This window comes from Protobothrops mucrosquamatus, unplaced genomic scaffold, assembly GCF_001527695.2.
Source record: "Protobothrops mucrosquamatus isolate PMUCROS unplaced genomic scaffold, P.Mucros_1.0 scaffold665, whole genome shotgun sequence".
NCBI classification, from domain to species: Eukaryota; Metazoa; Chordata; class Lepidosauria; order Squamata; family Viperidae; genus Protobothrops; species Protobothrops mucrosquamatus.
Window position 1 is genome coordinate 511,568 of NW_015386953.1, and position 72,089 is coordinate 583,656.

Genomic DNA, 72,089 nt, shown 5'->3' on the forward strand with positions numbered 1-72,089 from the left:
AGCATTGACTCTTTAAGTAGCTTTTGTCATGTGATATTTACAATTTATATAAACAATTTGCACTGTTGTACAACATTTATGTATCACTGCATTGTTACAGAAAAATGATATTAGTGAAGGGTCAACAGTGTGAGGTCTACCGGAACCCAATTGCCTGTTTCTTGAATCATCAATATCTTGTGATATTATCAACTAACAAGACTTGTTAGGGGACTTTGGTCATTAAAAAATTATATATATCTTTTTGTCTATGGAGATTCTCAGTCATCCAGGATATTTTTTAAAAAGCACCTTTGGGACATTTTTTTTTGGGGGGGGGGTGCTCATCCAACAGCCTGTAGGGTGAATCCTACATGTCAATTATTATAATTTGTTTGAAATGGTTACCTGTACCATATATTTTACAGTAGAAAGATGGGCAAGAAGAGATTAAATACATATTAAGGTCTATTTACGTCTAAGTTTAATAGTGAAATTGTGTAAACATTCATTTAGAAATCCTGCTGAGTTAAACATGCTATACATCTAGAAAACTGGAGAACCTTCCAGAACACATTTAGTTATGTATATAGGAAAAAAGAGGTTTCATTGTTCAAATAGATACAATGACCACACTAGTCTGCTACCTCCTTTATGTGAACTCAGTTCCAAAGAAACAGTGTCAATTTTTATCAAAATGAAAGCAATTGGGGAAAAGAAATTCAATCAAATTGGTTGATTTCAAAATACTTTAACATTTGTATCTATTGCAGGTATTCCATTTTCTGATGAAAAATGCCAAAAAATATTGCAGATTACAGTCATGTGAGGGTGGGAACATTGCAGCTGGTCATAAATGCAAGTTGGTTGCCAGTGCCTAAAATGTGATCACATGACTGTGATGCATATATGTATGTGTGGCAGTTGTAACTTTGAGGATGGATTGCAAATAACTTTGTAAAAATGTAACTTCAAATGGTTAAGTGAAGATTATATGTAATATTGTAATATTCTTTATGCATATGCGTGAAAACACATCAAGAAATGTTTCTTTGCTCTACATTTTAAAGGTTAAGATTTTTTTTTCTCCTGCATTTCCCACAAGAGCCAAGACCTGATCAGACAAAATATCTTTATATTATTGACCTATTTATATTATTGACCTATTGATAAATAATCTTTATCAATAGGTCAAACTCTCTGTTGTATTTAACTGTGCTTGTCTTTATACAGTATATAAATACCCATGCATGCTTTAAAATCAATGCACCATGTAAATTCCTTGTAGCTTTCTAGGGAATTGTTTAATTTATATTTAGTTACCTAGTCCTGTCCTAAGCAGATTTAGAAAAAACATCCATCTAAATTATCTAAAAATTCTGTATAGGTGTTCAAGATTTAAATTGAAAAGATAAAGTTTTTTCCTTTTAGCTCAAAAAAACCCCTTTGATACAAAATGTGCATAGGTACCAGAATAGGTGGTGCAGTGATTAGAATGCAGTACTGCAGGCTGCTTTTGCTGACTGCCAGTTGCCAGCAGTTTGGCAGTTCGAATCTCACTGGCTCCAGGTTGTCTCAGTCTTCCATCCTTCCTAGGTCAATAAAATGAGGACCCAGATTGTTGGGGCCAATATACTGACACTCTAAACTGCTTAGAGAGGGTTGTAAAGCACTGTGAAGTGGTATATGAGTCTAAGTGCTAAATACCGTATTTTTCCATGTATAAGACGCTATTTTTTCCTGCAAACACCCTGTTCAAAAATTAGGTGCATATTATACAAGTGCAGTGTCTTATACACGAAAAAATAATGGTAACCTCTGCAGCCCAGGGCATGTCTGTGTGGGTTCTTTACATGCCGCTGCCATACCGCTTGGTGCAGGAGGATATCGCTGGCCCGAGATGCCGCCTGGATGGAGAGAAAGCCAGCCGCCTTCTATGACCCGTTTTTCACCGGCTCAGGAAGCTGCCTCAGTACAGTGATTGACGGCCGAGGGGGTGGGCAGGACTAAGCCCGCAGAGCGCCATCTGATTGGAGGAAGTCACTTCCCTTGTGTGATGGTACTGAGAAGTACCAGTACCATTATTGGGGGGCGTCTTATACAAGGGTGCGTCTTATAGATGGAAAAATACGGTATATACATTTAAGTGCTTATTGCTATTAATACTCTCACTCCCCCAAGATTCAAACAGGTCTAGAAAGGGAGCATAGCAGTGTAGAAAGAAGTATTAAACACCCTTCCAATAAGACTGAACAACAACATTGTGACATTCTTTCTAGGCTCTTCAGTACTTAGCAACGATTTAATTCAATATAAAGTCACTTGATTAATTCCTCAATTGCATCATGATTCAACTATTACATTAACTTGTCCTTTCAATTCAGAGCCAAGTACCTTCAAGACAATTTTGCAGAACTGGGCTGCAAAAATCTGGGCTTTCNCTTCTTGAGGAGGGGCCTCACCACGGCCTCTTTTAGGGCCGTCGGGAAGATACCCTCCTGCAAGGAAGCGTTAACAATTCCCTGGAACCAGGCTCGTGTCCCCTCCCGGGCTGCCAGTACCAGCCAGGAGGGACACGGATCTAGTAAACATGTGGTTGCATTCAGCCTCCCCAAGACCCTGTCCACATCTTCAGGAGCATTCTTCATCAGCTTTCTGTAAAATCAGAGGTTATGTGAGACTTAACCAGATTTTCTATAAAGACAAGTATGTTATAATCTAAGTAATTGCAGAATAATTGGATGGTAGAGTGGGTTTCTATGGGATCACTGCAATAGAATAGGCTATTTTAGCAACTGTAATGTTCAGACAATAGTGTAAATAGCATTCAGTAGACTGTACAAAATCTGTTAAAGAACAATTGGAACAGAATTTGGGTTAATTTCTATAGATTATGGTACTTGGCAAAATTACTTATTAAAGGCAATTAATTTGTAATGTGCCTCAACCAGGCAGTTTAGAATTTATCTTTTTAAAGGTCACATTCTACAATTATGGAGAGATTTTAGCTATAGAGAGCTTTTAACATTAGTATAAATAAATTGATAACTGTGATAAAGCCCTGTAAATTCCTTACAGTAAGTGTCTAGTTTTTATGAAATAAAAAGTATGGATCTGAAAATTAATGTATCAAACACTAAGATAGTTGTGATTGACAGGAATGAACATTTGCAAATTATACATACATAATTAAAATTATAGCAAGGTAGATGAATTTATATATTGGTAGAATATTGTTGAAGATAGGGAGAAACTTTTAAGATGCACAAATGCTTTCACAGAGATGGGAAGAATGAATGTTTCTTGAAAAAGTAGCAAAAGTTACTTTAGCAGTACATAGCACCAGAAGGCAGGATGAGAAGCAATGAGTGGAAACTAATCAAGGAGAGAACCAACCTAGAACTAAGGAGAAATTTCTTGACAATAAGACCAATTACCCACTGGAACAGCTTACCTTCAGAAATTGTGGGTGCATCCGCACGGGAGGTTTTTAAAATGAGATTGGACAGCCATTTGTCCAGAATGGTATACTGTCTCCTGCTTGTGCAGGGGGTTGGACTAGAAGAGCTTCCAACTCTGTTATTCTGAACATCGCCTGCCCTTAGGGAAGTGAAGGTTGGGTACATCAGGAGAAAGGTAAAAGTGCTAATACTGGTTTCCTCCTGCAATTTCAAGAAAGTGTAAGATATATTCTGCAGTGTTTGACAAGCACCCCAACAGGTAAAGACAATCCCTGTCATCCAGTTTTCTTAGAAATACTGTTGGTTGATGATAAAGTTCTGAAGTAGAACGTTTGAAAAATAGATTTTTAGTACAAGCGCTTACCACTTTTATGGACGGTGAGGGCCAAATTTGGTCTTGAACAGCATGCTGAGAGCCACATTCCCAAAAATGGACAGAACACGAATAAAATAAAATTTACTTTAATTGAAAGCTGATAATAAAAACACATTTCTGAGTTTAATCAATTTCATCTTGGTTCACATTAAAAATTATAAAGCTTTCCAGCCTGTATGTGGTTACAGTTGGACATTCCTGGTCTGAATTACAGAGGTCCTATACAGTTCATGTACTTGACACTCCTCTTTACTCATGTCATTGGAGTATAAAAGTACTAGAAGTAAACAAATTGCAGCCTCATTAGAGAGAGGAAAAGAAGTAGAGAAGAAAGTTAGATTGCACATCTCTGGTTCATTATGAGCTACCACATTGCACGAGATATAATGACATATTTGGACACTAGGAGCTCTTTAGGTTGAAATTATGCCTGTGCAGGACATATTTCTAGGGAATTAGTCTGACTTAAACATTTGGATATAGCTATAGTAATAATAAACAGCCCTAAGAGTCCAATTTTTAAAAATCTCTCTCTCTTTTCTTCCCCGTTTCCCTTCTTCACTTTTTAAAGGTAAAAATACAAAGAATTTTTCAAGCCCTGGAGGAAGATTTGAACATTTATACTCATCTGCCTGATTCTTCTGAGTTACACTGCCTTGAAACATGGGAATAGTGCTTTAATATAAATTATACATTGGCCTATCTATAGCCTTCTAAAGTATTGTATTCAAAGAAGAGTAAAGATTTCATAATAAGCATAGGAAGAAATTTACTATGCTGAAAGCAATTTACAATAAACCTTAATTAATCTGCTAATACAAATTAGACTTCTAAATTCATCTAGGCACAAGTATTTTTGTAGTCTGTATTTTAATGAGGTTCTCAATTCTTATGAACACCAATCCTTTTTGATACATAATTGTACTTAAATTGTACTTAAATAGCTCACAATAAGATACTTACAAACCTACTTCCCCTGAAAAGAGAATTAGTACAGCAACTTGGAGACTTAGAGTTTTCTGTGTCTCTTTGCTGCCATCTATTGCTCCTCCATATTTTTGCAATTCTGGAATTGTAACTCATGCAACTTATCTCCAAAGAACATAAAAGTTTATTTGCTATCTAATGGTCTGTCCAGACTTTTGAAGTCTAGCAATGTCAGCCCTACCAGAACAACCATTTCAGATGTTAGATTGTGAGATCAGGTAATAAATGTATAATTCAGATCATCTTTATCTGGCAGCATTCATTCATTGTTCCTTATTATTTCATTGTTATAATTATTTGGCTGATAAGCTTTATTTTAAATAGCATTGACTCTTTAAGTAGCTTTCGTCATGTGATATTTACAATTTATATAAACAATTTGCACTGTTGTACAACATTTATGTATCACTGCATTGTTACAGAAAAATGATATCAGTGAAGGGTCAACAGTGTGAGGTCTACCGGAACCCAATTGCCTGTTTCTTGAATCATCAATATCTTGTGATATTATCAACTAACAAGACTTGTTAGGGGACTTTGGTCATTAAAAAATTATATATATCTTTTTGTCTATGGAGATTCTCAGTCATCCAGGATATTTTTTAAAAAGCACCTTTGGGACATTTTTTTGGGGGGGGGGTGCTCATCCAACAGCCTGTAGGGTGAATCCTACATGTCAATTATTATAATTTGTTTGAAACGGTTACCTGTACCATATATTTTACAGTAGAAAGATGGGCACGAAGAGATTAAATACATATTAAGGTCTATTTACATCTAAGTTTAATAGTGAAATTGTGTAAACATTCATTTAGAAATCCTGCTGAGTTAAACATGCTGTACATCTAGAAAACTGGAGAACCTTCCAGAACACATTTAGTTATGTATATAGGAAAAAGAGGTTTCATTGTTCAAATAGATACAATGACCACACTAATCTGCTACCTCCCTTATGTGAACTCAGTTCCAAAGAAACAGTGTCAATTTTTATCAAAATGAAAGCAATTGGGGAAAAGAAATTCAATCAAATTGGTTGATTTCAAAATACTTTAACATTTGTATCTATTGCAGGTATTCCATTTTCTGATGAAAAATGCCAAAAAATATTGCAGATTACAGTCATGTGAGGGTGGGAACATTGCAGCTGGTCATAAATGCAAGTTGGTTGCCAGTGCCTAAAATGTGATCACATGACTGTGATGCATATATGTATGTGTGGCAGTTGTAACTTTGAGGATGGATTGCAAATAACTTTGTAAAAATGTATTGTAACTTCAAATGGTTGTTAAGTGAAGATTATATGTAATATTGTAATGTTCTTTATGCATATGCGTGAAAACACATCAAGAAATACATTTTAAAGGTTAACATTTTTTTTTCTCTCCTGCATTTCCCACAAGAGCCAAGACCCGATCAGACAAAATATCTTTATATTATTGACCTATTTATATTATTGACCTATTGATAAATAATCTTTATCAATAGGTCAAACTCTCTGTTGTATTTAACTGTGCTTGTCTTTATATATAAATACCCATGCATGCTTTAAAATGAATGCACCATGTAAATTCCTTGTAGCTTTCTAGGGAATTGTTTAATTTATATTTAGTTACCTAGTCCTGTCCTAAGCAGATTTAGAAAAAACATCCATCTAAATTATCTGAAAATTCTGTATAGGTGTTCAAGATTTAAATTGAAAAGATAAAGTTTTTTCCTTTTAGCTCAAAAAAACCCCTTTGATACAAAATGTGCATAGGTACCAGAATAGGTGGTGCAGTGATTAGAATGCAGTACTGCAGGCTGCTTTTGCTGACTGCCAGTTGCCAGCAGTTTGGCAGTTCGAATCTCACTGGCTCCAGGTTGTCTCAGTCTTCCATCCTTCCTAGGTCAATAAAATGAGGACCCAGATTGTTGGGGCCAATATACTGACACTCTAAACTGCTTAGAGAGGGTTGTAAAGCACTGTGAAGTGGTATATGAGTCTAAGTGCTAAATACCGTATTTTTCCATGTATAAGACGCTATTTTTTCCTGCAAACACCCTGTTCAAAAAATTAGGTGCATATTATACAAGTGCAGTGTCTTATACACGAAAAAATAATGGTAACCTCTGCAGCCCAGGGCATGTCTGTGTGGGTTCTTTACATGCCGCTGCCATACCGCTTGGTGCAGGAGGATATCGCTGGCCCGAGATGCCGCCTGGATGGAGAGAAAGCCAGCCGCCTTCTATGACCCGTTTTTCACCGGCTCAGGAAGCTGCCTCAGTACAGTGATTGACGGCCGAGGGGGTGGGCAGGACTAAGCCCGCAGAGCGCCATCTGATTGGAGGAAGTCACCTCCCTTGTGTGATGGTACTGAGAAGTACCAGTACCATTATTGGGGGGCGTCTTATACAAGGGTGCGTCTTATAGATGGAAAAATACGGTATATACATTTAAGTGCTTATTGCTATTAATACTCTCACTCCCCCAAGATTCAAACAGGTCTAGAAAGGGAGCATAGCAGTGTAGAAAGAAGTATTAAACACCCTTCAAATAAGACTGAACAACAACATTGTGACATTCTTTCTAGGCTCTTCAGTACTTAGCAACGATTTAATTCAATATAAAGTCACTTGATTAATTCCTCAATTGCATCATGATTCAACTATTACATTAACTTGTCCTTTCAATTCAGAGCCAAGTACCTTCAAGACAATTTTGCAGAACTGGGCTGCAAAAATCTGGGCTTTCTAGTAGAGAGCAACGGATCTGCTGTGTATAATTTTTATTAAGGATTTTGATTACAATAAAGTAAAACTTAATACAAACTAAACTTAAAGAAACTAAACAGAAAGAAAAAAATACTAAGAATAAAAAGCGCAAGAACAAAGATGAGCATGTGATAAGGAAACAGAAATATATAGACAGCTGACTTCCAACCTTCATTACAGCAAGTCTAGACAAATTTAATAACTGTTTTAAAGTTGTTATAAGGTTACAAACAAGTATCTCTTCATCCCATGTCACATTCTTTATACATTAAGCATCAACTTTTCATTCTTGGTGTCAGGCAGAATTTCCTGAAAGCTTTTTGTAGCCAAATATCCTACATGGGAAAAATCTGGATTTAATGTAACCAAATTCTGTAGTAGGCTTTGTTTCCAAAATACAAATTACTTTACAAAAATTCTTTTCCAAAGTGCTCAACTTGCTTCCAGCTTATTAGAAATGATATTTGATATTGCATGGGAGGAAGATGGCTTGCACACTAGTTCTTTCCCTTTTTGTTCTCCTTATTAGTGTTTCATTAATGCAAACTGTCACTGAAACAATTGTATTTGGGCTTTATTAAGGAGTGTTTCCCAGCCCGTGCAGGAAAAGCAAAAGAAGAGCAAGCTAATCTTAGCTATTTTTAAAAGGACTATATTTAAAACCTCAGGGTGCTGGGATATAATTGGCCATATAAATCAGCGCAACTGTTAAAGTAAATGAAACCAACCTGATTAAAACCAAGGCAAGTTCTGCTTCCAAGTTGTAGGCAATTCATGCCCTTTTGCAACAGCTTGTTTTCTTACTTTCTAACTGCTCAAACAGCTACTTTTCATTAATGAGAATGTTCCTCTTGGAGAAAATTCTGATACAGGTAATCCTCAAGTTACGAGCGTTCACTTAGCGCTGTTCTCGGCACAAAAAGTGTTTGCGGTGCCTGTCTCCTGCTCTCGCCCCCCCAACTTCTTTCTGTCACCACCGGAACACTTTTTGCCCAGATGGAGACCTGACGGAGACTGGAAACTTGGTCTGTGTGCAAATTGGGTGCTTGGAAATGGAGCAAATCGTCCTGTTTCCAAGCGCCCCATAGGCACTCAAACACTTTTTGCCCTGACGGAGACCTGACAAAGATCTGAGGGAGACCGGAAGTTTTGTCTGCAAAAGACAAAAGAACTCATGTGATATTACGGCATCCAGAAGCTTCCATCGACTCTGCAGTCAAAGGCAACGAAACAGCGGCAGAGAGGAGACAGATCTTTGCAAGGTGAGTCTGGTGCGACACGAAGAGATGGGGAAGCATGAGGTATTTTAGTGGATTGGGGAGGTCTTGGGGGCCTGTTCCATCACTAGGCCCCCCCATGGCCTTGTCCACCCTGAGATACCTCATGTGCAAAAGCGGGGAGTGATCTCGTTCAAGGTATGAGATTCACTCCTATGAATCCTCGAGTTACGAATGGAATGGGCAGGCTCTATTACATTCGTAATTTGAGGACTACCTGTATATATTTATATACTGCATGTGTGTGTGTGTGTGTGTGTGTGTACATACACACACACACACTCCTTTCCCATTTACATTGACTTTCCATTTTACAGTATTTTAAAGCTTCTGCTTAGTTTGTGACGTTAGATTTTCTTCATCCATATTTTTCTTCTTAACATGTCTGCAAATTCCTAATCAAGGCTAATAGTTAATAAGAATAAATAGAGAGATTGCATGTAGTATTTACATCAACTGAATATGAGTTAAAACAGGAACAAAGTATAATGGCTTTCATTGGATTACATCTAATATGTACATCATATAAGACTGCAACAATAAAAATCAATAACTGTTCAGTCTTAGCACGCCTAGAGATATCCCTTCACTTGTATTTGCACTGTATCCAAGGAAGTTTAGATGCAGATAGTTACCCTCCATAGAGATATTGTAAACACAGACTGAACAAGCTAGCCCAAGGTCATGTATTAATAGCCTTATCATGGATGCAGCAGCATCTGCAGCAGGATCAATGCATATACTACAGAGACAGGCTTTCAACTGCACTGCTGCCAGTGGAATTGTGACACCTTCCCACCTCCCCCCAATCCTCTGCAGGTGCTGTTATAGGGATTGGATAGTGTGAGCAATTTAGAGAAAACATGCTCTTTTTGACTCCATTAAATTTACTGAGAAAAGGTAAAATGTTTCATTAAAATCAAAGGATACACTCATATTTCTATAGACATAAAATAAGAGATGCTCTGTTACGAACCTGGGAGGATATAAGGAAGAAACACTATAGGAAAATTCCCTGCTGGCTATCTACCATGGAGGCAATGATCCACCCTAACACATTGGATATAAGCAAAATGCCCAGATATTCGGAAATTTTAGACAAACAGGAAGCTCAAAAATAGTCAGTTACTAAAAGAACAGGGAATAACTATTGATTGGTGGCCATACTTACATACTAGATATAAGAAGGATGTGGAAGATTATGGAATTTACATGGAATTAAAACAATTAGACAAATTATTGATAGGCCCTGAAGGAAAATTAATATCCAAAATATATAACTATTTATTAGAATTCGATAGAGTAGAGGAGATAGTGAAAGAACCAATGATTGCATGGGCAAAAAACATAGGACACAATATAGACTTAGAAGATTGGGAAAGAATTTGGAATAAAAATCACAAAATAACAAAATCCGCTGCGTATCAGGAAAATCAATATAAAATGCTATATCGTTGGCACCTAGCTCCTGCAAGGTTAGCCAAAATGTAGCCAAACCAAAGCCCAAATTGTTGGAAATGTAATTATCGTCAAGGTACCTTCTTTCATGCTGCATTAACTGCGGCAAGAATTGGATTCGCGCAATATTGGAAGGAACGCAATTTACCACTAGAGGGGTTGATTATTCAGAAAATTTATGAATGTGCCGAGATGGACAAACTCACCTTAGAATTAAAAGAAAAAGATGATTCGGAATTTTATGCGGTTTGGGAAAATTGGTATATTTGGATAGACAATAGAAACAAAAATTGGAAATATACATAAGGTTATTGTGCAAATTAGGTTATTGTGGGTTAGATTGAATGTACATAGTGTATATATTGTATAGAATGTAGATCCATAGTATATAAAAATGACATAGTCTGCTGAATATGTACTGTATAAAGGAAAAAGTTAATAAAAAAATTGGAAAAAAAACCAAGGGAAAAGTATCATGGCTTAATGCTAGAAAATATTATTTATTTATAGCAATATTTACTCACTTGTATACCTGTTCAGTCTAAAAAGATATTAAGCATCATACACAAACACCAGAAACAATGCCAGTGCAGCATAGACATTTTACAGTTACAAACATTTAACATAGGTTAAGAAAACCTTAAGTTTGGTACCATAACATAATCAGGCTTGTCTCCCTGTTATAAAATGAACATTTACAGATGTCTCAGGTCTTGCCAAATGTAATCTTATTCCACTTTTCATATTCTTTAAATAGCCCCCAATCAAGAGGCATTTTTATGCTTGTGGAGCACCACCCCTGCCATAGATTTCCCCAAGTGATTTTGAAAGTGTGTTAAAGTGAATAATTTCTTTTTGAGAACTTTTGAGATTGTAGAGTATGTATTATTCCGCATTCCAGGTTATTAATTTGTCCCAGCATTCAAATATACATACATTCATGGGTATATACTTGCCTTAGGGTAAATTGTCTTACAAAAAATTCGATATGCATGACAGAAGTTTCAGAAAGTGTAGAGAAGATGGTTAAGATGATAGAATTGGTCAACAGTTAAAACATTTGTAACATCTTGCATAAACATTATAAGAACAGGACAGCAAACAATTCTGAGGTTCCTACAAACATCTATCTCCTTGTGATTTATAAAATCTGCCAGAAGATGTCACTCTTGTGACATTTCTCTTACAGTATTTTACTTTGTGCAAAAATCTATGCATCCCTGAAAGTAAAATATTAAGCAATGTGTAAAACTAACATATTAATTAAGCAACTTAAGAGTGAATTGACTGAAGCAATATAAAAGTACTCATAAAAACTGACTAATCTGCACTAATTTAACTAATCTGCATACTTAAAATACCTGTCAGCATAATTACTGACAGAAAATTTGTTAAATTTATATTCTGCTTTTTTGTTGATCCAGGTAGAAACTCCAGTGGAGTTTTAGCTATTGAAGACAATTGTATTGCGAGGTAAAGCAAACTATATATCTGACTTCTCAGCATCTTGTTACTGAGAAGCCAGAAGTAAGCTTCAAAAGCTACACTTGGATTTCAAAAAGAAATTTCCCTAGCGATTCCTAGCATTTTGCTCACTGAAGCAATTTACTATATTTTCTAATGACTTCTGCTAGCAAATGTACTAGTTCAATAATATCTGCATAGATAGGACTACTAGATCCAGGGAGCAAACTCCAGATATCATCAGATGGCAGCCAGGAGTCAGGTGTATCTGTTTTCTATCATTTAATGGTCATCTGGGTTTCTGCATCCCAGATCTAGAATCACTGTAAATTAATCCAAATAACCAAGCTTTACATTTAGAGCACTTAAAGATAAGATTTTATTTGATTGTTGGGTCTGTAATATGGCAACCCCATGTGGCAATATGCTGAACTGCATATAGTATATCACAGCTTGGTTATTACCATGCTTCTAACTGGCTCATCTGGGATGGGATGATTCAAAACAGGTGTTTGCATCTTTCTTTCCTTCATAAGGGTAAGGATGTGTCTTTATTTTTCTTAATGCCTACATCCGAATACTGCTTTGACTGATGATGAAATTATGTGCTATCATACTGCTGTTGATGCGTACCTCCATTGGGATTTAGGTTGATCTCTCTCAACTTGGTCCTTTACACAGGTCCACTTTAGATGATATTATAATAAAAAGATATGTAAACTCCTGTTTCAAATATTATTCACTACATAGGCTTGGAAGTTGAGAACTGCTTGGTTTTAAAGGTTGTTTGCCTGGTGGGGATAGTGGGGTGGCATTTATTAGGGCTCTATAAGCAGCAAGCGACTTATCCCCCTAGTTATTGATAACCTTCTGTTAACACTTTTATTTTCTTGAAGAATAAAAACAGAAAAACTAATCCTGCAAATATCATTCAAATAAAATGAACTAAATTAAATAGTAAAACAATACAAAGAGCTAAAATAAACAAATGGAATAAGGGAGGAAAAACTACAATAATTTGGAACTGACATGTCTTTCTATAGTACAAGAATGTGAGTTACAGGTTAAACCAGTTTTTAAGTGAATCCGTTTAAACAGGTTTGATAATTTATTAGGTTTTTATCCCACTTTGTATTTTTTGTCAGCTCAAGGTGATATAACGTTCCTGCCTCCTGCTTTCCCAACAACCCTGTGAGATAGAGTGATCTGCAGGAGATCTACCCAAACAGCTTTCATGTTTAAAGGAGGATGAGAAGTCAATCTCTGAATTTCTAGCCCAGGACCATAACCACTACACTGTGCTTCCAAATTTTCCTTTCTATTGATTTAGAACCAATTCAAAAACTGATGATTGCAGTTTGCATTTATAATCTTGAAGAAAACTTGCATGCCCTATCTTAAAATATTCCAATATAAAATTTATCTTGAAACAGTGTTGGTCCAGATGTGCTGCCCAATACAACTTTCTTGGTGCTTGCCTTTTTCTTCTCTTTCAAAATGTCCAAATAAAGACTCGGGGAAGGGGCTAACAGGATTTGGGCAGTGGCTATTCGTTTTTAATTTGTATTTATTATTTTATATGTCTGCCATCATCTCGCTGTCAAGCAACGCTATTTTTGTTTAAAAAGTGCTTGGAAACAAGACATAGTATATTTAGGATTTACTTTTTCCAGAAAGGGCCTTTTTCTCTGAAAATATTAAGAAAAATGGCATTGATTACATACAGATATAATGCTAAATTACAGTTCATGGTTCACATAGCCAGCTTTTTATTTCTGGATTGTCTAATATCCATAGTTGTATGAACTGTATCCATATATTAGCAATTTCTTCAGAATGTGAGGTTCCTTTACATTGCCATTCATGATTTTCACACAAATAAATATAATTTAGGAATTTAGTAAAATGAAATTGAATGTTTTGGTAAGTGGAGCAACTTAGCTATTCATTTTCTTCAAGCTCCTTTAGGCACACATAGCAAACCACAACTTACTGTTATATGCAAAACCTCATAGCTTGTAAAACCTTTTGTGGCTACAAATATGTCCTTATAGATGCATATCCCAGAATGTTGGGATAGCAATATCAATAGCACTTAGACTTATATACCAGCTCCACAGTGCTTTCTAGCATTCTCTGGGCGGTTTACAGAGTCAGTGTATTGCCCCCAACAGTCTGGCTCATTTTACTGGCCTCAGAAGGATGGAAGGCTGAGTCAACCTTGAGCTGGTCAGGATCGAACTCCTGGCAGTGGACAGAATAAGCCTGTTACTCTAACCACTATGCCACCCCAGCCCCTAGGATCAGACATGGCTTCCTTTTGTTACCCATGCAATCGTAAATAGGATTCTCCCTTTGCATCAGATATGGACTTAAAGAAGCTTATGAAGACAATTCTTAGCATTTCATTCTGAATCATTCTTTGCTGCTGGGATTTCAAGTCTAAAACCAACCCAGCCCTGATTCATTGTACATGGCAGGCTTTGTCCAAATCATTTTCTTCTGTACTTGGAAAGTATCTTATATCAAGATGGTTGGCAGGTCGTTCAGCAACCTTTTGAGATGACAGGCTAGAGATGGAAAGGGGGGATCTGGGAATAAAATCCTGACCCGAACTATCAACTTGATCATGGTTCATCTGAAACATACATAAGAAACAAGGTATTTCAGTTATGCAAGGAAAATGTAAATAAAATTTTGCGGTGAACATCAGTTCTGTATTTTAAATGAAAGTAGCAGAAAAAATAATCCTATTTGCTTGTTGATTTTTCTGTTTATGTGAATCCTGTTGCCTCTTAGATATCTCTTAGAGAGATAAGCTTCTTCAGTTCTTAAGCAGAAGTTTGGCAGATGCATACTTCCAGAGGTGAACCAATGAAGTTATTTTTTGATGTTAATATAATAGGCTATACTTGGTATCCATAAATTTGGAAAATTTGAGAAGGCAAAATTAATTGGAAAATGCCACATGTTGGAGGAGTCTTGATTTAGAGCAGGGGTAGTCAACCTTGGCTCTTTTATGACTCGTGGACTTCAATTCCCAGAATTCCTGAGCCAGCTTAGCTGGCTCAGGAATTCTGGGAGTTGAAGTCCACGAGTCATAAAAGAGCCAAGGTTGATTACCCCTGATTTAGAGCATGAATTTGCCTCCTCAGACACTGCTGATGCCATTAGCATTATTCTCAAAGTACGTACACAAATCTGTCCAACAGCTGGGTTCCATACTTGAGTCCAGAAAGATGTTTAGGATTCCATCCTTGAGAGAAATCAGAGGATATGGAACTAAAAAAAATCCATCTCTCTAACAATCTTAATGCTAGGGAATACTTTGCTTTCATTGATTTGTTTGGCAACTTTCCTATTTTTTTTTCCTAAAGATTATCAAGAAGTTTCTAATTGAGTGGGCTTTGGAGAAATGAATTGTTTAGTCTGAGTGTTGATTTCTGAGTTTGAATTTTGGTTTTATAATGAAGCTGGACCGTTGTTTTTATCTTTTTGTATATGAATTGTTGAGCATCATGTTTTCATACGCTGTCGTATTTGTTTACCCCAGTGGGATTTTACTGAATTTATTTTTAGACATTGTAAGCATCCTGAATTCATGGAAAATGGACAATACAGAAATATATGTGGGTATGAAACCAGCAAGTTAATCAATCCCACTCAGGAACCATGCATTCATAAACCTTCTGCACAGGGAGTTTCAAAATTAGCAAGCAACATGTATTGGAAAACTGCCTTCATACATATGCTGCCTAACATTACTAGCTTTTTTACTTTTTTTTAAGAACAGTTCCATTTTTCCAATTTCATATAGGATTTATAGTTTTCCTACTTAGATTTAGAATTTTTCTAATCCAGCAAGTTTAGAATTTATTCAAAATATAGTTTATTCCAGACTCGCCTCCCCTAGCTTTTAAAGTCCTATATATCTGATAGGCATCATATTGGAAGTTCATGTTTATCAAGTAGGCAGCAATTTTCTAAGCAGTTGTGAAACAGACATCTGCTTCAGGCACTCCATTTATTATTGTTTATCCTTAAAATTGATAAATGAATTATAATTTTCTGAGCATTGTGCCTTCAAGAAGGAAAAGAAGCAATACAAGAACATCCCATACATACATCACAGACCTACATGGGAAGAATATTTTTTTAAGATTCCATAATGGAGTGAGATCAGGAAAACACTATGGGAGATCTCTGCTGCCTTTATTCACTTTTTGTCTTCATCCTAAATGTTTACAGCTCGTTGATAAGTCACTCTTAGGAGCACTTGGAAATATTAACTAATATTAATATTGAATTTCTCTTATTTGACACATTCAAGCTGATGTTTAATAATGCTGGTTACCTTTTGTAGTCTGCTGCCCTCTGCTGTTGTTTTAAGATTCTCTGTCTTAACCTTCTCTGTTATTTGTGAGTTATCAATAAATGTTGGCGATTTCAAGCTAGGACTGAAAAGGCAGGAGTCCATTCTTGGCTCTAAGGATGCTTGATGAGAAATGCAAGGACGGCTGTATTCTGGAAGGATATTAAAAACACTTGAGAAAATTCCTTATACATTTAGTAGGCTTTGTAAAAAAGGAAAACAGAAGATCAGTGTCAGCAGACCATCATGCCAGTTCTGGGAGACCACAACATCCAGTGACCATGCATAATTATACGAAAGGATTTCTATCTCTAGAATTTGATTGGGGCTTGAATTTAATTTAATTTAATTTAATTCTAACTTAACTTCTGTGGACCTCCTAGAAGTTTTTAAGTGTGTGCTGGCGTGCCTATTGTCCCTGTCACATTTTGATTTTTTTGGTTTGCATTTGCAATTTTTGTTTGATGAATATAAATAAATACGTACATACATACATATATACACATACACATACATACATTTTCCACATGAGTACAAGATAACTTGAAAAAATTATCTCCTTTGGTTATCACCAAGCTGGAAACTTCCAGACCTGCCTGTGTACTGCTAGAATACAGAAGACTGCCCTAGGTATACTAAGGCTGCAGTTCTCTCCATATTTACCTGAGTAAATTCCAATGAGTTAGTGGGGCCTAACATTTCTACTATTTTACTTTTTGAATTGTAATTAACCTACATTTCCCTTCCTTACTGAGGAAAAGGGGAAACTGTATGATGTAACTACACTATGAAGTTGTGTTAAGTGATGTAAGATTCACCTACATTTCTCAATTCTCCTTTTGTCTCTGGCTGCGGCTAAATACACTAATAAATAAATAATCCACACTCAGTTTGCTAATTTACTTCTCCCTTAGGCATACCAATCCAGCCACTGTATGATCATTATCATCATAAAGCAGATGGCAAAATGGTCTGGCCCAGGGCTCAGGGAAAGAGCCAGGTTTTCAGGGGTTTGTGGAAGGTCAGAATGGTCAGGGCTATCTAAAACTATGTTCCACAGAGCTTATGCTGCAACAGAAAAGATGGCTTCCATTTTTATGGAAGAAATCCAAAGCATTCTCACTCTCCTAGATCTCACAGACTGAACAAAAACAATTGGTGTTATAAGAAACTTGGCTCTTTGTAGAGAGCAAGGAAGATGATCTTGATGGAGATATGTAAGATTCATCACTAAAGTGACCAGGAGTGAACCGTATTTTAATTCCACAACAGAGAGAAATTATGCAGAAGCTCAGACAGACAGTTCCCTAATTTACATGGGTACATGAAGGGAGAGGAGGTAACAGCATTACAGTCACTTTCAATAAAAAGAATTGTAGCCTTCCTGGGGACCTGGGTTTCCTGGTTTGGTCTATCTCAGTGATGGCGAACCTTTTAGAGACCGAGTGCCCCAAAACCGGCCCCTCCCCGCCCGCCCCTGCTCCGCCCCCCATCCCTGCCCACTCCGCCACCACCTGCATGGCCATCCACCGCCTCTATGGCCTGCCGCAGATCACCCCGGCAGCCCAGCAGTGCTATGGTAGCCACGCCTTCCACCTGCGCCCTGCAGCATCAATTGCACGTGACACGGTGCAAGGGCGGAGTCATGTCCCTGCTGCCTCGCTTCCATGTCCTTGGCTGCACTGCTCCGTGCGAGCCATGTTCGAGGGTGACTCCTGGGGGGCTGCTGGTGAGGAGGGGGCCATGGGGGGAGGCGGGGCTGGTGCGATAGCGCGCGTGCCCACAGAGAGGGCTCTGAGTGCCGCCTCTGGCACCCGTGCCATAGGTTCGCCACCACTGGTCTATCTGATGGGCCTGACAGCATGTATCATGAAGGGCTCTTCAATGATAAGCAGCACTTTCCAATTGCTTGATGAAGTACTAATCGCTCAGAGTGCTGTAAAGCACTATGAAGTGGTATATAAGTCTAAGTGCTACTCCCCTTCATCTGTGCTGCATCTTCCCACTATTTACATTAATTAAAAAAGGGAGAAAAAAGTAGTAACATTCTAAACTATTCATAATTACAGAAGATAACTATTAAGAATACTTAAGTTTTTCAAAGTGAATTCTCACCATTGATTCTGTTTTCTTCACATCTTTCTCCCTTCTTCATGCTCTTAGGCATATCTGCTCTTTCCGTAAGAAGCCCGTTGATTTCCACTGGGTTTTGAAAACTTCTGAGAGAGGAACTGGTGTCATTTGATAACCGCTTGAGACAAGTGTTTAAAAGTGAGACCTGTGTCCTTAGCATCTCGTTTTCTTCTTCTAATTTATCATGCTTAATTAACAGTGCACAATATTTTTCCAAGTTGTGATTTGCCTCTTTGGTTTTCTCCTCAACTGATTCTTTCAGTTCTTCTAGCTCCAACCCGATTTCTTCTGCACCAACATCCACCGGAAAACCTATGCAAAACAAGAGGGGTCATTACTAGGAATTACTAAATTTACTAAAATAAATCTCGCACTCTTATATATGGGTTTTTAGAACGGTTGTTCAAATAGGACATGGAGGACAGCAAAAATGTATCCATGCATTTACATATGTCCTTTCCCTGTTCATTCCCAAAGAGGTGTGAGAAGGCCTTCCCTTTGGTTACCACCATGTAGATGAGAAAACAAGTACTTTAGCAGAGACAGGAATAAAAGATACTTTGAAGAGATATTTATAGATAAAAGCTGCGCTGGCTCTATATAATCCATTTAAATCCCTCCACAACAAACATTTTTTCTTTGCATTCTATTGACACCTGTAGCTACTGATGGAAAAAGTCTGGTTTTTTTTTCAAAACATGCTACGTACGTGGAGCAATCATCTTCATCTGAGTTTCAAGTTCACAAATTTGCTTCTCCATTGCTGCTTTTTCCTGCTTTAGCATTTTATAGGCGTTCAAACACAATTGAATTGAATGACAGAAAGAATCATATTCTTCTTTGAGTTGAAGAATTTGATTTAGGCTGTTTGCCTGCATAATTAAAACAACATATATGTATTTATTGCAATAGAAACTTATAATAATTATATAATTAAAACAAAGTGCATTGGATATTTATTCAGTTCTGAATCCAGTTGTTTCTAATATGTCTTCTTCTGATTAAAGCTTAGTGGTCTTTGAACTTAAATTATCTCAAGCATTACCTGTTTCTATCCCGGCCAGCTGATTTTCCATTTGATTTTAACTGCCAGCCCCTTCATTACATTTGCAATTTCATCTCAGATGCAGGGCTTTCTCTGGTGACAGCAAGAGGTTTTTTGAAACACCCTCCAAAAAGCAAGCCAAATGCTTACTTTGTTTTCTTTTTTACACTGAGCGAAAATGTTTTTATTTTTCTCAAGGTTTTACTTTGTATATTCATCTTGTAATTATAATCTATTACCTTTAATCACATAAGGTAAATATCATTATCATTATCTAGGTTTATAAGGCTGCCATTTCAAAACAACTTAAGGTGGTGTACAAAACTAAAAAATCATAAGAACCAAAACACAAACACGTAAGATAAGCACAAGATAATTATATCTTCTAGAAATAATTTGGATTCTATTTTCAGAATTTCAAGCCACCATTGCTCATCCAATTCATGCTGAGAGCATCAGAATGAGAAACATTGCTGTATAACAAGTGGGCCTTACATCGACAGGTGCTGCAATTTTTGGCATAGTTACCTAGAATCAAGCCCCAATGAACACAGCAAGAACTGTGTTTCTAAACTGTGTTTAGTAACTGTTACAGAATTTCCCTCAGTACAGAGATCCTATTTTATACAGATGCTTTTACTCTCCAGGATATTCTACCCATGTTGTATACAAATTGTACAATACCTTTTCAAAGATGGCTTTTTCACATGGTGTGACTTCTAGATTTTCTTTGATAGGTTTGAAAGACACCTGTAGGTCATTTTGGATAGCTTGCAAAGGTTCATTTTTGAGCAACGGCTCGGAAACATTTTCATTCAGTGTTTGCTTGAAGCTTTGTAATTCCTGGATGAAAGCTCTCATCAACTGCTCTACAGTAGAGCTACTGGATTGTGCTTCTTCCAGATAACCTACCAACTGCATATTGTCATGTTTGAGAGAAGTAATTTCACAAATGAGATCCTGTTCTTTTGACTTGAAAGTTTCTTTCTCACTATAAAGGAGTTTAATTTCTTCACAGAGCTTTTTTAGCTGAGATTCCATCAATCTTAATGAATTTTCACATTCACCTCTAATTTGCACCTTCTCTTTTTCATTATCTTTCAGTTGATTTATTAATGTAGAATTAGTAACTTCTAAACTAGTTACTTTGTCTTGTTTTTCTTTCAAGTCTTTCTCTAGAGTCTCTTTCTCTGACTTAAAGACTTCGGCTTCCCCTTCTAAATGTTGTTGGCTCACACACATCCTTTCTATGTCGGTCTTTATTATTTCAGTCTCTGCTTTAGCTGTCTCCATTCTAAGAATTGCATCTTCCAAATTCTCCTCTGACATATATAATTCTCTTTCCAGATACTCAATTTTGTCTGTGAAAGCATCAGCTTTTCTATTACTTTCTTTCAACTTTTCAGCCAGATAATGCCTGCTCCTTTCATCAGATTCTATTTTTATTTTCAGCTTTTCAATGCCCTGTCGCAACTGATCTGCTTCTACCTGTGCAGAATTTAGCCGTGCTGCAAGTTCACCTTTTTCTGCTAGTGATCCTTCCAAGGACTTGGAAATCTTGGCATTTTTGGCTTCGGATATGCTTAGCTTGCTGTGTAAAATTTCATATTCTCTAAGGCTCACTTCTCTTGCGTCAGTCAGATATTTGATTTGAATTTCTGCTGCCTCTTTTTCCAACATGAGATCCCTCATAACTCTGTCCAGATTCTGGAACTGTACCACATAGCACACATTTTCAACTGATAATTGATCCTTTGCGGCCTTAACAGCTGGAAGGAATTTTGCTTGGGTTTTCCCTTCTGCTTCCAATACTTTGATAAATTCAATAGAATCCAATTGATCTGAGTCAAGCTCTTTTATATTCTTCTCCATTTTGTTGCACAGCTGATCCAATACTTCTTTATCCCTTAGCAAAGTAGTCTGATTGGATTGGTTTCTCTCTGCAGTGATAATCTTTAGCTGCTCATGAAGGCCAAAAATATTTTTTATCTTGATTTGTTTTTCTTGCTCCAACCGCTTGCTTTTTGATAGAAGCTTTTCAGTATCTGTCTCCATGGCCAAGGTATAAGTTTCACAATTTGTTTTCTCAGATTTTATCCTGCTCAGTTCAGTTTCAGCTTCAAAAAGCTTCTGGGTATTGTCTGCTTTGATCATTTGTAATTCTTCTAAAGTATATGTTGCATCAGGCAATCTGCTTTTGTACATTCCCCATTCCGATTTTACCTTATTAAGTTCTAGCTCACGAGTCATAAAGTTAAAAGATAATTGCTGTGTACCAAAAGGTACTGTTTGGAGCACCTCATTCAAGTCTTCCTTTTCTTGTTCAAGAACCACAGCTCTTTTGTTACATTCCGCAAACGCAACCTCCTCTTCAGTCAACTCTGTATTCTTTGAATTCAAATCTGAATGCAGATACTGAACTTCCATGTTAATTATTTTGTTGCTTTCTTCTACATCATGGGAAAGCTTAGAATTGTTATTACCAGCTTTCTTTATTGATAGCCAAAGGATTTCAGTGGCCTTCTGGTTTTCCATAGAGTTTCCCAACATGTGTGTGCTGATATTTGAAGGAAAAAAGGATGACTCTAGAGGACATCTTGAAGAATATATGGATCGGTCATTTGCTTTATTGAGATGTGGAAAGTATTTTTCTGTAGATGTTATATTTGCTACGTATGCAGAACTTTTTTGTCTTCTGTTTGCTTCATAGATTTTTACTGCTTGATCATTTATAGCTTTAAGTCCAAGGCTTTCCCGAAGAAAGCTACCCATTTTCAAATAGCATAAGGGGTTAGGCGGTTGATTAGCAGATATTGGCTAAAGTGGAATAAAAAAAAGTTATTTTCATTAAATGAAAGTTAGTTGATAATTAACAAACTATTACATTTATGCCAACCTTGGGAATGTCTTCCCCATATCTTCATCATCATCTACCCATCAGTCACTCATACCCTAGTCAACTTGTGATCTGACTACTTCAACATGCTTTATATTGAGACTGTCCTTGAAGATCAGAAGCTTCAACAGTTCACCCTGCAGCAGATCAATCAGTGATGGGCATGCTTTGGTATTTTCATGAGGCTCCCCAGCTTTGTGAGATGCACTGGTTACCAGTTTGCTTCCAGGCATGATTCAAGGTGCTGGTTATGGCTTATAAAGCCCAACATGGTATAGGGCCTAGTTACTTGAGGGATTGTCTATCTTCCATAACATCTGCCTGGGAATATCCTAGAAAACCAGGAGCATGACTTTTCCATATTAATACCTGCCCTCTAGAATGAGCTTTCCTCTGAGTTTTAAATAGCCCCCCCCCAGTGATATTTCAAAGGACCCTGAAGTAGTAGTTCAGTCATTGTACAGGCCTTTGGTGATGGAAAGTGAGACCCCTTACTTCATTCCATCCAATCTGTTATTCTTGTCACTTTTTTACACCTTTCATTGTAATTTCTTTGATTGTTGGGCGTCACTCAAAGTTGTTGGGAGTTGGGAGGCATACAAATTTAATAAACTGCTATTAATATGGTCAGTTATACATACAACCAAATGTTTACACTGGATTTGGCACTTTTATCCACCTATCAGGTCTTTCCCAAGGACCTGAGATAGGCAAATGACAACATCTGCCTATCCAAGGTCCTTGGGAAGGACTTGATGGGTTGATAAAAATGTCAAATCCAGTCTGAACATCTGGTTGGCTATGCAATGAACCATATTAAAGCAGAAATGAGAAACATTTTCCTACCCTGAGAAATAATTTCTCAGGCCCAGTGTTGGTGGCATCACCTTTTTATTTCTGACCCTCTTTCTAGCAGGATTATTACTTTGTCTGCAATTTAAATAGAACTTTGGGGTGGGGAGGAAAGAGGGGAAATATTGAAATTAGTTTGTTATACATGGGCATTTTCCATGTACTTCCCATGTTCTTCAGTGCTATTAATCTCTCTCAAGGTTTGGTTTAATGGTTTTAGTGCTATCTCTACAAACATGTCATTATTTTATTTTGTTCAAATGCTTTGTTTTTAATTATTGTATGTTTATATTACATTTTATTGAATTCAATTCATGAAGATACAGAGTACAACACTGTAGAAATAAATATAGTTAAATATTTAAATTGGTAGAAAAACATAACGAAGCAAAATAATTGGGTTTTTCCCTTAACAGAATTGTTATCACAATGGCATGTACCAAGACATGAAGAAAATATTTGCTGTTCTAATACTGTTGTTCCTATTAACTGCTTAGGCATCTTGATTTTCCTTCTGAATAAGCACTGTGGTGCTTCCAAAGTGTATATTCTATTCTCTGTAACTCACATTAACTACTAAAGTAGGCTCACTTTGTGAGCACATGTAAATATGTGTAATTTTATAAAGACAGAATGGGATTAAAATTATGCATTATGGCAGCTTTCTTCAATCTACTGTTCTACAAGTGTTGCTAGGACTATATGAACCTACACCACAAGAACTAATATTTATTAACTAGGAAGAGTAACAAAAATGGCTTATTTTTTTTAAATGGTTGGAATCTCAGAAACATTTAATTTAATTGGTGCAAACTCAAATTAGTAAGTTAGCTATTCTTTTAGAATTGAGATATAAAAACAAATATTCAACTACTTCTGATCACAAGGCATCAGTTTTCAATGCTGTTGAAAACTCTGTCTTCAAAGCAAAGCAAAGTGTAATTAATTCCATGTTTGTGTTTTGGGAAAGGCCTACGTTAAGGCTTTCTAAGTTCTTGACCAGCATCCTCTCAGTCATCAAGCAAACTAACCCCTATTGTCCCACAAAAGAAGGAAAGTCAGGACAGGGACATTTCCTTGAATATGCCTAAAGAAATTCAGTCAAATTAGGCAAACTTACTTGGCCAGCATCAGCACAAATTATTGGATGAGAACTTAAATCAAGGTCTTGTAGTTCTCCTTGTTTATGAGAGAACAGCTTAGGAAGTTTCTTCTCAGCTGGAAGTTCAGAAACCACTTGCAGGATCACTTTATGAACTTTTTGTTGCCAGTGGTCATTGCCAGATATACTGCTCTTTCGTAGACCATCTACTTCCTTCTTTGCAGAAAGGAGCAGCTCTTGAATCTTCTCTATTTCCTTACTTTCCAGAATCTTATGAGATCTAAATGATTCTTTAAGCATCTTAAAGGAGTATTCACAATATTCACATTGAAAATGTTTGGACATAGCCATTGGTTTAGTGAGAAAGGCCCAGGCATCATCGTTATATACCTCATCAGCAATATTAAATTGTTCAAAAGTATCTTCCAGATCAATTTGTCGTCCCACTTCATTTGATGACACACCATTTTCCAAATCAGACTCCATAAACATTCGTTTTGTATGGGGGAAGACTTCACGATCATACAGAGTTTCCATACACAATTTTCCATTTGCTTTAAATTCTTTATTGACTGAGCTTTGCGTCATCTGTACTGGAAAAGAAACTAGCTCGGCTTTGCTGAGTATTGGCAATGCAATAGTTTTATCTTTAAGCATGTCATTGCAGGATTCCAACTCTGACAATTCAAAGGCCACATTCAGGTTTTGAATATATAAAATTTCATATTCGTTTTTCAAAGAAAAGATCTTTTCCTTGATTTCATTCAGCTGTGTTTTGATTTCTTTGTTAATTAATTTCAAATATTCGTAATCAAATTGCATATAACCCTCTGGAGTTATTAAGGGGACTTCCTTCATATCAGATTGTGCTTCCATTTTACTCTTATCTCTTAATTTATCAGAAACAGAAATGGTCTCTACTTTCAGCCTATCCATTTTTTCTATTAATTCTTTTCTCATAATATCTGTGTTTATGATGCATTCCAACTGTGAGTCTTTCAGCTGTGATGCTAATGTTGAGTCTTCTTTCTGCAGGTGTTCACACATTTTCTCCAACTCATTTAGCTTGCTCATTGTCATGTGTAGGGAGGATACTAATTGGAGATAATCATTTTGGCTGGGCATCAGATCATGAGGAACTGATGAACACTTGGCATCTTTCTGTAGGTTAAAATTGTCCTTGATAACAGCACTGAAACACATTGGTGATTGGTCGTCTTCACTGATCTCTGTTATCTTTGAGGCTGAATTTTGCAAATCTTTAAGTGCTTGTAATTTATGCAGCAACTTCTCTTTTTCCATTTCACTTTCTTCCATTTTTATCTCCCTAGTTCTCAATATCATCTCCAAGTCCTTTATCTGATCAGCATAATTTTCTAAAGAAATTTCTCTGTCCTCAAGGTCCATTTGAAGCAGTTCAAGCTTCACTTGATACTTCTTAACTTCATTCTCTCTTTCTTCTACAAATACCCTCAGCTGTTCTAATGCTGGTTCGTTTAAAACAAAGTCAAGTGCTGCATGTTCACTTACTTTCATTTCTGAGATCAGTGTTTGCAGCAAAATATTTACAGAAGAGCGCCTATTATTTTCTCCTGTTCTCTCCTCTCTTAAACTATTAGTTTCTTCAGATACTGAGTGGTTTTTTTCAAGTTGCCATAGCAAAGTATTCTTTTTCTCCTCCAAGGACATTGGCCTAGTCTGCAACTGCTCATATTTGTTCGTAAGTGATTTCTCTTGGGTATCAGATATGGCTTTTTGTACCTTCAAATGGCAAGTCTGATTCCTTATACTTCCTAAATAATCTTCCTTTGTACTTTTCCTTTCTACTTCTTCATCAGCTTCTGGCAGTAACAAGCTCTCTTCTTGCTTTCCTCGTGACAGCTCCAAAAGGCTTTCCCTCCGTTCTCTGAAACTTTTGGAAATTTCTTGCTCCATGTTTAAGACTTTTTCTTCCAAAATATTGACAGTATTTTCAAACATGGAATTTTCATTCAGAAGTCCTTCAGTTTCACCTTGTTCTGAGGATATTTCGGTAGATACATTTGTTTCCTTTAAGCCCATGACTTTTAGGTGCTGGATCAAATCCTTAAGCAGTACATTGCTCTCTTTCAAATCCCGAATCTCTGTTTGTTGCCTATTTGATTCCTCGATCAACTTTTGTAGATTCTCGTTTTTTCCTTCAAGAGCTGCTAATGCTTTGGAAAGTAGGCCTTCCTTTTGGAAAACTGTTTCTTGTAATTCACTGATCTGCTGCTCCATCTCCTGAATGAAGATCTGTTGCTTTGGGTCTTCTTTTTCAGCTAATCTTTCCATTTCATCTCTTGTTTGGACCAGTTCTTCAACCTGTTTCTGAAGGAATGCATTTAACTGCACATAAGAAGCTAAGGATGTTTCAAGTGAGACAATACATTTCTCCTTTTTTAACCCTTCATTTGCTTCAGAGTCGAGCCTTTTCTGCAAGATGTCCATTTCTCTAGTGAACTCAGATAATTTCAGTGAATTGTTTTCTCTCTCTTTCTGCAGTTTTTCCTCAGACATTGCTGTTCTTTGCTGGAGGTCACTATAGGCTTTTCTTTGTGCCTCTAGTTCAGTTGTTTTATCTTTTACCACCTGCTCAAAAATGTTCAGCTGTTCACTAAATTGTTCATGTTCATCTTTGAGAGCAATTTCCTTCTCCTGACGTTTAAGTTGCTCAGCTTTTAAAGCACTTTCCAAACTGTGTATTTTGCTCATTACTTCTTCTTTTTCTAAATCTAGTTCATTCAAGAGTTGTTTGCTTTTCTTGTTCCACTGAGAAAGAATCATAATCTCTTTTTTAAGGTCTTTACATTCTAAAGTAGTTTTCTGCAGAGTTTCCGTGTTTTCCAGTTTCTTATTGAGCTCTTCAATTACATTTTCTTTGTCCTTGAGAATTTGCTGGAGAGAATTGTGTTCATGTTCAACATCAGAAACAGCAAGGCTCATTTTTTCTAAACTGACAGAATTATCTTGCTTGTTCAGTTTTTCTTCAAGCAATTTGAATTCTTTTTTAAGTGAGCAATTTTTATCTGCAATGAGAGTCATTAAAAAAATGTAAAATATGAAATGCTTAGTATACAAAGATTAAAATATAAACTGACAAAATACAGGTTCCAGTTCTGTCTATGAAGCCTTAACACTCCACAAATAAAATCTGTACTCTTGTGATAACTACTCCTATCTTTATGCTCCCAGGAAATATTAGACTACAGATTGCCATTGCATCTAAAAACAGGCAACTTGCATTAGAAAAATAAAGGTTTATAGACTTCATCTGAATATAGCATTGAACTGTTGATTGATAGTTATTAAATCTTACCCAGGAGAATAGGGACTAAGTGCTTATGTCTTGAGATTTTCTACATTTATGTTTGAAATATCAAAAGTATAACATCTAAGCAATTTGTTGAATATTCCAGTTATCTTTACAATGAAGCCATGATAATGAACTAGATTCTGAGGTCAAAACAATTTATGTCAAGATATACAAGATGCTTTCTCTTTATAAGGGTACTCTTCTATTATCCACTTTGACCTTCCATCAACATTTTTTAACATTCCCCTCTATAGGGGAAATGAAGGGGGAGGGGTAACATCTCCAAGTAGTTTTTTCTATTGCAGTCCCCATGATATGAGATTGGTACCTTGTTGGCCTATTGGAGATTATTAAAGATGAACATTGTTCTAGGTCTTTGGGGAATAATGGTAACATTACATTTACTACCTTATGTTTGTGTTTTTATCAGCTTTTATTGTTCTATTGTTTTTAAGTTGTAACCTGCTGGGAGCCATTTTGTAGAATCTGGCAGTTCATAACACAATTTAAAAAGTATCATGTTATGCCTAGCAGTTATATAGAAATATGCAAATTATATAAGCAATCACACATTTATGAAATGTGGATAGAACTAATTTCTTTTGTCTAGAAGAAAGAGTTCAAATAATTTTCTTTAGATAAGTTTTGGAACTGCAAGGCAAAATGACATGATTGATACATAATTAAAGAAGGGAGAATAATTATTTCATAAATCTGATATCAATTGTGAACTCTTGGCTTTTTGACTAGCAGGTAAGGTTTCCATTGCAGGACATAATGCAAATTCAATTTCTGCTTTAAAAAAAACACAAAAACACAGTGGCACACCATAGCATTCAAATGAGATTTTACCAAGTGTACATCACACACCAGGATGTTGCATTGAAATAAGGTCTATTATTAAGCACAATAGAAACCCCCTGGCTTACTTTTCAGGTCTTCAGCAAAATGCTGACTCTGCTGTAGGGATAGTTTAGTGCTACAGAGTCCTTCTTTTAGTTGAGAAATTTCTTGCAGTTGTTCAGCAGACTGGCAGCTGAGAAAATTATTTTGCTTCTTAATTTCCTATGAAATTGGAAAAGGTAGTAACTGATGAATAAAAAAAGAGAAAGATTTTCTTGCAAAGGAAACGACCTGCAATCCCAACCCAAATTTTATCTTTTATCAGATGTCAAATTCCAGTAGCCAAGTGTCCTATACTTTCAGTCTATTGTGTCCGCTCCGAGCAACTGCCAAGTGCAGCTGTTAACGAAGGAAACCTCTAGCCCAGGGGTAGTCAACCTTGGCCCTTTTATGACTCGTGGACTTCAACTCCCAGAATTCCTGAGCCAGCACAGCTGGCTCAGGAATTCTGGGAGTTGAAGTCCACGAGTCATAAAAGAGCCAAGGTTGACTACCCCTGCTCTAGCCTATTATAAATTGTGCCATGGTGAGGTTTCCACAGGGTTAAAAAAAAAATACCGGAGAGTCACAATCCAACTGCATCTCTTTTAGAGCTTAAAAAGAAAAGATAAATTAGACTACAGCCAAAGGTCTTGGAGTAGAACCAGCATCTAAGACAAGGTTCAATATCAGGGATAGCTTAGAGGCCAGCCTTTTGATACTCAGTTACCTTGAGAATTCCTAAATCAAATGCCAGGCATCTTTTCCATTACAGAGGCTGGAAAGCATGACTTTTTGGCTGGTTTGTTTTTGCATCCTTTTTTTTATTGCTAACAGAGAATGTGAAAGATTTGGGGGTCACTTTGCTGTCAACTTCAAAACATTTTTTTTTAAAAGCCGATTGGTCTATTCTTTATAACCCTATCCTCTTGGGAATAAAATAAAGAATCTTTCCAAAAGAAAATGGCACATACATTCGTGCACCACCCACTCCTGAGCTGCTAAGATAACAGATGGCATTGGCAGAGCTTTGTTGGTCTCGAGCCCTCAATTATCCATTGAGTTGCTACCAGCAGATGGGCACCAAGGCACCCAAGCCAAGTGTAGGGGAAGGGGCCACCAGGATGGGCAGCATAAGCTGGAAATTTGCTGGCAAAGCAGGTTTGTATTTCCAGCTATTGAAGCAAATCAGACTCAGAGTAAGGCTGGACTTCTTGGTGATTCTGTTGATCAATCTTTGCCTGGGTTTTCTCTAACAAACAAAATAGTTAGAAAATCAGGGGATTGTGCCAATGTTCTCTCCAGAGGCCCACCTTTCAAAATATTTGAAAAATTTTTGACATACAAATCCATTATGCTACTTCCACTTAGGGTAAGCAATATTATACGGACAGTAGAAAAGTAACAAAGAAGCCAAAGATAATCAAGAAGTGAGATAAGGGGGAGGGAGGGGGAGGCAGATAAATGGCTAAAATTAGCTTATATCATCCACCTTCCCTTTTCATAGTTTTCTATCTTTACAAAATATACTTTATTATTATTATTATTATTATTATTATTATTATTATTATTATTATTATTATTTATTGAATTTATATACCGCCCTATCTCCCTTACGGGACTCAGGGCGGTGAACAGGCGATAATAAAAACCACGATAAATATACACAAATTTCTGTTCTAAAATCAAATTAAATAACAGGCCTGCTCTAAAAATACCCCATGCAAAACCCCCACTAAAAATACCCCATGCAAAACCCCCACTAAAACATAATCAAACTACGCCAGGCCGGCCGCACGGAATAGATATTACATATAGATATACTTGTGGATATTACATATACACTTCACTTCATACATTGCCTCTTGATCTTTAACAGTTTTGAGAGTAAGCAAGTTCTTGACATGATAGTTATTTTTTAAAAAAACTCCCTTAAAATACAGTGGTACCTCGGTACCCAACTGCTTCAAAACTCATAGTATTTGGTACTTGATGCATTTTGACAAGAAAATGTTGTCCCAGTACTAGTTGTTTGTTTGGTACTCGATGCATTATGATAGGAAAAGGGGGAGGGCCAGCCAAGAATGGACAGGAAGTTGGCCATGCAGGAAAAGTTGCTGCAAAAGAAAGAAGAGGACAGCCATAGAGGATAGAGAGGAAGTTGGTCATGCTGGGAAGGTCACTAACATAGGAAAAGGGTCAGAAAGGAAGTTCCTTCCGGCTGAAACAAAGGGTCACGTGGCAAGTCACATGCCTTGTTTGGCACTCGTCATTTTTAGTACTCCTTGAGCCTCCCAGATCAAATCATGACGAGTACTGAAGTACCACTGTATGATCAAAGTCAAGGAGTTTAGGTAGATGGAACGTGTAATGGGATTTGCAACTTGTAATAGTTACCATTAAATACTTCCAGAATATAAATATGGCCAGGGCTTTTTTTCTCATAGAATGCCCAGAACGGAGTTCCGGCACCTTTTTTGGATGGAACCTTGTAGGGTAGGCAAGTTGGGTTGTATGACATGTGTGAGTTCCAGCACCTTTTTTTTTATATATAGAAAAAAAGCACTGAATATGGCTAATTAAGTTTGCAGGATTTTAAAAAAATCGATACAAGTCCTTTAGCACTGGACTATATGCAAAGAAGCAACAAGGCACTATACTCTCCTCAAACTTTCCCATTTATCTTGCATGTGTCATCAGCAAGCATATGATTGCTGTGGACCCACCTTTTCCAATCTGCTGTGATTCAGATGTACTAGACTACAACACCTATTTCTCCAGGCAGCAAGGATTTGTAATCTAACATATGTGGAGGGCATAGAGTCATAGACAGCTCTTTGAAACTCTTGCCATTGGATGTATCTACAAATGTACTCTACTACAATGAGATTGCATCATTTTCCATCAGCTTAAACTAGAATTCCCTAACTGTCTTGGTTCACGTTATTCTTAGTGTCTCAATAATACTTCCATGGTGCCCTAGGCCAAAGACTGCCCAAAACACAATTTCCTAAATGGATGTCACAACAATCTAAGCTATCTTGCAGTGCCCCTGTGAATTTGCTGTAGTGCTCTACGGGTGTCATAGGGCACATTTTGGAAACTGTGGGCTTGAACAATTGAGATCTAGGAAATGTCAATCTATCTGAAAGACGATGTTGAACGTCCCAAAAGGTTCTACTGCATTTTGGTACGGCTTGAACAGTCACTGTAATTTTCAGACCAAAAACAAACAAAGATATTGGCATGTTGATCAACACTGAAAAAAGGAATAAGATACAGAGAGATCCCAGTATCAAAAATTTTGCTAATATATTTATTGCTTAGTTCTCAAATACATATCATTCTTTGACAGTTCATTATCCATCCCTTCCAGATTGATAGCTTTATTAATATCAACTTTTCTACAATATATTAGTGTCAACACCTTTAGGGATCTGTCATCTTTAACTGTTTTTTAAAGCCATACCAGGATGCCCTGTGCTATCCTTGTAGGAAACTTTGTTTAAACGGAGCCTTTATCTCAAATTTCTTTATTTAACTGATTTCTACTACATTTTTTGTCAAAATGCTCAAGAATTGTTTTAAAAACATCAGGAGGACATGAAACTTGCTATCTAAGAATACACTGATGCTTGTATGTTACATCTTGTTTCATCTCTGCCCTGGTGTATAATTACTATTACAATTTTAATTTACCTCATAGTTTTCTTTTAATTCTTTTTCCTTCAACTGCATTGTTTGCAGAGCCTGTTCAAGTTGACTCAATTTCTGTGCATAGTCCTTGGCATTTTTTTCAAACTGCTGTTTTGTTGTGAGAATCTAAAAATAAAAGATGGAAAGCTTTAATTTATCGAACAGTAAATAGTAGAGAATTATTCTTGCTAAAAACAGAAACCCATAGAAAAAGTCCATTTTTAAAAAAAATATTAGAAAAATCCAGCTTTCTAGAAACATGAATCTTTCACCATCAAGTGTCTGTGTTGTCCAAGATATTATACAGGTACTCCTTGACTTAGAAGCACAATTGGAACCAGAAACTTCATCACTGAGCGAAGCAGCCATTAAACAAGACATGTCACTGCCCACAAGATAGCTTCACTCAGCAAGTGCAATCCTCACACTCCAGATTATGACTGTTAAGCAATCATACACATGTTTTAACTGGACAGAGTCCAGGATGCCTCAAGGGGATGATGAAGATTCTGGAAGGCTCCATCAGGAGCTGAAAATCTTCCTTGCTAAAATCCAGACAGAAGTTTTAGTCCCTGAGGAGAAAGATACTAGTGCGTGGCCTTTGCTGGACCTTGCAGAGCCTGCCCCCACCCCCACTCTTGAGGCACCCTACTCCTGAAACAGCTGCCTGCCAAAGGAATTCAGTTCCCCTCTGAGGATAGAAGGGTGCAGGAATGGAGCCAAAAGCTTTGGGCTTCAGGATTTCAGCTCTGTTTCTGCAACTTGCTGAAGGAATTCAACTACTCTCAGGAGGCAGCTCTTTTAGCCAACCCTTAGGCAGGTAGCAGCAGCTTGCAACCTTCATTGTCAGCTTCCCATTGAGTGTCTTGGGAAGTCGGCAAAGAAGATTGCAAATGATCTTGGGGCACTTGGCAAATGGTTGTAAGTGCAAAATAGTGTTATGACCCAGGCGGTCAATGCAAGGTAGGCCTCTAAAGAGTTCTTTATTTCTCTTAAATAAAGTTCTAGCCAATGGTCCTTCAACAACCCAAAAGGCTCCACCTCGCAGCCACCCTCAGCCCCTATAGTACCAAGGAAGTCCATAAAGTAGGAGCACACTCATAGGGCAAGATCCAGGGTTCCAAATCCAGTCCACCGGGCAGGATCCAGGCACAAGACCAGGCAGTCCTCAGGATAAGAAACAAATCCCAGAAAAGAAGCAGTTCCAAAGCCCCTGTGAAGCAAAGGCCAAATGTAGCCACCAGAGAAGGGCGAGGTCCAAAACAAAATGCGAAGAGCAATCTTCAAAGCAAGACAAGGCAAACAGCAACAGGCACGAGTAAAAGCCAGGGGAGTGTAAACCAAAGCAAACAATTGTTCCTGGCAGAGACTAACTCCCCATGGCTTCTCCTTAAGTTACTCCCCTCCAGGTGTTCCTTGTGAGGAGGGGTGGGGCAACCTCCTCCTGAGCAGCCTTGCAGCCCTTCTCTGGGCTTGTCTACGCTCCACTCTCCTTGCCCTTGGATTGAGTGGAGCAGGCAGGAGATTAGCTGCCTATCAGTACCACTGCTGGTCATTAGCCAATCCTCCCCTGTGGTCTGGGCAGGCAGGCAGGCAGCTCTCCGTCTAGTCGACCACCTCCCCTAATGCCTGAGGGGCCTGGGACAGCATCGTCCTCAGCCCCTGGCGTGCCTTCCCTGTCAGATGGTCCCAGCTCCAACTCTTTCTCTTCCTCCTCTGAACTAGCCTCTGAGGGGCCCATGACAAAGAGTTGCCAAGCGCCTAGATTGAAATCAAGGGACTTCAGTGGCAATGGAGGTGCTACATTTTGCAAGGTCATCATAATTCTGGTGTTGTTAAATGACCAGTCAAGGACTACCTGTAACTGTACCTGGATCACATCTGAAAATATAGATAGTAGAGAAACTGTGCAAGAATGAGAATTTTGGGGCTGAGATTCATACATTTGTCAGCCCAGATTCACTACTGGTTCAAAATTTGGAAATCATGGAACCGCCAGAGTCACATCAAAAAAGCTATTTCTGTCCTGAAAAAATTGACAACTCTAGATTCTTCAAAAATTGATTTGTAGCTATGCTTTATTGCTGAAGTCATGGATATGCTCCTACATAAAATGTTATATTTATTACAAATTAGTAAGATCTTATATGCACTATGCTTCCTTTTCTTTCAGTCATTTGAGCAAGGTTTCAAAATATTTCAGTGCTCACAGTTAAGGAAAAAAATTGCAAAACAATTCTAGTACTAGAAGAAAGAAAATGAAAAACAGTTCTTCTATCCAAAAACATTTTTCATTACATTTAAGGCAATATCTAAACTATCTAAACTACTAGACTAAACTATCCATCTTGTCCCTGATAGCCACCAAAAATGTCTGCACGTTTGACATCACATTCTAGTAAAAATAAAATAGATGTTTTCCAACATATATTGGTTTTTTAAAATTTTTTATTGAGTAAACATTTAAAAACAGGTTGAACACAGTGTGGCTTTTCTGGCTGTTATTTTGCCATACATACTATACCATATACCATATATCTCCCTATTCATTGATCTTTTATACCATTTACATATTACATTTTATACTATTTACATATTTACATACATATTTATGTCTATTTACAACATAACTTCCATTACCATTCTTATTTCATATTCTTTCTGATCTCTATCTTACGCTCACTTTGAGGTTGAAAATCTACACTTTCTCTCTTCTAGACTGTCAACAAATATATGGATTGTGCTCATGCACAGGAATTTATTTTTGCACGTGATATCTAATGCAAAGATAATAAATGGGTCTAAAAGATGCCTAATAGAAAAAGCTGTATGTGCATGTATATAGCAATATCAATAGCACTTAGACTTATATACTGCTTAACAGAGCTTTACAGCCCTCTCTAAGCAGTTTACAGAGTCAGCATATTGCCCCAACAATCTGGGTCCTCATTTTACTGACCTAGGAAGGATGGAAGGCTGAGTCAACCTTGAGCCGGAGAGGATCAAACCCCTGGCAGTCAGCAGAATTAGCCTGCAATACTGCACTACCATAGCTCTTGTAAGGTCATAGACTGTATAATTTCTGGAACTGAGTAAATATTCCTGCTAATGCTAGAGACCACTTGCAAAATCAACACCAGCATTCTGCATTAACACCTATCTGGAAACTTTTCTACGTGTGATAGGCAGAGGCTGACACAAAACTGAACATACATAAAAAATTGCGAGTTCGTCTGTTATACTACCTGCACCAATAGTAGATCTATGGTCACATAGGCTTTCAAATTACATTCTTTGTTGGGACAATTCTGTCTACTCATGTAAATGCAAAGACTAGAACTCTGACATGAGGAAGGGGAGGATGCAGATGAACATGGAACATTTTCTCTTATAAACATGAAATTTTAAAACCAGAAATTCTCAAAAGATTAGATTTCTCAGGTTTTCCCCTGTCAACTATTCAATTTTTTTTTTCAGTTAAGAATGCACATGCTTCCTTCAATGTCTTCTCTCTCAAAGCTGCAACCAGTTGCTGAGGAAATCTAGCTTCCCCAGTGAACGTTTTTGCTGGAAATTGACAAAAAAAAAAGACAGCAAATTGCAATCACATAACCACAGGATACTGCAACCAGTTGTAAATGGGACCTGGTTGCCAAGTGCCTGAATTGTGATCGCATAACCACAGCAGTAGTGCAACAGTCGTGTGAATACAGGTTGTGAGTCATCTTTTCCAAGGTTGTCATAATTTTGAACCATTATTATTAAACAAATGGTTGTAAGAAGGGCTAAATGTAACTATAATGCAGAACCTCACCTCTTGGTCCTTGTCCTTAATCTTCTGTTGTGAAGCACACTGCACACTTTCAAAATTTTGCTTCTGACAGTTGAGCTCGTTTGAGAGTTCTCTGAACTTTTTCTCTTTTGCCGTAAGCTATAAAGAGAGAATGTAAAGGTAATATGGATGGCAAATGTTTCTGGTACTCATCTGATAGTTTAGAAAAAATAGCCAGAGTGATGTGATGGCTAATGCAGAGAACTAGGATCTAATCTACCATTCATAATGGAAACCCGCTGGATGACTTTGGCAAATCGTGACGTCTCAGAGCACTATTGTTATGGGGCAAAATTATAGGTGGAAATGCTAAACAGTACAGTTTGAACTCCTGAAACAAAGGCAGAAAAACCAACAGTTAATAACAATAGCAACAGCACCTAGACTTATATACTGCTTCAAAGCCCTCTCTAACCGGTTTACAGAGTCAGCACATTGCCCCCAATAATCTGGGTCCTCATTTTACCGACCTCGGAAGGATGGAAGGCTAAGTCAACCTTGAGCCAGTGAGAATCGAATTGCAGGCAGTCGGCAGAAGCAGCCTGCAATACCGCATTCTAACCACTGCACCACTAGGGCTCTAATGAAGTAAAAAATGAATATATACAGGTAGTTCTCAACTTACAACCCCAATTGAGCCCAAAATTTATGCTGCTAAGCAAGACAGTTTTTAAATGATTTTTGCCCCATTTTTATAACCTTTCTTGTCACAGTTGTTAAATGAATCACTGCAGCTGTTAAGTGAATCCAGTTTCCCCACTGACTTTTCTTGTCCGAAGGACCCTGGAACCCTGCAACCATCATAAATATGGGCCAGTTGCCAAGTGTCTGAATTTTGATTATGTGACCCTGGACATACTGTAACAGTCATAAGGGTAAAAAATGATCATAAGTGACTTTTTTCAGTTCCGCTGTAATTTCTAACGGTCACTAAACATTTTAAGTAGAGGATTACCTGTATTTATGACCGGAAAAAGAAAGCAAGGAAGCCAAGACAATAAAAACTTAAGTTTACTTTTCCTGCCAATGTAAGAATACCTTGAGAAAGAGCTGAGATTTGCAAGCATTATTCAAAACAGCAATCTTCAATCATTAAGTGTAAGTGCAGTTTAAAAAATGGTCCTGTCTCCTTCCCAAGCAATTAGGGTTAGAAAACCAAGCTGTGGAAACTCTATGGGTACAGTTTATGCAAATCCTCTCTAAGAGACACAGCTCATGCAGACAAATAATGTTCATGTCATATTAAACTCAATCAGGGTTGATCTTGCATGTATACAACAGTTGCATGCATACAACAGTTCTTTGAATTTTAAAAGATTCCAAGATTTTAAAAAGCACATTACCTGATCAGTTGTTTGATTCAGTTGTATTCTAATTTTAATTATTTCATTTCTAGCCTTGTTCAGAGTTTTCTCTTTTTCAGTTAATTCCATCTGCATATTTTCCACTTGCAGATGAGTATCCTGAAGCTTCATTACGTTGGCTTTCACGTCTTGTGTCTGAATTTGTAATTTATTTTCTAGTTCCTGAATTCTGCATCTTAACTCTACATATAAAAAAATATATACATAAAATATAAGTACAATATACCTTGATACATGTTGGATTTCTTCACGGGCAGGGTCTATACTGTTCCTGAGCAGTGGTATTTAATTTAAGGCCCTCAGAATATAGAAGATCTCTTAATATCCTTATCAAATTATGTCATGATCTGATCACAATACATCAAAAAGGGGAAATTGTTAAATCCACAATTGGAAAGTGATCCTATTAACTGTATTTAGTTCTAATTAAATGAAAATGCAAACAAAATTAGTTTTTGTCCTAGCTTGTGCCACTGGTTAGTGACATGTTTTTCCAAATATACCGTTCAAAAGCCAAATATAGTCTCAGCCAAGAAAAACCTGTGTAACCCCTCTGAAGGAAAACTCTGCATAAATTATTTCTGTAAAAATGATTCATCAGTTATTACATTTTCCATGACAAATTCTGGCTTGAAACCTTTCCTTTTCCCTAGACCAAGACCATTATTCTGATATTCAGTATAAATCATAACATTTTCTTGTAATGTTCTTATCTTCTAGCAGCAAATTAGGCATGAACGATCAATTTCATTCTTGGAAGTCACATTTTATCTTTCCATTGTGCCTAAGAGCAGCAACGGGTGATATTAGGACTTTATTGCTGTGGCATGCTAACATTTTTGGTTCCTCTTCTTTTAGTGCTGGGGAATTAAAGGACACAGGATTAAGGCCCCCATTTTGCCCCTTAGCACCACTCAAAATGAGAAAAAAAATATCGCCTGATTTCTGGAAGAGGTGATTTTGAAAGAGGACATTACAGGTCTAGGCAGTCCCTACAACTCTTAAGCTTTGTTTTCTACCACTTTAAATGCTCATACGCTTCCTTCAAAAAATGCGGTATTTGAGTCCATTTGCCCACTCTACGGAATTCAAGGGATCAGATACACTCTTCTGCTGTTGTATGAGTGTGCAAAATAAGGGGTCAATTGTATAATATTATGGTGGTATTGCAGAAAAATGTTTTTTTTTTCTAGTATTTTCTTCCCACAAATACAGGGTCCCTCTTTTTTGGGGATCAACCAAGTGTTGATCCATTGATTGCCAGGAATTGCCAACCAGTTTGTCACTCAGCCAGCTAGGTGCCTTAACCGCTAGCCAAAGCAGCTGACTATTGCAGAAAAAGACTGCATTGTGAAATATATGAAAAATAAGTAGCTTATAATATTTTTTAAAATACCTTGGTTTTGAGTTTTCAGTTGCTCAATGGTTGAAGAGTCCTGGCTGTTGTTGGAGACATTGCAATTGATGAAATCTTTCTTGGTTAATTTTATCACATTAGGACTAAGAGTTACTGCAGATTCCAAAGGAAATTGTGACTTGGTTGACCCATTGCTATGAGGAGTTTCTCGATGGCTGGACAAAAGGCGGCTGGGAGTTTGCTCTTGTTGCCATGAGAATACACATGAGGAAGCTTGGTGCCGGGCAATTTCTCTGCGAGTTATATTACCTTCTGAATGCAAGGCATTAGTTTTCTTCTAAAAGTAAGAGAGAAAATGGTCTTAATAAAGAAGACGCTTCAGTAAAGGATAATGAAACAACAAACTGTGGACTTGGTTTTAGTTTTTCATATATGAAGAACTCAAACACATCTGTAGTCCTCCAAACAGTCCAACCTATCAAAAACAGTACCGTAAAAAACAGATTAGAAACACAAGTTAAGATAGGCAAGAAAATGGTAAGTGTAGCCATGTACTGTCTCCTATGATTGATCACTAACACTAGCAAAGCAAAAATACATTGTTATTCAATTGCTAAGTCTAATCTTGACTTTAACATTATTAATCACATGATTCCTTTCTTATTTTAAATCAGTTAGTATGTATGGATACCACATAGGGTTTTAAAGTCTTACCTGAGATGTCATGCTTTTTGGTTCTGCCTCCAGGTATTTTCTTTCTTCAATTTCTTTGCAAGATTTTCTTTGAAGGTCTTTGATTTTTGAATCTATTAATGTTGAACAAAAATATCACAATAAACCTTTTACAGTAAAAAGGATGAAGGTATTGAAATGAGATGCTTTCAGTAAAGAAAGAATTATATTCATGAGAGCCTCAGGGGGAAAATGTACATAGATACACGTATTTCTTATACCATTGTAGATTGCTGTTGGAGAGCCAGTGTTGATTCTCTGTGGGGTGTTTTCAAAAGATGTATTTCCACTGCCAAAGGTCTTTGGTTGTCTTTCCAGTTCAGATTTGTATCTATTTTTTTTAATGAAATGGATAGAAATTTAGGATAGCAACAAAAAAATTAAGACTGAATTTAACCTGATTGAATTTCAAGAAACACATTAGGAAATTGCTTGTACCAATGAATTCAGTGTAAATTAATTTCAACTTAACTTACTGAGCAATTCTATGTATGTTTACTCAGAAATCATTCCTATTGCTTCAAGGGAAGAATATTGCTACATTTGTATAGAATATAAACAATGTAACCTTTTTCATCAGAAAGTATTTAAAATCAAGAAAATGGTAAGATAACAATCTTGATGGGAGCATTGAAAATGTCAATATTATTTTAGAATATTACAGATTTGCAAGTTAATACTGCCTTCCTTGATTGCATTATAATATAGATCCAGACCACTTTATTCTACTCTGCTGGAAGAAAACGTAAAAAAATATATACAAATTATTAAAACTATTTTATCTATTAAAATGCTCAGTTTGGGATGCTAGGCCCCAATTTTTCAGTGCCAATTTTAGACAGGCTATAATTTCCCAGGGAAAATGTTCCTATTTACCAAAATAAAACAAAGCTGAAAAGGGGTATTGTTTTATGTAATTCATTAGTAACTAAAAAACATCAGAAGAGCTTTTCTGCATCAGAACAAAGGCCAATCTAATCAGTATTCCATTCAAAATGGTAAACTACATGCTTATGAAATGCCCACAAGTTGGACAGAACACCCTCCAGCTTTGGTTTTCCTAAAAATGATCTTGAGAGGCACATTGTCACTGCTACTAGAAGGAAAACACAGCCAACATAATCAGGATCCATTAATAGCTTTGTCCTTCATCAATTTATCCAACCATTTCTTAAAGCAGTGGAAATTGGTGGCCATCATTCCAACTTATTATAGCAATTTGAATAGATTAATGATGGACTCGGTGTCTCCTTTTGTCTTGATTCATTCTAGAAGCAGTTATTATCAGAAAGACAAAAGTCTCTCTTCACTTTCCTTTTACCATGTATAATTTTAAACACTGCTGCTATAATGTTCCTTTTTTATGTAGGTTCTAAGTTAAAAGCTTCCAAGTATTTTAACTTTTTATGATGCATGAGTAGCTTTGCTCTTCTAAATGAATACAGTTCCAATAAAACCAAATGCCTTTAACAGAATAAGATTGGATTTGGAATTTCCTTTCTCACTACTGCTAAAGACACAATCGGCAATGGTTTTGGTGCTGACCAGCCAACGCAACTGTGCAACCTACTCCTATTTTACTCCCTTGCTTAAAAAAAGATGTTCACCTTTTAAGGTCTTGCTCTAGACTTTCAACCTGTTTCTTGCTTGAAATGAGTTGTCCTTCTTGAAAGTTAATTTGTGATTCTTTCATCTGAAGTTCATGAAAAAGTTTCTGCTTGTTTTTCTCTAAGCTATCACAAAGTTCCATCAGGTTCTGATTTTCTCTCTTCAAGGTTGCACCTTCATTTTTTTCCTTATCCACCTTAATAAAATAATAAAGAATCCATGAACATGTATCCACAAAGTCTGACTTTCAGATCCTATTTCATAGGGCTACCAATCTCAGCTGCAGCAATGTGACTATTGGAGACCTGAAGTTCCCTACATCTCTTTGTTGCCAACTAGTAGCTGCCCAGTTATATTTTATGGAAATGTAACAGTAGCCTTCAGCTTTTTTTTATAATATGTGATTTACATGGTTACAGAGAATAGGTAGCTATCTAATTTTCCTATTCCATGGCATAGGTAACTATCTTTGGGCACAAAAACAGCCTGCTGAAGTCCCCAAGAGCTAAACCAGGTATGAAACAGAGCTCTATTTCTATTTCTGCAAATTAAAATAAGAAAAAGAAAGAAAATATTGACCTAACAGCTTAGAAAAAGAGAGGCATTCCTTCATATCCCTCTGGGTACCAAGCTGCCTTTCCCATCACATAAAATCCCTGTATTTTTCCCCACTAAGATAAAACAGCATAGGGAGAATAAATAGGATGAAAAATGAATAATACTGAAAGCTAATTTAAGCAGGTCTACTGCCCTTCCATATTATCCCATTCTGTCTCAGAGTCTTCTTAGGTATTTTGGTTTTAAAAATCAGATGAATGTAGAAAAGCTATGTTATACTAACTTATTTCAGCGCCTAAATATTTAGCCACATTGTTAAAGCTCCATAAACCTTTTGCTCTGGCCCTTAAGTCTTCCAAATGCTGTGTATAATTTGTAATTTTTAATGCATGTGAATTCATTTCCATTACTATATCCAGGTAAATTGAACAAATAAAAGTTTTCATCCTTGTCCCACCCATATGACTTATGAGCCAAGTGTTGCCTTTGACCAATTTAAACATTGTGTGTTCATTTTTGTGGACACCAAGTTGACTTTAACTGGAGCTACACAAAACATGATCAGAAAGAAATATCCCTTTTAATGTAAAAGAAACATACATTCCTTTTAATAGAAGGTATTTTTTTTTCAAATAAAAATACTGGAATACACGGTTCCACGTATAAGGACTTGTAACTATGTTCTGTTGTTTCCCTACGTGAAGACACCAACAGGCTGTGGCCTGCGAATACTCAATTGAATTTTATCCTTTTATTTAATCTTCAAGAATAATAGGGAACATTTTAGGTGATTCTGGTCACCACTCCTTTTTTTCTCAGTTCACAACAAGTTATAAAATAAAGAGCTTGTAAAAATCAACAACAACTTGTAACCTTTAAGTATGCAAGCTTTTAATCAACACAATGCAGGAGTTATGAGAAATGTGATAATGGTATTTTTTTTTCAAAAATAGTAATTATGCTACCTTCTGTTTTTCCAAAGCTGCCTCCAGAGATTCCAGTTGAAATTGCCTTTGCTGACGTTCCTTTTTAAATTTCTCAACTTGACTTTCAAGGTCTTGAATTTTCTGAAGGACTCTGGTGGAAAGACCCTCTTTCCACTCTTCCACAACCCAACTCATGTCACCAGATTTCACTCTCCTAATACAGAATAGACATTATAAAACGGAAAAATTATTTTTCAGTGTCTAAAATTATATTTACATGACCAAAATGAAAGGTAGATGTATTTCAAGCCACACAGGAATTCATGCTTACGTAGGAATTAGTCTTACTGAACTAAATGGGATCCTTTGAGTAAGATACATATAAAATCCATACTGCTACCTATAAGATCAGGTATGATGGAAAGTCAGTATTACATAAAAGACAGGATCATTGGAATGTTATCTGCATGAAGGCAAGCCCAGTTGGTTTTTTTTTCCAGTTTCTTCTTTTGTTAGAAATAGTTAAGCAAGCCCTCTGGTGATTGTCCTATTTCCTTTCCCAGCTTTATGGATTAGTTCTTTATATTTCTGCAGTTATTTTGTATTAGTTTAAGAAAAGAGTTTTCTTTTAGGGAAATAGTATTCCTAAGAGTTTTGCTAGCTGCTTCCCTGAACTGTTTAACGTCGATTATGCTCTGCCTGCATATTTATAAATAGTAATATTATAAAACATCAATAACCCTCCAGAGACCTCCTAAAAAAATCTAACTTGGGGAAGCATTGTACTTCTACAATGCCTCAATACCTGTAGAAGTGGACTATATATAGCAATATTTATTTTAATGAAGAACATTTTAATTAAAAACATTTATATGGCCGCTTAAATAAAATGCAAAAATCACCTTCCAAGTTTACAAAACTGTCTTTCTCTACTCAGATAATCTTAGGTATGTTTCCCACAACATAATACAATAATAAAATGATTGTAATCTTGTTGCCCTTTTTGAAACCCAATTTTATTCAGATCTTCCTTGTCAATTGTGGATTCTTATAAACCAATAAAATGCAAGAAGTAGCAATACATTTTTATTCAACAGTCAGGTGTGCATACAAGTTAAATATCAGAGTAGTGCTCCAGATACAGGGAACATATTACTTTCGTTGCCATTCTGACTATATTTCTTGGCTGCTAAAATCCTTCACCAACTTCTAGTAAGATTCTCTACACATTTCTAGCTCTTACTTTCAAATTTATCTTTGTCTACCCTCTTCTAATATATGTGTCTTGCCTACTTCTCCACACTAGGCACTTATGCCCTGCTGATTGATAGAAATATCTATGTGAGGGCCCTGTGTTAGGTTGGTGCTTTTTCTCCGCTTCTTTGACTTGTGCCTCCCATCAAATTAATTTTGGATTGTATAACTTAAGATCCACCTTAACATCCCTAAATATCTCCCAGCTTTTAGGATTACTGCAGAAGCCTGACAGCTATCTGCATGTTTGCATGAGTAGCAAACTATCCTGGTGTAAAGGAATTTAGAGAAAGAAAGAAGTGAACCCATAGGATAGGATAGGATTAAGGTAAGGTAAAGTAAGGTAAGATTACCTTTATTGTCATTTTTTATGTGAACACACTGGCCCACATTAAAAATGAAAATCACTCTCCGTTTTAAATACATAGCGGAAAGAGGAAACTTGAGAGGTCACAAGGTTGATGCTATATGGAACAAAATAGATTTTCTGCTTTGGATACCACGAAGCCTCCTCCCAGAAGGTAACAAGGAAAACAGGTCATAAAGAGGACGTGTAGCGTCCCAGATAATCCTGCGGACCCTGCTCAAGCATGGCTTAGGTGCTACATCCTGGAGAGAAGGGAGTGAATTACCAATAATCTTTTCTGCCCTCTTCACCACTCTCTGCACCGCCTTTCTGTCTGAAGCAGTAACGCTTCCAAACCAGACAGTAATGCAATACGACAGGATGATTTGGAAGAAAGACAATTCGATCCTGAAAAAGTGGAAACTGTGAAAAAGAAACTCAAAATGGGCCTTGCTTTTGTTTAGTATCACATGGGACAGAAAGAAAATTGGGCGGACTTTTAATAATGTATTAACATTAACACAATATAGTACAGGGGTCTTCAAACTTGGCTCTTTTATGACTTGTGGACTTAAATTCCCAGAATTCCTCAGCCAACTCTGGGAGTTGACGTTCATAAGTCATAAATGGGCCAAATTTGAAGATTAATGATACAGTTCCTGGAATCCCCGCCCTGCCTGTTTCTTGAATTGGCTTATCTCTAATGACTGGCACATATTTGGTCTCCTTTATAGATTTTTATTTCCTTTTTATTGTTAGTTGCGAAGTCGTGTCCGATCCATCGCGACCCCATGGACAACGTTCCTCCAGGTTAGTTAGTTAGTTAATTCCTTACCACGTCAATATCCACACCCACCAGTCTTTTCTTGACAGTGCGGAGAAAACAGCAACTCTAACCTAAATGCAGTTCATTCCTCACCTTTCCCACGAAGAATCCAGCAACGATCCAAGCTCTTTTCCACTTTATTTTCCTCGAGCGCCGCTACGCATTCAAACTTGCCACTTTCTCCCTGGAGTCCTTAGGAAGCCGAAGCCATCCGAGAACGATTGGTCAGTAATTGAAAATGATCTTGCCTCGCGTTCTTCGGTTGAACCAATAAGAATCCTCCGAACAGCGCAGCCTGGTTTGTTTTTCAAATCTCATTGGCTAGGGATTCGAAAAGCGAGAGGTGATTGGCTAAAGGCAAAAGAATTCCTGGGGGCGCTGTCGTAGCCTTTGCAACTTTTTGTCTATAAGACTTTTACTGCACGCAGCTTTGAAAACTTGAAGTTGTTAAGCCCCGACGCAGCCCGACTGAAGTCTGATCGGATGACTTGAGCACGGAATGACTTGCATAGCAATGAGACAACATTATTACCGCAAAATAGAGGAGCCTGTTTGGGGGAACCTCTAGCTCCCATTATTAATATTACCCCCCCCCCAAAAAAAAATATCGGAAATAAAGTGGGAAGCGGGAGACCGAAGCCAAGCTTATTAGAAACACTCAGATTTCTTTTTCTTCATTATAGCCTAAGGCACAACTCAACAACGTGGAGAAAATAAAAGATCTGCACCAAGGTATTTATTTTAGAGCAGCGGGGGAGGGGGGGGAGGAATCCAGCATTGTGCAGTCCACAAAAATAAATTAGAACTGCTTTATCTGAACTGCCAAAATCCAATTGACCATTAGATACCGGTAATAGAAATTACAGAAAATCCTCATTGCAACCTAAACTGGAAGTAAATGGATTCATCCTGGAAATAGTCTGTGTAGTCCCTAAGATTTGACAATTTGATGCTATATAATCAGGTATGTTGACTTGTTATAGTTGTCAATTCTCCTTGGACAGGTTCATTGACATTAGTGATTCTAGAAAGAGAGAGAACAGTGGAAAATGAAGGACTCAGACCAGTCAACAGTGGAAAATGAAGGACTCAGACCAGTCAAATTGTCTAGACTAGAGAATTTTATTTTATTTGTATTTTTAATTTCCTTTAAGAAATCTAAGATGGCAAAATTGTTCTTCATTCACCACCACCCTGATTTCCCCCTCACATTATTCTGTGACCTCAGTCATGCCTTCAAGGAGATTCCTGTACTACATAGGAGTTGGGAAGCTCCAAGTTCTCTTTCACTCTCCATGAAATGGTGATACCCAGAGAATTGCATGATTAAAGAGGAGTGTGAATATAGTACTGATTCACAACTCTGAAATACCTATATCTTGCTTAGGAGGAGAACTCTGCAAGCACTTGAGACACAAAATCTTAGTACCTTCAGTCAAAAAGGGACTGTTTTCAACTGTCACAGTCAGGGATAAAGGTACAAAGGCACATAGAAATTAGGAATTTACAGTATAATTTGCTGTAAATTTTCCCTTAAGAGGCCTAGCTGCTTCAAGTCTGCTGCCCAGGTCCAATGGCCATTTCCCATATAAGTTATATGAGGAGGTTACATAATTCAGCACTGGTGCAGTTGCTTTACACGCAAAATCAGCATGGATCGTCCATGCCACATTGTTTCTTGGATCAACTACTGCAATGTACTCTCTTTGAATGTTATTCTGAAGTTGCAATTATTAAATATGAGGCAGCCCAGCTATAGCATTGCCAGCAATGTACAACACCAGTTTTGTGGACATTCCATTGGCTTCCAGTAGATTTCCAATGTAATTAAAAGTGCTGGTTGTAAATTATGAATCCCTTGGAAACTGGATATTTACACGACTGACTGATTTAGGTAGAGTCATATAATTCATTTAGCCCTGAGGAGCATGTTGATACTTCTTCTCCAATGAGATGAAAGGAGGGGGAACTAGATTACAGGTAGTCCTTGGGTTATGATGGCAATTGGGAGTGACATAAGCAATGCAGACATAAAGCTTGACATGATATCTCTATGGAGACATATAAATCCTTCCACTCCCCACTGTCCAGTCAGAACTGAAGAAGCTTCTTGGATGAGAAGCGAAATCTCTTCAAAGAAAAACAAGAAAGTCCAGTTGCCTTTTGAAAAAGCACCTTTGGGACTTGACATGATATATATGGCAATCCTGGCAGTTCTGGTTGCTATCATAACCTCAAGGTGTGGGGGTTGTTATGTATGAAGTGGCAGGAGTCCCAGGTAAGAGAGGAGGGTGCTATGGGGGAAGTTGGTCAAGCTCTGGGAAGCCCAATGTGAGTTGGTGGAGGCTGTGGGCAGATGGGGATGCTGCATGCAAAAGTGTCTTACTGGAGTGACTAGCAATCTTCCCTGCTGGCTTCCCCATTGACTTTACTTGTTGGAAATCAGCAGGGAAGGTCACAAATGATGATCAAGTGATCACAATTCCCCGTAGTGTCATAATTGTTAGCTAGGCACTGAAGTGCCTGGATCGTAATCGTATGATGCTGCCTTGGCTGGATCTTTGAGGACTGGTCATACATCCATTCTTTTCAGTGCTGAAGTAACTTTGAATAATCACTGAACAAATGGACATAAGTCAAAGACTATTTGTTGTTTATCAGGAGATCTGGATTGCAACTTGCCTTACAGTTTTCTGGAGGGTAGTGAAAAGTCTTCTATAGAGCTTCTGAGAACTTTTGTTATAGTCACTCTGATACCACCGTGTCCTTGAGGTGGGGTAGGGGGCTGTTTTATGATGTTATAATTTTATGTGGCTATAAAGGGTAGAGTATTTACAAACTCAACAATATAAAGCTACTGCAAATAAATAAGCTCATAAATCACTGCAGACAATACCTGAGTGAGATTTGCCAACACTCAAAACTTTAATACAATGAGAACCTTTCAGTATCATGAAAGGGATATAAATTCCTAGTTATTGGATTTGTTATCATTGCACTTTTATTGCTGGAAAGAATGCATGTATTTTTTTTCCTTCCTTGGGTGCCAAAATAATTACATTGGCCTTAGATACTCTGAGTAGACGTATGTTATTTTGGAGTTGGTGGTTCAAATTATAAAAATATTGATTATTCTGTAACTGATTATCAGAGTGATAAATTTCATCTGAATTTTTGAAATCTCAGAGTATCTTTTCTATTCTTGCCACTAGGTGATCCCCTTTTACACAGGAAAATCCATACTGTTATATGTGCCTGGGGGGGGGGAAAGCAAAAACTTTCCAAATGTATTTGGATTTTTAAATCCTTGGCATTCTATATAGCCTCATCTTGATTATTATTATTATATTAGACTTATCAGCAGAGTCTGGTTTTTAATATTTCTTAGAAATTATTGAATTAAATATATGCTAGTGCTCTTGATTCAATGGAAAATCTTAATAATATTGCTTTATGATCAAAGTTCAAAGTTGTATTTAAAAATAAAAAGCTATATTTCATTTTTACATATATATTTCTTTTCCTCAGATGATATAATTAAATTTACCTATAATGTACTGCAGGTGATCTCTGTCTTGAAACTTATTTCATTGGCTACTGTGTTCCCAAGGAATATAAAATTGTATTTATTAAGAATTACTTGCATGTACAGTACATATTGTTAAATATGGCAGAAAAAAGGAGGTGATCTGTATCCTGAAAGCTGAATGAGTCCCTCTCTTTGTGCCAGTTGAGAGAGATTGAGAGAGAGGGAATAGGGCAAGGCATTCATTATTCCCAATCTTCCTGCCATTAGCAAGATGAGCAGTGATTGATTGTACAGTTGCTCTGAAGGAAATGGTTTATGGAAATTCTTCCCTGCTACCTACCGGTATGATTGTGCGTACTGTCTGCTTCGTTTGTATGCATGAGTAAACATAGATGTGATCTGTGTACCTGGATATGTGTATATCCAAACCCCTGAAAATATGGCCTTTGCCTGGGCCATTGGCTGGGACAAAGCGACCATAGTGAGATGGCCAGGGCAAGTTGACCAGGGCGATTTGTCCAATTCCAGGCCTCTGATCCTTGATCTGACACAAATATGATCTTAAGAACCAAAAGACTGTAAAAAAAAATCAAACAGTAAGAGGGGTATACTCTTTTATGATGGGTTAAAGTAGATACAAAATTTAATTGTAAATTAGGTATTTCAAACAAATACAAACTGAGAATGTGAAGTTAGCAAGAAAACAATGATCAATGTGTGAATGTAAATAAGAATTCTACCTTCTTAACTGGTAAAACTGTAATATTGAATTAAAGAACCAAACAGTTACAATAATTAGTTACATCAAATCAAGTCAGTTACATGATTAAAGGTGCTATTGCTTTTCTGTTTCAATCCTCTTAGAGCAAATATCACCAACTTAGGTACATTAGGTTTGTGGATTTTCACTCCCAGTTGGCCATTGCAAAGAATTCTGGGAGTTGAAATCAACAAAATTAGAGGTTGCTGCCTAATGCACCTAATATAACTAGAATTAGAAAGGGCCCTGAGTGATGAAGTTTAAGCAATCCATTTATATTGACCATGTCACAGTTTAGCCAGCTCCCCCACTTAACTAGAATCTTAAGTTTTAAAGCCTACTCTGGGATTGTTTGTAAGTGAAAAGCAAGTTAGACATTTTGTAAATAAGTAATAGATTTAGTTAGCCACAGCTGTGATTAATATTGCTGCTGATATATGCCACAGCCATATATGCCATTAAAAGAATGGATCATGAAGACGCCTTAGATTTTGCCAAAAGCTTCCAATGATTTAATCATAATATCTCAGTTCCTTTAGGTGTGCACAATTAATACTATCCTGACATGATGATAGTATGGACTCTCTTTGTGGGAATGTGGGTAAAAAAGGGTATATAATTCAGTAAAACAGACTCAGTTTTACATACAATGGGATATCCCAAGGCTCTGTCTTAATCCCTGTGCTCTTCAGTACCTTCATCAGTGATTTAGATAGAAAGGGAACTCATCAAATTTGCAGTTGACGCCAAGCTGGCAGGAATAAGGAATAGCCAACACTCCCAAAGATAGGCTCAAGATACAGAAGGATCTTGTCAGGCTTGAACACTGGGCTGTATGAAATTCAGTGGTGAGAAAAGTAAGGTCTTACATTTAATCAAGAAAAACCAAATGTATAGGTATCGAATAGGTGGTACCTGGCTCAATAGTAGTAACTGCGAGAGGGATCTTGGAAGTCCTAGTGGACAATCACTTAAACAGGAGCTGAAAGTGTGCTGCAGTTACCAAAAAAGCCAACGCAATCCTAGGCTGCATTAACAGAGGGATAGAATCAAGTTCATGTAAAGTGTTAATACACTTTATAATGTCTTGGTAAGGCCACATTTCGAATATTGCATCCAGTTTTGGTTGCTATGATATAAAAAGATGTTGAGACTCTTAAAAAAAACTGCAGAGAAGATGACATCACAAAGATGATTAGGGTTACCCTTACTTATTGAGTACAGTTGCAACCAGCAATTCTGTCACTAAGCACCATGGTTGCTCAATGAAAAAATGAAGGTGAAAGATTAAAGATATTGCTTCCCATTCAGTCATTAAGCAAGTCACTGCAGTTGTTAAGCAAAACATCAGGTAACAATTTTTCTTCCATGTTCTCCATTAGCTCTGCTTATCACAAGCAGGCTGGGAAATACACAAATGGCAATCACATGACTGCAGGACACTGCGACTGTTGTAAATGTGAGGTTTGGTCATAAATTTGGGAGTTTTTTACATTATTGTAACTTCAAATGGTTGCTACACAAGACTAGCAAGAAGCAAGAACTAGAGACCCAGCATGCCCTCTCAAAATCAGTATCTCACTTTAGAACAGGGGTGTTAAACTGCTGGCCCGCGGACCGGATGCATCATGGCAAAATCGCGCACACCCCTTTGGTGGCAATGGAAAAAAAGTTGCAATATGTTGCAACATGTCATATTATGTTGTGAGTTTGACACCCCTACTTTAGAGCAATATTTTTCAAGCTTGGCAACTTTGGGAGTTGAAGTCCATGCATCCTAATGTTGCCAAGTTTGAAAAACACTGCTTTATAGTCAAGAGATTGTCCATACAGTGGTATTCTACTGTATTTTTGTTCCTCCAAAAATTGAATTAAATTGAAGATTTAGAGTTGGGTTCAGTGGAGTGAACAATAGCTATGAACTCTCCATCCTTCTGTAGCCCTTGAAAATGCTACTACTGTTTAAACAGTAGATATACCTTAAATTTGAAGCCCACTAGAAGAAAATGCTAATTCTTTACCTCTGGATGTAAGAAATCTGTTTAGTGAAACAATTTACCATTACTGAATTATATAATTGCTCCATGCTTTGGATTTTTTTACTTTTTGAATATTTAATTTAGCATATGAACATTATTATTAAACAATCCTTGGACCACTGGGATCAAACTTCCACAACCTGGAGCCTTCTTGTGGGCTGGGATGGCTTGCAGTGATGGGCATTGTGTTACAGCATATATGGAAGAAAACTAGCTCAGAACTGATCCTTTTTCTGTTGCCCGTACTGGAGTCATATTCAAATTATTAAGTGGAACATAACATGCTTCAGATCATAGGAATTCAAGCTTTCTATCATAGCTGAAAATTAGGCTGTTTGTTTTCAAGCTCTTAAATGACAATTCCTACAAATTATTGAAATACTGGATTCTGCAGGCTTGCTGTGACAAGAATAATAAATGATGATGAGGTGGTTAGTTAGACACTCAGTCGCGCGCACACACACAGAGGTATAAGGAAAATTATATTGATTCAAAATTAATATTAAAGTATAGAACATTTGAAAAACAAAAATAAAAAATGCTATATTTCTATTTGAGAAGTTGCACTTCATCCTATTTTCTTTTTCAACATGTTATCTGAATGGATGATAACCTCCAAGAAAACTATTTGGCTTAGTATCCACCTTAGTAATTGCAAGCCATAAAGTATTATAACATGTTAGCTCATGCTTCAAGGCAACAGGTTTGTTTTCCAGGATTGCATAATCCAAATTCCTTTTTCCAAACAAGAGTGGAGGGAGATAAAGCTGGCAAGTGTAAGGATTAGCGTGCACAGACACATTAGGCAAATAAACTTTTGACTTAATGATTGTAAGCTCCACAAAATATAAAGCAGACTTTTAGAAGGCATTGATACAATGAACTGACATACAGTACGTTCTTCCTATATGCTGTAATGTTCAGCATCTGTTTTTTTAGGTTGTGAAAGTATATTATAGTAAAGTATAACCTGTATATTTTTTTTAATAATCTTTAATAACTAATTTAAATAATGAGGTTTTCATCAATTGATAAGGGGCATGTGCACCCCCATCCATTTAGATTATTATCTGGGTTTTCCTAACGTTCCATCAGAGCTAATCTAGCATACAGTATATAATAGGCAGAGCTTTCTTGCGCTTCTCTTCTGCTTTGTCCCTTTGGGCAGGTCTTTAAGACAAGTATTTATTGAAACTGTCCTTTCCCAGTTTGGTAGCTATTAAATAGAAATGCCCCACTTTTAATCATCATTGGCTTGATTTTCCTTGCTCCTGCTTAATAGCACTGTTTTTGTTATGTGTATTGCATTCTGTATGGCATATATAAAGGTCATGCAATCACTGACACAAATTTAATTTAAATAAAGCATCAGCAAATATGTATGCATGTATGTATGTATGTATATAAGATATGTGGACAATACAATGTAGGACATAATATATTAAATTATGATAAAACCATAATAAAATCACAATATGAAGCCATATAATTGCAATGGGATAGATGTTATAATTCAATATTTAAGCAATCTAGCCTGTTAACTCTTGTGTAAAAGCTTGAGATGTAGCACTTCAGGCTGAAAACCAGCAGCAGCACCTTCTTTACAATGCTGTTTGCAAAAGGTAGTTGTGACAAACAGTAAACGCTGAAAGCATTTTAAAACAATATACAGAGAAAAGTAGAGATGAGGACTTGGTATGAAGGGTTTCCCCCTCCCCCTCCCCGTTTTGTGAGGTATGTAATATTCATCTGACATGTTTGTGTATTGTATTTTAGGCTCTGAATTGATGTCTGCACAGAAAATACAAAGTGAGAACAGGCTCATTCAGATACCTATAGAATATTCTGGCTAGAACAGCGGTTCTCAACCTATGGGTCACGACCCCATTTGGGGGTCGATCGACCATTTCACAGGGGTCGCCAAGCAAGGCTGTCCGCCATTTTTTTTGTTCGCCATTTTTTCCCCTTTTCCGTCAGGTGCCTTACCTCCCTTGGGCTGGGCCAGCTGGTGGTCGGCCTGCTCAGTCTCTGCCGCTTGCCAGCTACGCCTCGGCCGGCACAGGGGGCGGAACCACGCATGCGCGGCGCTCCTGGGCAGGGAAAGTCCTCGACTTACGACCGGTTGGGTAGTCCTCGACTTACGATCGGTTTAGTCCTCGACTTATGACCAGTTTAGTCCTCGACTTACGACCGATTTAGTCCTCGAATTACGACCGGTTGGGGGTCGCGGCATTAAAAAGGTTGAGAACCACTGGGCTAGAAGGTCAATGTGAAAAAGCCTGCATTTATTCTGATTGGAAACTCGATGCTTTCTACCAGCCTAACATTTCTCAGTCAAGATGACTGGAAAGTATGGGAGCTGAAATCTGTCACAGCAGGAGAATAGCAGGTTTGAAAAGGCTATTGTGATTATTCTCAAGCATTTAGAAAATGCCAATGAACAACAACTAGCAAGATCAGAAGCCTTTTCAGTGAGCTACTTGAACCTCAATGGTGGCCTGTTAATGTGTTGTGGTTTGCAGATTCAGTAGAAAAGTCAATCACCTACTTTTCTTGCAATCAAGGAGTAGCAAACAAGAGAGGGAAATCATAGCACTTTGTAGAACATATGTGTTGTATTTGACCTGACAAATGGGGCTTGGTTGAAATATGTTGAAACAGTTTTTCCAAACTCATTCCCCGGATGGGTTAGACTAGAGTTCCCATCATCTCCTCGGGTGAGAGTGCTGTAAGATGATTAATACAATACACTTTAAGGGCAACAAATTAAGAAAGATTGCTGTAAATCACAGGCACGTTACAGTGTATTTTGGGAATGAGAAAGTAGGACTCTTTCCGGCTGACTGATTTCTCTTTGAGTGAAAAAGGGTTCTGTGTTACTTCCCAGGATTCAAGTATTTTTGAATCTCGAATGCCAATCAGCTTGCCTCATAAGATGGTGCATTTCTGAAAGAGCTCTTAATTTCTTACTTTAAACATTTCATTCTGTACCCCTGTAGGATTAATGCATAAAAAGAACCGGAAATCTATTCTTGAATTGAACATTACAAGACTATATTCTTTCAATTTTCATTTCAATTAAAAATCATTTTTTATTATTTTGAATTTAGTAGAATTATCCAAAGGCAGCGTAATGCCTCGTTATTCAATGTCTACCACAAGTCTTCATGGTTTGGCGGCAACTGTAACTCTTCAGTTTTTCCCCCCCTAGGGTCAGCTTTTGCAACACAATGATTTCTTATCTTAGCCTCAGGAACAAGATAAATATGTAAATATGTAACATTTATCTGAATACAATTTGCAAAGAGAAGCATACCATCGTTTTAGAAAAATGTGGGCATCTCTGAAAGATGCCAGGAAATTTTAAAGATTGTTACTCTTCCTTGCTTTCTCAAGTTCCCCTCACACAAAAAATAAAAACAGGTATCCTAATGTCTTTCACACACACAGTTATGACAATCTAACCAAGGTACATGAACAATCATTTTTTTATCAAGTTAGATTACCAGGATTAAAAGACATGTGCAAAAAGGTAGGCTTAAAGCATGCATATATATGTATATACCCATACACAAATATTTTTAAATGCCATATACCGATATAAACAATAACATTTTAGGGCACTGTGAAGACTAATATATGCCTTTGTCTAACATATTTGATTTTTAAGTCATCTTATTTTCTGCAACTGATTCAAACCAGAAGAATGTGGGTGCACACATCTAAAACATTGCATTTTGAAAAATCATTGCATTACTACATAGATGCTCAGACCTGCTCATCCAGGTCTTATCTGAGCTTCTTGCAGGAGCTTCAGCCCACCTCTGGAATGTGTCTTTTCCGTCCTCTTTCCAACTCAAGGTGTGACATGCAACGGGCCCTGGGGCAGTATGTTGCACAGTATGCAAATAAGATAATCAGATGGATGTTACTCTAGCAGCTTTTTCAAATGTTTCAGCCCATTCCATGTGCACTCAGATTTCCAATGTAAATTCCTTTTTTTTTTGTTAACTATTGCTTTAAGTGTATATAATTTCTTAGGTTCATTGGAGAGCTTCCAGAACTGAATGTCCTAAAGGCAAGCACTATGGGCCAGTTTAAACATGAAGGTTTCTCCCTACCAGGAACTGAAAGGTGCTTCCTTCTAGTATTATGTATTTACAGGAGAGTGCTCAACATTCAAAAGCAATTTAGGAGTAGAATTTCACTTATAGTCAGTGTCCAGGCAAATGCTGCATATCCCAGGCAGGGTACCCATTTTGGGGACATGATCATCTTTGGGGGAGGCAATAATAGTTAATGCTTTCAAATATTCAAAGCCTTCCACGTGCACTGGTCTCATTTTGAATAATCCTGTGAGTCAGGCTTATTATTTCCTATTACTATAATCCAATGAACATTTTAAAAGATTGGCCAATGGTCCTTGTTAGCATGGCCTATATAGAGTTCAAGAGGCGTAATATACAGTCCATAGGCTGCTTACTGAAGGACACTGACTGGGGATCAGTAAGTTCTATCAGCCATCCTTGTAGATCCCAGACTGTGGATTTAGGGTTTTTGGATTTAAACTGGATTTAGCTTATTGGCTATTTTGTCAAAGTTTGTAGGTGATCTGTGTCCTGTGTAGGCAGCTTCTCCCCCCCCCCTATTACTCTGAAATCCTGAAACTGCCCTGCTAATCCCCCAATTATACCAAGTTCCTATTGTTGAAATTAAAAAAATTACAGCATTATTTTTATGCAAGTGGTATGTTAAAGTTCAAGTAAGCCTGAAAGACCTGGTAATTTTTTAACCCTCCAAAACAAATGAAGGAAGGCCTGGCCTTGCTCCATCGGTACTGCCACATTTTTTTAAAGAAAAAAAAAGTTATATTTTTGCAACTTAAAAGTTACAAAACTTCCTTTGTTGACCAGAGCAGGTAAAGACATGCATGATAAATATCCAAAGATTAGCATAGGTTCCATGTCTTCCAGGAACAATCTAGCCCTGGGTGGTCCTTGATTTTACTCCTCTTACCCCTATTAGCTTGGTAACTGTTTTTTCAATGCAGTTCAGTTGTGTGTGATTTATAACCTTGATTCCATTGTGATGCTGAACTTTTGTCCTTCAATTCCTTTTTCAGACCTCCTAAGCTGCAAATGTACTCATCTAAAATTAAATATGATTGTCCTAAATAGACTTATTGTAAATCTGTATAGCTAGAAGATATATCTTATTATATTTATGTACTGCATTTTCAGGAGTTCAAGGTGGCATAATCCCTCCTCCTACTTTCCCCACAACAATCCAGTGATGCAGAATATGCAAAGTGAATGGTCCAAAATCACCCATTAGGCTTCTACTGTATTATGGCTGAGGGGAGCTAGAATCTGATTCACCCCGTCGTTTATAGTACGTCTTAATCACTACACTATACTGGCTTTAGTATAGGCACCTCTTCAATGGAGATACAAACAAAGTAAGTGCATGCATGAATTCAGTATCAGTATCCACAGCTCTTTTGAGTTTTGAGTATATTATACAGGTATGTACCATTAACCACCAATACCACTGGGCTTAGGTTTTAAATGATTGGAATAATTATTGTAAATACATATAGAAAACTAAGTACAGCCCTGAATTAAATGAAGAGTGGAGAACTTGATAGCAGGCAGTTCAATAAACTAGGAATATTAAGATTCTTTTCAATGGTGAAATCTGGGTAATCTTGTTAGGCATCATCCCACAATCGCTGCTGCTTTATCCAGCTCCCCCTAGTTGGATACAAATTCAGACTCATGTAATAAAATTTCTCCCACTTGTTTTTAGAAAGGCTTGCCCACAATTTAGGAATATTTTTGTTGGCAAGGACAGGAAGTGGTACTCGTAAATTTGTAACTTATGACTTGTAAGCAGCCCAGTCATTGATTGAGATGGGTGGCTATAGCCGTTGAATAAATAACCATTTGTGCTTTGAATGGAATTTACTTGTAAACAGAAAACCGAGCATTTTTATTTGGACCGATCATATCAAGAGTTGATAATGCCAAAGAGAGAACCGAAGTGTGTAAGTATTAGTTAGAATATTTGTAGCTCAGGGTTGAAATGAGGGGTCCTGTGTGCTCTCTGAGCTTGCTTGTAGAAGTTTCATTACCCTAACTAGGTAACATCATCAGTGCTAGTAAGGGGTGCTGTTTGCTGTCTTGCCTGTCTGTGTGGGTAGGGGTGGTCTTAGGGATTCTTTGGTTGGGTTGTTTACTAATGGCTTTTTGGCAGTTTCTAATATTTGTTAAGATACAGGCCTGTGCTGGCTTAGCTAAGGAATCGTTATCAGGAAGGCAAAATTGAAATATGGGGGGAGGGCAGGGTTGCATTGCTGGAAATACAAATGAATCCCATCCATTACTGTATGTCTTATGATCCAAACACATTGCGTTTGTTTTTCGTTTTCTTGAACACCTGGAAAAGCTTAGTGATGCGGGAGAGGAAACCACATTTTCATAAAAACAATATAATGCTTAAATTCTTGCTCTATTTTATTTAAATCAGACTTACCCCCAGCTTTCGATCAAATTAAAGAAAACATAAAAAATAGGCAGTAACCTATTCCAAAAATTGACAATTACAGAAGCATTAACACAGTGTTTCTCAACCTTGACCATTTTAAGGCATGTGGACTTCAACTCCCAGAATTCCACAGCCAGCATTGCTGGCTGTGGAATTCTGGGAGTTGAAGTCCACATGCCTTAAAATGGTCAAGGTTGAGAAACACTGCATTAACAGTTCAAGCAACTTCGAAAGAAATCGTTTTAAGAGACATTTGCTAGTATCTCCCTCCAAACCGCCAACTCCTACGGTTTGAACCACGCAGACGCCCACGTGTACCGTCCAGTTCCCAAAAGAACTAGCCGAAATTCGAACCACGGGCACGTCTGGCTGCAAAACACGCGTCCGAGATCTTCGGACAACGGTCTGTAGTGTTACTTTCCCAGCGGGGCGGTAAGAGGGCAACTCGCCAAGTCCAGATCGGCCGCTGGGCTCGCAAGGCTTCCTTAAAACTCCGCCCTTCCCAAACTTCGCGAAGAGCCGCCTCCGCTCCGTTCCTTCGCCCGGCCTGCTTTTCCAACCTCACTTCCCTCGTCCCCCCCCCCGCGCCAAAGCTCCTCCTTTTCTACTCAAACTGATTTTCGGGGTTCCTCGGTTTACACCCCTTGGCGAGAGACCCCAAACGTCCCTTTCTCGCCGCTCCTCCCTCCGTGCCCGCAGAGGCTCTTGCCCTCCCCCGGCTCGTTCAACGGGGATGGGTTTGGTGCCCCTTCCCCCGAGCACGACACGTGTAAATCTGAAACGACCCCGGGACGCGCTTCGCGCAAAGCCGCCAGGCAGACCCACGAGCTGGGCTCAGAGCCAGGCGCTGGAGGGGAAGAAAAAAGACGGCGTCGTCTGAGGAGTCTCTCCGTCGGTCTCTGCTCTGCCCGTCTCCCGCTTGAAAGAACCTCCTCAGCGGATCGGCGTGGTGAAGAGGCCGGGCTTCCTTCGGGGGCCTTTCATTCCTGTACAAGGGGGAGGGGAACTTTGTGTGCGTTTGTGTTTGTGTGTGTGTGTGTGTGTGTGTAAAGCACGAGAGGGAGGGAGGGAGGAAGGAAGAGGGGGGGAAAAAAGGAGCGAGATCTCAACTCAAAACCCCGACGTTTCCTGCCTTCCACTGCCGGCGGCCGCCCCGCATTCTTGGCATTCCTAGGCTGTGACTCCGAGGTCGTCGTCGTCGTCGCCGTCTCCGCTGAGCAGCGCCGCTTGGAAGAGAAAGAGAGCAGGACAGGCACGCTCGCCCCAGCGCAGTGGCCGCCTCCGCAGCGCCCGGCCCTCGTTTTAGTAGCGAGACAGTAATCGCCCCCCCCCGCCAATGCTCCCGGTTCTCCCGTCCCCCCGCCGCCCCGCTCTCCTTCCTGAATTTTGCGCTTCCTTACCCAACTCCAAACTTTCTCTAGCGCCCCTGTGCTTTAGGAAGGGGAACCAAAGGCGGAGCCGTTTCTCTCTCCCCCCCCCTTTTGCCGCTCCCCCACCCAACCAGTATCCCGCTTCTCCTTCCTCCCAGCCCGCCCCCTCCCCTCCCCCGATTAACTTTTTGCAACGAACGGACCTCTCTCGCCTGAAACTTTCTTCCCCTCCTGATTGGATTCTTGTGGTTAAGACAGACGCCTGGTCCATCCGTCGTGGCTAGATTTTCTTCGGGATTTTTTCCTCCTCCCCCAAATTGCTTTTCCCTCCCCCCTCCCTGGGAGAGGGGGAGCGAGAAAAGAAAAGAGACTCGTGATCTGGATTCTTTGGGGAAAGGAGCCGCGTTTGGTTGATCCCCCCCCAAGACATGTGAACAGGTAAGCGGGAGATGCAACAGTTTGGAGTGGGGGTGGCGGCCTGGGCGAAACGTTTCTGAGCCTAGCGTGCGAGAACCTACTTGCCTTTGTAAGCGGGTCTCCAGTTTGTAATCTTGTCTTCGGGTGCTTTTAGCGGCTATGCTTCGATTTTTTTTTTAATTATTATTATTATTATTATTATTATTATTATTATTATTATTATTATTATTATTATTACTACTACTACTACCACCACCACCACCACCATTATTATTATTATTATTATTATTATTATTATTATTATTATTATTATTATTATTATTATTATTATTATTATTATTATTATTATCTTATATAGGTCAGTTAACGAGCAGTTTCTGGGACTTTCATGAGTCTTCTCTTTTCTGAAGAATAACTTTAAATAGAGCTTAAGTTGTAAGCTTTGCATGCAGAAGGAGGGAGTGTTGGAAATAAAGTGAGTTTGGAAAGAAACTAACTAGACCAAACCTCTGTTCATTTCCCTAGATTACTATTTGTGGTTTTGATTAAAAAAAAAAAAAGTATACAGTTTAACTTTCCTGCTCCATGGCTGACTTCCCAAGCAGTGCAGAGTGACTTCTGTCCTTCCAACTTTCAAGCCAGCCACCCTCCCACTCTCCACTGGTTTGTGGAAGGGTATCTTTTGCTCTTTGTTCCCTGGCAGTCAAATCTCTGCTAGCCATCCATCTCGGGCAAATGCTGTGACAAGGTAGCATCTGTTACTGTTCCTTGCATGGCGAAATCTTAGCCCGGCCTTTTCCAGCCTGATGTCTTTTGCCTGGACTAAACTTCGCAGCATCCCCAGCTAGCCTGGGCAGAAGGATTTGAGGGGTGGGGACCAGAGTCCTTTGATTTATAACATCTGCAAAAAAAAGTGTGGATATTTAAATATGATAAGTAAGGTGAGGATTTTGAAGTTTTTTGTATGAAGGTTTTCTGAAAAAGTGCTGCAGGAATGAAGGGAAGGGGGAAAGTCGTGCCCAAAGATGTTGTTTTCTCTGCCCTCGTGATGTCTTTATTCCAGTGAAATGTGCATTGTAAAGTTGAAAGCTGCTTTTTTTTTAAAAAAAAAAATACTTTGTAGAATGTAGATCCTCTTAGTGCATTGGATTTTACAAGTTTTAAGCTTCTAAGAGTTTAAGACTCTTAAAAAAGCCATACCGCAGCCATACAAGTTCCATTTAGTTATTGTGCATGCAAATGTGGCCTTAGGAGAAGCCCTTAGTGAAAGGTCCTTTTTGTAGTTTCCAAAGGTGAAAGTTTCACACGCTTGCTTCCATAAGTCTATACCAGTGTTTCTCAACCTTGACAATTTTAAGGCATGTGGACTTCAACTCCCAGAATTCCACAGCCAGCAATGCTGGCTGTGGAATTCTGGGAGTTGAAGTCCACATGCCTTAAAATTGTCAAGGTTGAGAAACACTGGTCTATACCACAATTATGCACATAGTTATTTGAGAATACAGTTACTGTATTGTCACTTAGAATTCCCGAAACATGGTTTCATTTTTGTATTGCATGAGCAATAGCATGGAAATGTGCTTTTTTCGGTTTTCATTCTGTGCTAGGTGTGGGAAGCCCTCCAGATGTTATTAAGTATAATTTCCATCAGCCAGCATAGCAGTGGTGAGGGAAGTTGGCAGTGGCCAACATCTAGAAAAGAAAAAATTCTGCATTGCTGCTGGACATTAAGAGCCTAAGGATTTTTACTGACTTATTATTCATCTTGTTCGCCTATCCATAAATGTTGATGGATTCCTCTTTACAGTACAGCTGAATGTACAGTACAACTGAATGGCTAGCTAATATGTGAATCAGTTCCAGTGGGATCAACAGTGTGTTTTAGGTTATGAGAAAACTTTTTCATGTTGAATCTCGTGACATCATTTGACGTCAGAGTATTGTAGATCTTAAGCTGTGGACCAAATGTGCTTGAGCTTATGTTAAAGCCAGGAAACAAAGTAGTTACACAAATTTGAAGTCATCTAGATTAGAAGAAAACCCACTGTTCTGTCCATCATTGCATCATGCTAACAGAGTTATCAGTAAGGTGAATGATTATCTCTATATCTCGGGCATATTTTGTACACCCCCATCTCATTTGTAGAAGGATTTTCGAGGGCTATTCTAATTTTCCAAATCTGGATTGTGATACAGTACATTTTTTCAGTATAAAAAAAGAATCATAAAAATATGTTCACGAAGATATTAGCATTCTGGATACAACTGAAAGGATATTGGTAAATCATGCAAAATTATTGTCAATCTTAACAGTCAGCATTAGGAATGACAAATTTAGAATACTGCTTCATATATGTTATCATGATTACCATTGAAAAATATTTGATCATGCCAGACAAACCATATTGCATTCTTTGACAAGGAAACTAAATTAGTAGACTAGCAAAATGCTGTGGCCATTATATACTTGGACTTCAGTAATGCATTTGACAAAGTAGACCACAGCCTATGTCTTAGTAAGATAGAAAAATGTGGGATAGCATTACCATCAGATGAATTTATAACTGTCTAACCAACTGTCCTCAACCTCAATAGAACTACCTATATAAATGAAAGCATGCAGTGGCATACCCCAAGGTTCTGTCTTTGCCTAGTATTCTTCAATATCTTCATAAATGATTTATGAAGAGCCATGGTGGTGCAGTGGTTAGAATGCAGTACTGCAGGAGTTCAATTCTGAGTGGCTCAAGGTTGACTCAGCCTTCCATCCTTCCGATGTTGGTAAAATGAGGACCCAGGTTGTTGGGGCAATATGCTGATTCTGTAAAACGCTTAGAGACCGCTGTAAAGCACTGTGAAGCGGTATATAAGTCTAATTGCTATTACTGTTGCTATTTACCGTAGATGGGATAAAAGGGGATTGATTGAATTTGCAAGCTGATGGGGGAAACAGCCAACACTTTAGAAGATTGGCCCAAGATCCAGAAGGTTCTTGACAAACTTGAACACTGGGCCCTATCCAACAAAATGCAATTCAGCGGTGACAAAAGTAACATTAGGCAAGAAAAACCAAAAGCACAGGTATAGAATAGTTATTACTCACAGCAGTAACTGTGAGACAGCTCTAGAAGTCCTGGTGGACAATCACTTAACTATGAGCCAATAGTGTGCTGCAGCCACCAAAAAAGCCAATGCAGTCCTTGGCTGCATCAACAGAGGGATAGTATCAAGATTGGGTGAAGTGTTAGTTCTGCTTTATACTGCCTTGGTAAGATCCAATTGGAATATTTCATCCAATTTTGGTCACTATAATACAAAAATGATGTTGAGACTCTAGAAAGAGTGCAGAGGAGAGCAACAAAGATAATTAAGGGACTGGAGGCTAAAACAAACAATGAAAGATTTCAGGAATTGGGTATGTCTACTCTTAACAAAAAGAAGGACGAAGGGTGACATGATAGCAGGCTTCCAATATTGCCACAGAGAGAAGAGGGTTGACCTATTCTCCAAAGCACCGAGAGTAGGACAAGAAGCAATGGATGGAAACTTATCAAAGAGAGTTCCAACCTTAGAACTAAGGAGGAATTTCCTGATAGTGAATAGAATTAATCAGTGAAATGTGGGTATTCCATCACTCGGTATTTTAAAGAAGAGATTAGACCAGTGTTTCTCAACCTTGACAATTTTAAGGCATGTGGACTTCAACTCCCAGAATTCCACAGCCAGCAATGGATTAGACAGTCATTTGTGCAGAATGGTATAGGGTTTCCTGCATGAGCAGAGGTTGGATTAGAAGACCTCCAAGGTCCCTTCCAATTCTATTATACTGTAAATATTGTTAATACCTGAAATGGATTAACCTAATTATATGTAATATTATCCAACCACAGTGTCTTTTAAGAGGTGGGTCCAAGTCATGCTGAAATTTTCAGGTTCTGGTAAAATAGAAATATAGGAAATTATCTTCTACTCTTCTAACTGCAATCAGTGACCCTCTTGGGTTTCAGGTATTAGACTGGAGTTTCTTTATATCTTTATTTAGGAATGCTGAGGAAACGTCTATGGACAAACTATGTGCTTTACTGAGTGACAGTTCTACTTATAATTGACCTATCACTGGATTAAAGAAGTTGAACCTATAATCTTCAGCCTGGGGCCATTCTGATGTATTGGACTACATAACTTATAATTTCCAGTAAACATGGCCACTGACATGTTGACTGAAAATTATAGAAGCTTTAGTCCAAACATTTGCAGGATATTAAATACGAAAAGGTAGTATATTAGGGACTTTTGAGCAATCAGGCATGGATTCATGCTGCATTTCAAGTATCTGATTTTTAAATAGTTTCCTTGAACATTCAGATGGATAAATAATAAAAATTCAAATATTTCTTTTTATATATTTGACTTGAGCAGATCTTAATCTTCATAGGAGTGTTTCCTCCCTGTATAAAAGATGTGAGAATGGCACTTCTAAGATGGTAGCTTCCAAGTTCTAGTCTAATAAAATGCTACCTTAGAAATAAAAATTATATGGTGTAAAATTGAGACAGCATTTTTACCAGGTTTTCCAGAGTAGATAATTCTGTCAGGTGTCCTGAGGCTCAGTTCTACCCCCTCACCCAGAAGTTGTACTGACAGAGTATGATCAGTTCTCCTTTGCCTGTTTTTGATTTTATTTTTGGAGTTTAGCGTGTTTATTGAAATAATGGACAGATCTCCATAATCCCGCATACATTGCATTATGGAATTATATATATACTCTGTAGATGTATTTCCTTGACAGAAGCCCTTCTTTATTTAGATTGTCTAGCATCCTAAATTTTCCATGATTGCTCTTTCGGGAAGACGCTTAACTTGTTAGTATTGTAGGATTGCAGTTGCTTAATGATAGATGATTTTTTCATGTCTTGTTTAAAAATTTTATTAGCGGTTGCAGGAAAGATATGAAACCCTCAAAACCCTCTTTTAATCTGAATCAAGATTTGTGGAATAGATATTCAAAAAGGACACTTTAGTCTAGTTTAAGACAAAATTCTTCATAAATTTGTTTGCTCTGGAGCTATTTTGTTATGGTGTCTTTTTGATGTTACATTAGGCTTGGGCTGAGAGTATTTTAAAGTTTTAAAACAATATCTATAAAGTAAATATATGTTTTTGATGGGGTTTTTCTCTATTTAGCCTTTTAAGATTCTTGGACTTAGCTGGAACCTGGCTAAGCAAACAGGATATAGGAAGGTATATCAAGTCAGTGTATGAGAAGAACTGGACAACCCATGACCCATTGGATCACCCTTTCAGAGATATTTTCTTACTTAAACAGAGAAATAAAATGACCACAATTAGGAAAAAAGGCAGGGGGAGTGGGAGTGACTTCCAACTTCCTGCTGGCTTCCCTATTGATGGTGCTTGTGGGAACTGATAGGGAGTGTCAGAAATCACTCCTCGTACATGACTGACCCACAGAACTGTCTGCTACTTTGCTGAGGGAGAAGGGAACAAAGGGAGCCATGGACTGCAAGGAAAACTGTATCTCTGCTCTCCATCCTGGTGTGTCTCCAGGGAGGAAGAGAGTTCACGTGTTGACTTCTGGTGCCCCCAGTCAGTCCTATTCCATAAGCAGGCATTCAAGTCACTTCCTTGTCTTTCCCTTGCCACTCACACCATTAAGAGATTTCAAATTTCAGCCTTAGTTTCAAAGCGTGAATTGCTGCTCACTCATTGGGCATTGCTGCCAGCCGATTCGTTGCTGGGATCAGAGTGTGGGTATATGCCACTCCCATCTTCCGTTTTGCCACATAACCTACGAGTTTCTGGGAACTATAGTCAGAAGGCATGGTGACACTGAAACAACCACTATTACCCCAAATTTCACCCTTTAGGTATTATGGGTCCCAGATTTTGGACACATTCTGTAAGTTAGCTCATTTGAAGGACCCTGGTTCAAAAATGATTATTATTTTCCTTAAGATGTACTGCATTGCCAATTTTTGAGATGGGCCTTCCTTTTTACTTTTGGCTAAAACTAGGAAGGTAGATCTGGATAATGATTGTTACTGAAATAATACAGACATATAAATGTGTTATAAAAACTGTAAATTCTGTATGCAATGTCCTTTATACTGTATAGTAGGCCTTTTCAAAATAGGTTAAATGACCTATCAGCCATTTCTTCTTCCAATGCTGTGGGTGAATAAGCGTATATGTATAACTTTTATAGCCTTATTTTGTGTCATTTCAGTTTTATGCTATTTTTTAATTGAATTTATATATCACCTTTTCTCCAAGAGCTCAAACTAATTTCTGCGTGGCTCTCGCTTTAGTTTATTCTCACCGGAACAACTCTATGGGGTAGGGTAGGCTGCAGTTGATCCTAAAATCATCCAAGGACTCCCATGCTGAGGATACATGATTGGCAAATGACCTAGTTACAGTTGTCTGTTCCAGGCACCTTATAAATCTGACTGATTTCCATCAGGCGTTTGGAATTTTTCCAGTGGCCTAGTAGGCTGTCTGGTGGAATGTTTGTTCTTGCTTCAAAAGACTGTTTTGAGTGTCTGTCTCTGAGCTCATCCATATTGGTTCATAGGTGAACTGAGGTCCTTTGGGAAATGAAGTACAGTGGTATCTCAGTACTCATCGTTAATTGGTTTGAGGAGGTGCGACAAATATTAAAAATGACAAGTACCAAGCAAACTATGTAACCTACCATGTGACCATTTGTTTTGGTCCGGAAGGACTTTCTGTCTGGTCTCCACTGCCATCCCCCTTTTCCTATTTCGGCAACCTTCCCAACACGGCCAACTTCCTGTCTGCCCTTTGTGCCTGTCCTCTGTTTCTTTTTGCAGTGACCTTTCCAAAATGGCGGTCTTCCTATCCTCCATGGCCATCCCCCTCTTCCTGTTACAGTGTGTCAAGTACCAAACAAACAGTGGGTACCAGGACAAAACTTTCAATTAAAATATGTTGAGTACCAAATTGGACGGGTTTTGAAGCAGTCGACTACCAAGGTACCAATAAAGAAATATCTGAAAGTGGAAGAAGATGTAAAGTGAATCTGAATGGCTTCTGGGATTGGTATAGTAAACTGAAGATGACTCCAGCAAAGGTCAAGGACCTGATGAGTAGACTGGTTCCTTGGAAGCTCTCTGAATGTGGATGAGAAATTATCCACATTATTCTCATGAGGAGAAGCAGCAGCTAATCCTGCAGGACAAGGATTAGCTATCTTGCTTGTAGCTAGGCACAGATTTTTAAAGGACGTTTGCAAGCCTCACACTCTAGTAACTTTCAGAAGTTGCTCATTAACTACTTCTAAGCTATTAGAGATGTTCAGAACAACAAGTTTGAAAACACCCAATGAGTCTGCCTTCAATCCTAAATGAAATAAAATTTTAATCATAAGCCTAAGAATTCAAAGAATTGGAAATAGTAAAAAGCTAAATAAGATTTTGATCTCAATTTTTTTTAAATGAACTAAGGGTCCAGATAAAATTGGAATATTGAAACTTTTACAACAAGGCTTAATTATGGAATTAATTATAAAGTACAAATAGCATTTTATAAGAATTAACATGAATAAGCAATTTTATGATTTCAAAAAGTGGACAATAGAAGGGATTAAAGATTTTAGGTTGTGGAAAGATACAGGCCTGTAGGACGATGCAAAAGTTAATGTCAATAAAAATATTAAAGGAGACTTTGAAGAATAGAATCAAGAAACAGTAGCCAGAATATCAACAATGTTAGTAATGGTGTTGGCTTCTGTTGATAGAGTGTGGATAGGCCCAAAAAATATTACTAAAAAGTCAGATGTGGAACAAATTTCATCTGACAAAATGGAGATGGTATCAAAAGTGGATTTATAATTGATAGCCAAGAGAATTATTTAGAAAAGGATGTTTCAGTTGATCTACAAAAAAAAAAAAAAACCCCAACACTGACTGAGGTTTTAAAATTTAAAACCAAAAGACTGAACTGGAAAAAAAAATCCTATTGGATTTACAAAAGAGGCTTGTTAAAGCCTTGAAGAACTCTGTATGATGAAACAAAGAAATGAAAAATAAAATCCTATGACAATATATAAATGGACTAAAGAATAATATAATATATGTTTTAAGTAAAAGAAGGAATATAAAGTAAGTTTATTTGATCAAAGTTAGAATAAGATAAGTTGTTACTTCTGGTTATCTTTTATTGACTCTGCTGACGCCAGACTTGAAAATATGATGCTTTATGGATGTTTATATAAAAGATGGAATATAGGATGAAAAAACAAACAAATATGAAAGCTTAGAGGGGGTGAAGAGTCATCACATTTGTTATGTTCCTGTGATAAGTGTTGGAAATCACTTTTTTATTTCTTCCTTTTCTCTTTATTATATTCTTCCTTTTCTCTTTTTTCTTCCTTTTTCCTTGCACTTTTTGCTTTCTATTGTCTTACCTTACCTTAGATTTTAACATTATAATCTACATACTTAATATATACATATATTATACATACACTCACACATATAGTGTGTGTGTGTGTGTGTGTGTGTGTGTAGGTATAAGCGTGAGTCTACAGTATTTTTCCCTTATTGTATCAATAAGGGAAATTGGCCAGTAACCTTATTTCGTGTTATTAGCTGCCACATCCAGCAGAGAAGTGTGGAATAGAGGGGAAAAAGAAAAAAAAGTGTTGACTTCCGACTCCCTCTGTTGCAGTAAAATAAGGCACAAACATAAGGTGACCAACCGTCCTCCTTTAGGGAGGACAGTCCTCCTTTTGTAAGTTCTGTCCTCCCTCAAAAAGTGTCCTCCTTTTTGATATTTGAAGACTAATCCGCACGGCGTTCCAGCACCTTTTTTTTATGGTTTTTTTTTCAACTTTTGCATGAGCTGTGCTACTCCCCCTATTGGCTTTCGAAAGCCAATAGGAATTGCTGCTGAGCGTGCCAAAACACCCGGCCGGCAAACTTTGCACATGGAAGTTGTCTGTATTATTGTTGCAATGAACAAAATGTTCCTTTTATTTACAATTTTTTTTCTTCAATTTATTTGTGTCCTCCTTTTCATTGTAAAAAAGTTGGTTACCTTAATAAACATTGAATCTCAACTTTTTACATTTCTGTTGTAATATAAACTAGCCATTTCTGTAACAACAAATCAGTCTAATCAGTAAAACCCAAAATCAAAGTATCATTTTTTTTCCACCTCAAGCACAGTCCAGAAGCGATTTCCAAGTGGAAACAAAAGTATTTATATTCTTTTCTTTTATCAGAACAGTCAATCTAGCCATCTCTGCTAACTCCATCAACTCTTGTAGCCATTTGTTCATGGTGGGAATCGAAACATCCTTCCATTTTTGTGCGTAAAATAGTCTTGCTGCGGTCAACATATATAAAATCAGACTTTCAAATTTTTTTCAAGATCTTTTTCCATTAGGCCTAGAAGAAAAGTTTCTGGTTTTATCTTTATATTTACTTTAAGAATTTTCAGTATTAAAATATGAATCCTACTCCCAATATTTCTTTGCTTTATCATATGTCTACCATAAATGATAAAAAAATCCCTTCTTTACATTTCCAATATTCATTTGAGATACCTTTCTATATTCTAGATAACTTATCTGGTGTTAAATACCAACAATACATCATCATAAATAAAAGTTTTCTTTTAAAATTATAATTTAGTGTGAATTTTAAGCCTTTCGTCCACATATTCTCCCATCGTTCAAGAATTACATTATATCCAAAGTTCCTTGCTCACTGAATCATACAATATTTTACATGTTCACTTTCCATATTTAATTTCAATAATGTTTTGTAAACCTTAGCAATCAGTATGTTCATCACTACCACATAGAAAATTTTCCAATTCATTTTTAACAAAAATCAAACCCATAACTCTTACCAAGATGATCTTTTGTTTCAGATATTACCAATATTTATAAACTGATATTCCATTTAAACAATGGCAGAAGGATATTTCCAAGTTTATATGGAAAGGGAAGAAATCAAGAATCAGATATAAGTTACTGCACGATGCCAAGGAAAAAGAGGGTTGGGTTTACCAGATTTGAAATTGTATTTTGATGTTGTTTGGTCTGGCTAAAGAATGGGTGAACCTCCAGAATAAGAGGCTATTTGATTTAGAACAGTGGTTCTCAACCTTTTTAATGCCGTGACTCCAACTGGTTGTAAGTCGAGGACTAAACCGGTCGTAAGTCGAGGACTACCCAACCGGTCGTAAGTCGAGGACTTTCCCTGCCCTGGAGCACCGTGCATGCGTGGTTCCGCCCCCTGCGCCGGCCGAGGCGTAGCTGGCAAGCGGCAGAGACGGAGCAGGCCAACCACCAGCTGGCCCAGCCCAAGGGAGGTAAGGCACCCGCCGGAAAAGGGGGAAAAAATGGCGGACAAAAAAAATGGTGGACAGCCTTGCTTGGCGACCCCCGTGAAATGGTCGATCGACCCCAAATGGGGTCCCGACCCACAGGTTGAGAACCACTGATTTAGAAGGTCATGAATTAAGGTTTGGATAGCAGGGATATTAATGGTATGATAAAGTTAAAGTAAATGTTGATTTCAACAATCATTTTATTAGACGTGCCGTACTAAGAGTTTGGAACAAATACAAAACAAGGTTTTTTACAAAGTTGCCTCTTTGGGTGTCTCCTCAAGAAGCTTTTTTCAGAAAAGAAATGGTGGTGAAACCGGACTGGTGGACTTATGGTAAAATAATATCTTTTAATTTAGGTGACCCTACCCTCAAGTCTAAGGAAGAGTTAGAATCAGAATCTCATGTCTGCCATTGGTTTACATACTTACAAATGAAAGATTTAAACTAGGCAAAAATATTTATAATAATAATAATAATAACAACTTTATTGCAACTTTGAATGTACACCAATTGGCATACATCAAAATGAAATTTCGTTGCATACAGCTCTCAAAGGGTCACCATCTCTGATATACACTCCTTGTTTATGGCCAGTTCAAGTTACAGATCTTCCATTTTAGTCTCTAGGGAGCGAACGATGGCAAATAGGACAGATGGAAACAGAGCTCCATGTGGATTAGCCCTCAAATTAGCTTGTATTCCTGCACGACAAACTTGCCTCCTTTTCTGATTCTGTCTCTTCCACCTTTTCCTTAAAGAGGCTTTGCTTTATTTTCACCCCTGGAGCATGCTGCTGCTACCACCAACTCCTCCAAAAGCCTACCTCCCATCCTTTGGGCCTGCCGACAGCCTCATCCAGTTCCTTTGCTCCATAAGGCCCGGACCTCTCCTCCCTTGCCTCCTTTGGAAACAGCCCTGATTTGCAATAGAATCCATCGCTGGGCCAGCAGTCAGATCTTGCTGCCGGCAGAACAATTTCAGACAGCGCCCAACGACTTTTAACGGTCTCACCAACAGTTCCGAAACAGCTAGAAACTCTCCATGCCAGCAAAGATTATCAGTCGTATGTTGTATGTTACCTTAGTTCCACCACGTTGCTCAAACACATTAAAACCTTCCTGATCATGTGGCCTATATCCCTTAATATCCCTCCCAAAACTTTTCACCTTCAAGAGCCAATGCAGCCACAGCCGATCCAGGCGCCGCCATCTTATAACTTAGTATATATTCTTGATGCAAGTTGTCATATTATGGTGAAAGATGTTCTGAACATTATCTTTTTTTCTGTGGTTCTATTTAAGGCATAGTTTTTTTTATTGAAAATTTTATAAGAGTTTTACAATATACCCCCCCTCCCCAAACCCCACCTTCCTCTCCCCCCTCCCTCCCCCCCGACTTCCCAGAGCAAATCACAGGGTTAACAATACAATAACCATACTCTGTCTAACATTAATCCCTATTAGATTAACAAATCTATAACATCCTTTAACTCTCTTTTAAACAAACATATTAAACACAATAATTATAACATCTTATTACTAATTATGAATAATAATAAACTACATTAACACTCTAAGGTTTACTCAAAAAACAAATGAAACTTTTTAGTTCCATATTTACTCTCAATATAATCTATCCATCTTCTCCAAACCAAAATATATCTTTCTTATTTAAGGCATAGTTTTAAAGCCAGTCATTTAATAAGGTTGTATTACATTTTCTATTATAAAGTGAAGTTGCCATAAAGTTTGGCTTCCATAAATATTCCAGGGATTTGAAAATATTTACATCCATCTCATTTACCTGAATTGCTTCTGACTCTGTTCTAGGTCTGTTATTAATAACATAAACTAGATTCAATATTATAAAACTGGACATGGAGATGTCAACAGTGTAGCTTGGCTTTGACTTGGTGTGAATTCAGCCATTTATGTATCATAAACCATAGTTTTTACGATTGAGTTTGCTGTATAGCCGAAGCATTTTTGTTAATTTGTTTAATAATGGTTAAAATGTTGCAGTTTGGCATGTTTTAGCCTAAAACCAAATAAGAACCATAATTATTTTGAATGGGAATAGAAGAGTCAAAACATATGGATAGATTGTACTAACTAGGCCATTCAGTTGTACACTAGGTCAAGTGTATTTACAGTTCTTTGACGAAAAAACAGTGGAGT

General features: G+C 37.7%; 1 protein-coding gene across 1 annotated transcript; it reads right to left on the reverse strand.

The window, feature by feature from the left end:
- Positions 1 to 14,217: 14,217 nt before the first annotated feature.
- On the reverse strand, positions 14,218 to 42,637 carry CENPF (centromere protein F). Its single transcript, XM_029284507.1, has 16 exons — positions 42,482 to 42,637; positions 41,848 to 41,853; positions 40,958 to 41,154; positions 39,572 to 39,681; positions 39,333 to 39,424; positions 38,658 to 38,952; positions 37,241 to 37,443; positions 35,880 to 35,996; positions 32,069 to 32,191; positions 28,417 to 28,552; positions 24,172 to 27,200; positions 19,988 to 22,120; positions 18,968 to 19,130; positions 18,241 to 18,570; positions 16,108 to 16,277; positions 14,218 to 14,391 (listed from the first exon to the last, which is right to left on the reverse strand). Exons 1-16 carry the CDS (start codon positions 42,635 to 42,637, stop codon positions 14,218 to 14,220), a joined length of 7,434 nt encoding a protein of 2,477 aa, XP_029140340.1.
- Between the last annotated feature and the right edge of the window lie 29,452 nt (positions 42,638 to 72,089).

Excerpts from the sequence above, each read along its gene's own strand:
- CENPF (XM_029284507.1), bottom strand. The coding sequence starts at position 42,637 with ATGAGTTGGGTTGTGGAAGAGTGGAAAGAGGGTCTTTCCACCAGAGTC. Across the intron at positions 27,201-28,416 it reads TTTTGCTGAAGACCTGAAAA|ATAAAAATTGCTCACTTAAA; the intron begins GTAAGCCAGGGG and ends CTCTCATTGCAG. Across the intron at positions 14,392-16,107 it reads AGGGCAGCAGACTACAAAAG|ATGAACCATGATCAAGTTGA; the intron begins GTAACCAGCATT and ends TGTATGTTTCAG.